The sequence below is a fragment of the Centrocercus urophasianus genome, unplaced genomic scaffold (genome assembly GCF_019232065.1).
Source record: "Centrocercus urophasianus isolate 14NV4802_14NV808 unplaced genomic scaffold, USGS_Curo_1.0 seq_10, whole genome shotgun sequence".
NCBI lineage: Eukaryota > Metazoa > Chordata > Aves > Galliformes > Phasianidae > Centrocercus > Centrocercus urophasianus.
In genome coordinates this window covers 96,261,618-96,333,706 of record NW_024884142.1, presented here as the reverse complement: position 1 = coordinate 96,333,706, position 72,089 = coordinate 96,261,618, and positions in this window count along the sequence as shown.

Here is a 72,089-nt window from a genome sequence, read left to right as displayed (position 1 = left end):
GCGAGCGCTGCAGCTGACTTCAAACACAATGGGCAAAGGACACAAAAAGAGGATGCAGCGAAGTCAAAGGAAGAATTGAATTTATTTGTGGGCTTGTATTGTCTAGATAAATGGGGACAAGAAAGGAGCCTCCTCTGCAAAACATTTTGACTAGCCAGAAATACCTGAATTCACAAAAAAGTCTTCTTTTTTAAAATTTTACTTCCCCCTCCTGCTGCCCAAACCAGTCCTTTTAAAGATGTTCCTCTGGCCTCTTTTCTGCCTTCCACTTGACTGTGCATTATGTGTTTTTCTGGGACAAGCTGCAATCTGTCTGAAGAGAGAAGAGGAAAACCTCTCTTCCCTGATGACTCCTGCTCTACTCCCCTCTGTCAGTTCTCTCTGCCCATTCACAGAACACTGCAGGCACATTCCCTTCCCCATACTGCATCTCTGGAGCAGGGCAAGCTGCTGCAGACAGCACAGAAGCACAGTCTCAAGCCTAGTCCATGCTGAAAGTGAGTGTTAGAATCAGGATGTTCTCCCAGACGTGCAGAGACGGTGTTTGCATTTGATCTGACTTTCTCCATCAGTCGTGTAGGGCTGCTCTGAAGTGCGAAGCGAACTTGGAGACCTGTACCCTGGCTGTACTGCCTGCTCCCAGTGCTTAGCATGAGCCTCAAGATATTGGATACTTTCATGAGCGTTTCAGATCCAACCTCACCTCAACCCTCATCCCCAGTGAAAACAGAAGCTAGAGAGTCAGAAACAGGCTGGCACACTAACCCAGTGTTTTTATCAGGCCATTGCAGCATGATCTGGTTACTGGTTTCAGGCTCTGGCCCACTATCATACCTTGTGTACACTTCACCCTGGAATTGCATCAGCAGCAGTAAGTTGCTGCCTGACTTGGTGCAGAGGAGACTCGTGGCTGTCAAGTACAGAAAATATAAATTTAATCTGGTGCTCCACTGGTGAAACTGAGAAAGTGAGGGAGCCCTGAATTAAAAGCGGATAAAATGCCTGAAGCTCTCTTAACTTTTCTCCACTGTTTTCATCCTCAGATGTGCAACAAAAAGAAAACAGTGGAAGTGAAGTGCCCCCTTAGCCATGTAGTTCTCCTCCTAGAAAAAATACTAGAAAGTATTTTCATTTTCAAAATGCTTCTGGCCAATTTTTCGTATTTTCTTAAACTGAGATATCTCAGCTATCGGTCTCAACTACTGTTTCTTACATTAAACAAACAAACAAAACAAACAAAAAAACAAACAAACAAACAAACAAAAAAAAAAAACCAAAAAAACTTGAAACTGGAAATTTCAGGGCTCCAGATGCTATTTATTCAGTGGTGTGGTTGGAGAGAAAATGCAGCTTCTTCTGTTCTTCACTTCTCCCAAACCAGTGGGTTACTTGATTTCATCAAACCCAAACCTAGTCCATAACCAGTCTCCATGACCATCATATTTGGATGCTTCCTTCACATCAGACTGCTTTTGGCCAATGGATAGCATACCAGAAAGCTGACACATTAGCCTGCCAAAGTAACTATCTACCCTAAAAATACAGAATTGTATACAGCTTCCTTTAGGAGGGTTTCCAAAGCCAGAGTTGGGTTCATCCGCTTTTAAACATCTCTCTGCCTCCCTGGTTCCCCAGCTGACTGAAATGCCCATCTTAGACTCCTACCCAGAAAGCAAAGCAGACTCTTGTGGGGCACTGCTATCAGTGTCTCGAGATGGTCTCCCAAACTAGAAGTCACCCAGTGATGGAGCTCTCCTGGAGCTCAGTATTCCCTTCTATTATCATGTTTGTTTTGCCCCATGGTGAAATATTCGTGCACAGCTGCTGTCTTACGTGCAGGACAGTCCTGTAGACCATGTGGAAAAGAATTCATTTTTCTCTTTATGGATTGCTATCTTTGATCCATTTTTCACACGTTTCCCTGTGCAGGCGCACAAAGACAAATATTCATTGTAATATTTATGAACACAGCCCGATAGTTACTATGGTTTCAAAGAAAACAGGAAAAATGGATAGGAGAGTGGATGCGCTGCCCATTGGGCAGTCATAGGTACAGCACGTGCTGTAAATTCAGCTCAAACTGACTCACTTCTTTCGATGAGGTAAGTGTTGACATTAGACAATTTGGTGGGGAGCATTTATTTCTGCATTTATTAAAATGTCAGTAACAGCAGGAGTAACACCTCCTAAAAGGCTTGCAGGTGCTTGTCTTCAAAAACAGTCCAATGTTTGAAGAGGATAAAATGCACAAATTACATTTACAGTGATTCACCATTGGCTGAAAGAGAATAGATATGTTTGGGGCTTAATTAATACATGTAATACATAATTAACAGCACTCAAATCCAAGGGACTGGCCAAACTGCTGAATTGCACCATGTTGAGAACTCCCTGCAGAATCCAAGCAGGAAAGCAGCATTTGTGCCCATTTGGACACGCTGATGAAACAACGTGCTTAATTTATTCAAGGGCAGTGCTTTATACATTCCCAAATGCAGGTGAACGCTACCTCTGAAATGCAAAGTGCTCAAGTAAAAGGGAAGGGAATGAAAAATATATTGGGGAAAAAGCATTCAATATATAAAAATAGCTCTGCAGAGGTCAGGGCGTGAAGCAATGCACGATGCCTACAGCCAAAGCACTGAGCTGGTAGGACAGCAACAAGTTCTCTCATTCTCTGTCCCAAAAGGTTTCAGAAGGTAGCTCGTGTCTCCCTCTCCTTGGCTCACTAGAGCTATCAGTAAGGCCAGAATGAGACGTCGGCTTGTTCACATCACAGGGAAATACAAACCGAGGTCAAGGAAACCACAACATCTGGAACGTGAGAAAAGGATTTACTGTTAAGGGCTTAATGAACTCTTAAAATAAAGTTCTCAACATTGCTAATTTGTTCGGGCTTCAAAGGGGAATAAAATGAGATGCTGGAAGAAGGTTTTATTGCTCTCCCGAAGAAATAAAAAGTGCATCTGAGCTAAAATTAGCAAAGCATGATGACAGTAGAGATAGCATCACTTATTTAGCTGATACTAGGAGAAAATGCTAACTTGTGACTTCTAGGGATTTATGAGCAAATTACTATGAGAAAAGAGCAATGCCAGGTTCTGGGGTTTGCAGCATCCCTGAGCTGGTGGGGATGGCACTAGGCAGGACGTGCCAATGCCTGCAGGCAGCGAAGACTTGCCCAGTTCCCTGTGACCAGATGGGCGGAAGGATACCTCTATCTCCTTGTTTTAATTCAAATGGGAAATGCCTACAGCTGCAGTTCTTCAGTTCACACTGGGAACTATTTCTGCAGTGTCCAAAGGGAGACCGCTTAGATGCAAGGAAAGCTGAAAGACACATGCTTATGCACTCCAGGAACTGTCAGACACTCAGATCATGGATCCAGAGGAAAGGTAACCCCAAGGAGACCCCTCCATGGTGCACAAAGAGACTGGGAAAGCTCCCCAGCACTGACTTCTTTGCTCTTGTATGCTAAAGCAAACTGCAGCACAGCTCAGCCACTTGGGCAGGTCACTGTTAATGCTCCCTCAGGCTATTTCTGAGCAGCCTCCTACAGTCACTGACCTTCTCTTTCACTGCTCTCTCACAGCAGCTTCATCTGCCATCAGGCTGGGAGTAATAAATGGGGTACAGGTACAGGTTACTCCTTGGGCAGCTTCACTCCAGCCACGTGCCCAACAAATGAACAGTACAAACGCCTCCTGGGAACTCACACCTCCATCACGCAGGATGCTGAGCACGATGGTCTTGTTCCCATAGAGAAGGAGAGCAAATGCTTCTCTGCAAAGGCACCACTGGCTCAATCCCTGGTTTTCTCACAGTGCAAATCAGAGACAATTCCACTTAAATCATGGGAGTTTCTGCTGTGCAGGGACTGGAAATGAGAGACTTGGGTCCCTGGGATCAGGATCTAATTAGGATCGCCATTCACTTCCCTGCTTTCAGCAAGGGGCCATCTATCGCCTGATAATTGAAGCTGCAATAATTTCCGATGCCCAGGCCAGGAGGTTAGTGGAACAGGAGCACGTGGAGCAGCATCCAGGCAATTTCCCTAACACAATACTCTGTCAGGATTTCAGCAGCACTGATGACTTTCTTTTACCTTCAGCCATCAATACAGCTGCCTACAGCTTCCATGATCACACAGAACCATGCATCAGCTCTGCTGGATGTGAAAAGGGGCACTGGTATTCACACAACACCTTGTTCCAAGCAGCAGGTTGGGGACTGGCCTCATGAGATCGTGATAGCTGCACATCCCTCAGCTGCAGCACTTCAGGACAGCCACTCACAAAGCCTCAGCAAAGTCCTTGTCTACATTAGAAAAGCCAGTATTTTCCCTACATTCATTGTGTTTTGGGCTTCCTGGCAGTGTGGAAAATACATGAAATTAACACATTAAACGACAGCATTGCAGTGTACATAGGAAATGTTGGTTTGAGATATGGATGCCCACCCTGCCACTGTACCACCACAGGTGGCAGTAAATATCCTCCATCTCCATGCTTGTGCCTAAGAGGTGAATACCTCACTGCTACTGATTTACTCTTTCCCTAAACCTCCCATTACAGCATCCTCTGGGAAAGAATCTCTAAGGATATCACCACCGCCGAACTAAGGCTCAGCAGCAACAAGAAGCATCAAAGCCAAATTTCACCAAGCACATTGGGAGCTGTCTATATAGCATCAGGCATGCAGGCCATCCTCCTTCCATTTCACCATTATTAATTGTAAAATAATGATTTCCCCAAGAATGAAATTTAATTCTTCAAGTGTACTCACATCTGCTTGTAGTAAATATTTCAAAGTGACTTCGGGGAGGAAGAAAGGAAAGAGAAAAAAAGCTTACATGAGTTTAACTATTTTCAAGAATAAGCTCATAAAATATTATTTGTGGAAGATTAATTGAAGTGCTGATTAACACACGGTGTTTGTTCACAATGCCAAGAATGTTACTGATGCTTCAGTTGGGTCCCTTTTGTCCCTGCTCTGAGGATGGCTGTGGCTATGGGCTCGTGGCCGAACAGGAGCAGGATCCCCAGCCTCCCTGCTCCTCCCCATGCAGAAAAATGACAAAAATGGACCATTAGCTGGGGATTAGCTCATACATTAAATAACGCTGTAAAATATTTTTATGGCGCTACTTCCAGTGGCTTTAAAGATGACTATTCAGGACATCTAAAGCTCAGGGTAAAACAGATATATGCTTTTTTTTTTTTTTACGGTAACTTTATCTTTAAACAACGAAGATTACAACTGATTGCAGAGCGGCAAAGCACCGGCATGTGCAGTGAAATCATTCTCTACCAAATACAAAATATTCTAAGTATGATCACGTAATAATAATTACCTAATCTCTATTATTTTGCTTTTAGAATATTTACTTAGGCTTGGGTTACTGAAATTTCAAATAATACGGGCCCTGCTGTCATGGCTCTTTATCCATCTGAATCGTGGTCTCTTGTAAACAGTTCTGTGATCTGATTTCCATCGGGACAAGAGTTGTAAAAGGCTGGGGATTTGCGATGGATTTACACGTATACTGTTTCAGTTAAGTTACCAAGGTCGACTTAACAGCCCTTTTCCTCCGAGTCTTAAATACATTTGCCACCCAACCTCCTTCTGCAACGTTCAAGGAAATGGGCGCTGTGATTGCAGAGGATGTTTGATCTCCACTCCAAGCTCCCATTTACACTCCTTCAACCAAAGGTGAGATTTCATTTTGTTGTTTTTCTTTGAAAAAAAAAGCCCAAGCTTTGTTGAGTTGCTAGAAAGCTACTCTTGCTCATATGCACATGCGCAAAACGCAGGTTTCTTTATGTTTTCCAAAGGTCACTCTGCTTCCCAGTGTTCAGAAAGCAGCAGCATGCCACGCTGGCTGCTAGGCTGTGCCACAGATATTAGCACGGCCTTCTGAAGCCCACGGTTTGCTCTCAGGAGGAATGTATCGGGTTACTGACCCGGTAATAGGCAGTTCTTGCTAAGGGCAGGGCTCCTCCAGACTAAACACAAAACAAACAAACATCGACGCCCTTCCATTACCTGGGACGTTCTTGGTAATGTTCCACCAGTTGGGCTTGCAGTGATTGTGCAGAAATGTACTGATAATAAAGGTAAATGAAACCCACAGCTAGTTCTCAGCTCTCAATGACTGGGTTGATTGTCTCGTTCGCTTGGCAAACAATTTCTTTTCTAAATGTTATTTCAGCCACAGATATAATTTCTCTAACACTGCAGAAAGAATCAGATTAAAATATGATACAGAAGCAGCACTTACCTTGGGCTGATTAATATGCTTAAGCTGTTACCATGCCACCATGCTTAAAAGCATAAAGATACGCTTTTCTACACCAGTCTATATATATTGATACCTCCTGCGTGCCAGGAAAACCTCTTTGATTAGTCACACTAAACCACCGCTTAAGTGGTATGAATTTCTCAGGCCTGCACTTTCCATAATCAAGCAATAAATTCTGGGACTAATCATACGCAGCGCTGTCTCTTCCCTGCGACGCGCAAAGAAATTCATCAGGAGTTTCTCTAACCGCAGGAAAGCTGCAACACCTAAGGAACCGAAGATGCAGACGATAGCTCAGAGCAAAACTCACTGTAATGCAAACTGAAGGCTGTGCACCATCGTGTATGTTTTGGGAGGGATTTTGGTTTGGGCGCCAACTTTTCTCTGGTCCTATTTTCATCAGCCTGCAATGCTTTTTCATGGGAGAAAAAAAAAAACTTTGGTAAAAATCGAAGTGCTTTTAAAATAAAGGCAGTGGGGATTTTCTTCTCCTCTCAGCTCGTCTGCCCACAAGGCACAGACACCTGGTCGCATACAACCCAAATTTCCTTTCTCTGTGGACGGTCTTTCAGAGCTCCCAGTGGCAGCTTTGGACTAGTGTGATGTCCAAGCTGGGAGCTTGGGAGATTGTAGTGAATATCTGAAACCAGAGGGTCTGCAGAGTGCACCTCAGCCCTCAATGACAACATTCTTTAAAACTGCGCGTGAAATTTAATCTAATTCTTTTGTACTCATGTTACCATACGCTTGGCTTAAACGTTGCATTTTTAAGCCAAAATGCAAAGTTAATCTATCTTAATGCCCCTCCAGGTGAGATTTATTATAGACCACTTTCTAAAACCAGTGTGCTCAATGTGCATGTGTATACCATATTCATCTTATTATTATCCAGTTGAAAAATTCCCAGTGTGTGCAACGCCTCAGATATAATAGCAGGCATGCCAACAGAATATGACACTTATGCTAATCTGCACCCCGCTGTGGAAAAACATACACAAGGATTCCATTACCACATTCATTAGGCTGCAGTGCACTTCATCTTGAATAGGGATTATGAACTATAATAGAGTGAAAACAGTTGATTGAATCCACTTAGCCAAATCTCTATGACATCAGCCAAATATTTCAGCGTGAGGAAGAGGAGGAGCCGAGCCTTTGCCTGGCTCCATCTCTCTCTGATGCTTTTTGGTTCGGGGAGAAGGCTTGGGGACCGTCAAGGTCCCGATGACACTTGGCACTAAGAGACATTGAGGGCTGCCCAGGAGTTAGGTGAGAACAATGTGATACGGCCACTGGGACTTAGCATACATGTGCACTGGGGCTGGTTTTGCATGGATTCTACCAAATTCTGCATGCACCTGTCATAAGCTTTCTTGGCACCAATGGAAAGGATTTCCAAGCCAACCATACATGCAGCAAAAAATGCCAGTGACATCATTACACTGCTTAGATGGTAATCATAGTCAGATGAAAAAAGATGTTGTCCAGTTTCACGTTCAGGTTTCCCAAGTATGCTTTGAGTGGATATTCAATTTTTGCTCATACACAATGAGTGCTGCCTGACAGCCTGCCTTTCTTGGCAGAAAACTAGACTCAAACTATTTAAGATATTGTCAGAAATAATAAAGAATGGAATACAAGTTAGAGAAAAGATTTGGAACTTAGTTGTGCTCAGAAGAAAAAAAAAGAAAAAAGAAAAGGAATGAAGCCATCCCCATGCACAAGATTCTGAATACGATAATAAAAACCTTCTGTGCACAGCGTTTAGTCATTTCTGGGACTCTCTTGTTTATATATTTCCTTTTCATGTAGCAACTAAACAGGAAGTTCCTGTTAGCAGCAGCGTAACGTAACCAAAGGGAGAATCGCTGAGACTTGTGACAGACCCTGTTTGCTCCACTCCTTTTATTTTTTTCTTTCAGTTTAAAAAGAAAAAGAACAGAAAAACACAGAAAGAATCATCAAGCTACTAAATATATCCAGTATATCTAAACTTTGTTTTGCCTGCATGCACCTGACCTGTATTGCACAGTACTTACTGGAGGCCCTTGCTGAGCTCACATCCCCTAAGCATCCCCTGTACTTCTTTTTCTACCCAAATTTTTGCAATGCTGGAGGTTGCTCTGGTGGAACAGATGAACCCAGCAGCAGCCAGCAGTATTCTGGGGAGGAGACCAGCCCTGTGGGGTGGAGCAGGTGGAGATGGCAGGGAAACAACTGAGTTCCTCCTTCCCAAAAATGTATGGCAGGGAACTGAGGGACAAAGGGCACTTGGAGATAACATTCTGAGCCATAAAAGCAGGAGATGGGTGGAGCAGATGGGAGGGCTGGGTACAAGTAAGGTTTGGTGGCAGCAGTCACGTGAAGGGCAAGGGGACAGAGATGAGATGGGGCTCAGGAGTGAGGCAGCTGCGAAGAACTGGCCAGTGGTGGTGTGGGATGAAGGACAAACCTCGTTTTGGAGTTTGGGAAGGAAAAATGAACTCCCAGACAAAAAGAAGTTTACATAAAGGCAAGGCACCAAGAGCCAAACCCAGCTCATGTTGCTGCATGGCGGCTAATCATCCCTGGGCAGCAGGAAGGGCTGCATGGCTCAAGGGACATGCAGCAGGGCTTAGTGCTGCTGCTATCATGCTGCTATCATGTGTGGAATCGCTGAGCCTGTAGAGTTAGCAATGCTGTCAGTGCAGATGGCTTTGGGTCCAGCCCACCGCCTCATGAACTCCTGCTGGACCCAGGGTTTGCTATTAACCCATGCAGGCTAAATCTATTGCATGGCATTACGCAGCCCCCACAGCCATATGCTCCAAGATAAAGCATTGGGTTTCTGCACGCATACAGGTACATACTGGGGAAAAGATGCTGAGCGCTATGTGAAAGTGCAGTTTCATTGAAGATCGGTGTTTTATGGTGCCAAAACTTCCACCTGCAGGTCTGGTCTTCCTGGAGGAAGGTTTCCCAGTGGCTTCAGAGAGAAGAGCTCTGTGGGTAGCAGCAAGCAACCCCCAGAAAAAAGAGCACTGTGTAAGCTCCCAAAGAAAACACAGCTCCCAGGGACAGCACAAGGGAAGAAAAAAGAAGCATCACTAAATATCTAAAACACTTAACTTAGCAGAGAGAGGGAAGAAACTCTGGGTAGGGTCTTTTCTTTTCCTTTAGTTGAGGTCCAGCTTCTATTTTTCAACTTTGAAAGATAAGTGGAAGCATCAAACAGGTTGAACGAGGCACTGTTTTCTTGCTACAGGAACATGGCCCTTTGCACCGAGATTGTAATACAATCCATCCTCTCTGGGACTGCAAATGCTACAGTGCAAAACTGTGTTTGAAAACCTCTTTTATCATTCATCGTCTCCAGACTGAAATCATTTTTGACAACCTCTGCAGAAAACAAGCAGCTTTCTGGCTACTGGCGAGCCGATTAAAGGGAGGAAACACATGTTCACTGTCAGACAGAGCCCCTGGAGAAAGCATTGACAACCTTTTAACCTCCTTTCCCAGTGAAAGTGCCCAAATGTTTCTCTGGAACAAAACCCCAGCATTGTTTTAAGCATCTTTTCATTTAATGCACTGTATTTTTCAAGGTATGTTAGAAGTCAGAGGAATTCCATTTTAATGGGGAGATTTCAAAATCTCTTCAATTCCCACGCAAATGGTAATGCAAGCAGTTATTAATGGGAAATATCTTTCTATAGACCAATTTTTTTATCCTCTTACTTCTTCCTTTTTTTCATGTCTTTTTTCTATTTTTTTTTTTCCCCTTACTGTCTGACCACAGGTTAAATGCCAACACATTGAAAAGTTCACTAACCTCTGCAGTGATTTCTCAAAACAAGCCAAAAAACCACAGGAGTGAAATTTTCTGAACAGTAGGAAGGCTGACTAGCAGACATTATTAGCACTTTGAGCATTCAAATCTGGCCGTGGAAACTTCTGTGAGTTACAAGATGCTGGGGCAGGAAGCACCACACATTACCAATGTATTTGTTATCAAGGGAGCTGGGTTCCACTGTATTTAATCATCAGCAAGAGGGGAAAATAAATTTGCTTTTCAGAAGTAGAACAAGGATTTTTTTATTATTATTTTCTTCTTCTTTTTTCCTAAAAGGGGAAAAAAAAAAAGGCCTTCGGAGCAATTGGTCTGGCTCTTTGTAGTTACAAACATCCACTCAGAGGTTGTTTAACATTTAACCTTGCTATTTTTACCTTAATATCAGCAGCTGGAATAGTTCTGTCTGTTTTGATAAAAACGAGACTTTTTTCCATGTTGCATATTTGCTTTTACAGCTGAAAGGAACTGTTCCAGCTGAAGTAGGTAACTATAAAACTGCAGCGGTCTGAGCCGCCTGGGAGAGGAGGAGATTATTTGATTAAACGTTCCTGTAAGTAACTGCACACGGCACTGCCCAATATTTGCTAATGAAAGATAAAAGGCTGTGAGCTCTGCAGGTACGACGTCCCACGGGGGTTTGCTTCTCCCTTCCAAAAGCCCCTGCTTTAAACCACGTTCCACAACACTGCTGAGATTTCACTCCTGGGCTTGGCCAATGATGGGGGCAGTTTGCAATTTCTGCATCACCCCAAAAGGACTTGTTCTCTTCTGGCTTCTTGTTTCATTTTGATTTCTTCTAAAATAGCTTCACACCAACAACCAGGCTTAAAGCTGTCCAAATTGCATCTCCCTCTGCTCTCGGCACCAGTCCCGTTGGTGCATTGCTCTCCATCACAGGCTGTACCAGGAGGTGGCTCACAGGGTTGTGTGCCACAGATGTCCCTTGTTGTGCCCTCTACTGGGGCAAACCTGCTTGAAGTGATCCAAGGAAGAGGAGGAGGAGGGGAGCCCAGCCTTGCAGTGTGTTCTGCACAAGACCAAGTCATTTAAACACCATCAGAAAGGGCCACCCATGGAGGCAAGGCACGCTGCAACTGAGCACCTTGCACTGGGCAGAAGGGAAACAATCCTGTCTTTCTTCTGCCCCACTCATGTCTTGCCCCAGCAAACATTTCTATCTAACGCATCTCCGACAGTCACAGGAAGTAATCTCACTCCTATTTTAAGTAACGCAACAGCTTTAAAGGAGGAAATTTCCCTGAGAACACAGTTGCCAAAGAAAAAGAAACCAAAGTTTCTCCTTTCTACTAGATGCTTGCTGCACAGCTTGGTCTATCCTCCTATAACCCAGAAAGTCACAGCAAGACCTGACCATTACATAAACTGTGGTATTCACCTCCCTTCTGAACTGGAGTAGAAGCAATTGGTGGCAGGGCAGGGAAGGCGAACCAGATCTCATCCCTCAACCCCATGCCTCCCACAGCACAGAAGAGATCTCCTGCAGGTCAGGTCTGGAGGAAGCACTGCCTCACCCAGTCTGGGTGTTTGTTGTAGGCCATGAAATGCCATGGTTGGAGTTATGCTTGTAGGAAACTGCTAATTCTATTCAGTTACTTCTTCGTCTACAGGTAAATGCAGAAATCCAGAGTTTTCTCTCTTCTGGTTTAGGCATACATGGCTGACCCTTCTCTCTGTGAATAACTACAAGCAGGTATGTGTAATCTCTATCCTATTTAGCTACTGTCCAAAGCTTATTTTCTGAAAAATGGCCTTCCATTTGCTTCCATGCTTTGAAGAAGCCAAAACCCCTACTTCTTATACTGACAGTTTGTCTGAGCAGTTATTTATTCCAGGCACGCTTATACTTGTCTCATTTCATCTTCCTGATACTGACTTTGCCTTGCATGATTTATCCACCATATTCAACCCGTGTGCATGGAGCCTCCTTCCCTTGGTTCGTTCCTACAAGCCACTTTTCAGCCTTCCTTTCCACAAAGCTGAGCAGGAGGTCCCTACCCCTGCAGGGCCTTCCTACACTGCTTGCTGTACTCTCACACAGGTCTTATAACCACCCACTGCTTTTTGGGGTCCAAGAACTCCACAAGACAGCTCCATTCTGTTGGCATGAAAATACATTTGCAAATATCTTTTAATTGGTATAGGCTAGCAAGAGGCTGAGCTCGACTCTTCCTCATCATTATTTACTGGTGTAAATACAGAAGTAATTCATTGTTATTACCTCATCATTATTTGCTAACATAAGTGTATAAATAATTCAGTGATATTCACATTACTATTATGTATAATACCATGAATTATAGGAATAAAAAAAATTCATAGTGGTTACCATTAAAAAGTCAACATTAATCAATGTTTGCCTCAAAGTTCTGTATGAGATAGCACAGTCTGCTCAGCCCTCAGAATAGGAAATAAATGTGGTGCCTCAGATACCACAGTATGGGAACAGTTGGCAGATGCTGCTTCTAAAATGGTAACCACTGTAACTAGAAATTTAATTGGAAAGTGCATTGTATCGTGATTGCTAAGTAACTGTGGCTTTCCACTTTTCTAAATGCTCACCTAAATTATCGAGCCGCAACATCTTCAGGGAAACTTGTCCACAGAAATTCCTCAAAGATCAACCACTTCCCACTGCTTGCCTGGGATTCAGCAGGAACCATCTGCCCCCATGCAGTGTGACAGAAAGGGGGACTCTACCAACCCCATCCTGGGCTGCTCAGTCAGGACCTGCCCTCTTGCTGCATTCAGTTGGTTCCCTATTGACTCCTCTTACTACAAAGCCCCACTTGAGGCTAACAAATACCTGATGCAGCTTATGGTCACTCCTCAGCAAAATTGTAAGACTGTAGCTGTGTCTTAGACCTTACTATAGATCTGACTGTCATCACACCAGAAATTAACGCTTACACACATTTATATGCAGGTGTATATAAGCTCTTTACACAATATTTGAGTAGAAGAGGAGAAACACAAAATGCCCGGATGTCACAGAGACACTCTGATGGTTAACGGAGGAGCAAATAGTTAGCAAAGTCCTGATCTTTTTCTCCTGCTCAGCTGTATTTTGATTCAAAATCCAGACTATATCAGCAAGAACATCACCCTGAAAATGACTTTGTGACATGAGGAAAGGCGAACAATGATGAGTGATGGTTCCCTAAATATTTTGAGGCTCACTAAGTTTCTCTGGCCCATTTCTCTGTTATTTCATAGAAAGGAAAAAAAAAAAAAATGAAAGAAGATTTTAAACCTGCAGTGCCACAAGAAGGTCTGGGTTAAAAAAAGGGAAAAGTTGTTAAAATTTTCAGCAGTGAGTTAGCTAGGGATGCTCAAACTCTAGATTGAAATTTCCATTAAGGGAGAAAACAATTTACAATTCCTCATTAGAAAAACCAACAACACCCATCAGACACCATCAATGGATAAAGGAGATGATTCCAAGAAGAGTGGAGACAATTAGTAAATTCAGAAATGACTGAAAAGATTGGTTTCACAAGATGTAGAAATGCCTAAGACTTTTCTTCTACCAAATGGTTGAGTAGGAAGGAACAATTGGAAAAAAACTTATGTTAAACTCATGGAATGATCTTAAGACAAAAAAAAAAAAAAAAAAAGAAAAGAAAAAGAAAAAGAAAGTATTATTCCTCTGCTCAGCTACTCCTTTTCCACAGCCCATCACTGCTTTTCTCATCATAGAGCATATGCATACAAACTCCTCTTCAGCTCTCAAAGTTGCCACGAAATTACTAGTTCTACGACCATGGTAAAGTCTACGGGGATCAAGATCCAGAGTGAAAGAGTGATGATAGAACCCTTCCATTTCTTGAAGGCTTCCTGAATACATGAGACATTACAAAGCCTTTCTTCGACATCCCATCCACATCTGCTCAAATGATGTTTTATGCTGTGAAAAGAGAGCTGCAGCAAAAGCCATTCACTGCTTCAGAGTCCCTTCAGAATTTCCGTATGGTTGTGCAACGCGTATTGAAAACAACAGTCCTCACTTTCTTTGGTGCACTTCATCCAGGAAGACGCAACAGCTACACGTGGTATATTATTTATCAGATAAATCAAGTATGTTTCCATATGCAAATAAAACATATTTAGAGAGATTTCAGGTATAAGCAGCACAGCTCAGTGAAGGTATGAACCAAAGTGCTGAAAAACATAAGTAATTGCATTTATTTCACTGGGTTGGGATTAAGACCTTTATATACAAACACACGCGTGTGTTATTTCCACTTCATGCTACCCAGCTCTCACACTCATTTTTTGAAGCACCCAAAATTGGCAAAGAAAAACACATCCTGCTGGGACAGCTATTTGCAGAGTTCCATGGTCCTTGTGGAGACATTGAGCCACCTTGCAGTTTTTCCTTGATAGGAATTAATATAAGGGAGTTGTCCAGTACCAAAAAATGTGAACTCAGTGACTTTAGGGCTGTTTCTCACAGCTAATGCATACAGCCTTCTTGTTCTTCTCTAACCTGAAACTTGCAAAACAAGATGCAGAGCTCGGATTCTTCCTCAGGCTCTTACTGAGCTTTGATACCAGCCACCTCTCCCACACCCCAGTAAAACATGTTTTTTAAAGTTTCGTACAAATATGCATCTTAAAAGAAACCGAACACTGACTGAAGTTTGCCTGATGAAACTGTCTGTCACAAGTCTTGATAACATTGACAATTGCAAGGAATTAATTTATTGCACTTTGGCTAATTAAACTGACCTACTTGGGAAAGCACAAAAGAAAAAAGCAAATTAAGCAAAAAACATCTTAGAGCTAAGGAAATCTTTTAGTGGCTTGGAAAAAAATCAGCCAGTGCCTTTTCATATTTACACAGCTCCAACACTTCCTGGCTTTCACTGTCTTCTCTCCCTCAAGTTTCCACACACCACATACCCCACTGGTATCTAATTCACACACAGGCCAGAAGCATCAAAAACCCCACAGGGAAGCCTGTCTAAGGGATTTTCAGATTTATCCAGCAGTCGGTAGAGATTCAGATATTTGGGAGAAGCCCCAGAAATTAATTACCCCATTTTTGGAGGTTCACCTTCCAGTAAACAAGACCGAACTGGGAGATCAGTATGAGAGGTGATACACAGATCCCTGCATGGACAGGCTCCCATTGGGATTGAGGTCAACTGGATCCCATTAGATGAACTATCACACCTCGGTGCAGGGGATGAGTGAAATACAGGCTGCTGGCCCTGGGCTGTAATTCACCTGGCTATAGCATGAGCCTTACCTGGAAGTGCTTTATGCCCTAATAATATATTTGTTGCCGCTATGCTGCGCAACGCTTAATTAAAGTGATATTTTCTTTCACTTGAATAATCTCCGACTGTTTTATTGTCATTTGACATTAAATTGCAATTTGCCATGCCACGTACATTTCTGCACACGTTGTCAATATGATCATAAAGACACCATTATTGACCAAGAACATAATACTTACTGAGTGCCTTGAGAAAACACCGTGATTTTTAAAGTTCTGCTTTCTCTTTTCTGTTGTTAAACCTCAATCGCTTTGGTTTCTTTAAAGCTCTTTGCTGCCCAATAACTCCGAGTGCGAACAGAATTTAATATTCAGTTGTCATGCACAGCTCAGCTCTCACCCTGGCGCTCCATGAACTGCGTGCAAGCCCGGGTCAGCCTTTCCCTGGTGTGCACCTTGTCACCATGTGTGCGTGGGATACTGGTGTCACCTCCATGCCACCTCTGCCCCTTCTGCAAGAGCCGGCAGAGGGAGAGCCAGCGCCAGGGCACTATCACTGGGCCCCCGCTCCCCTCTTGTTCTCACAGATTGAGTTCAGGCTCCCTCCTTCAGGCTACATGAATCACTTCTGCTGTGAACTTGTGACCCTGCGATGTAGCACGCTGCTCTAGCAGGACCATACGGCAGCTAATGTGCAGAGGCTTTGCCCCATACAAGCCCCGACGGCCAGCAAGCTGCACCAAATTACTGCGAGGCAGCGCGTATCGCAGCAAGCTCAGCATGCACTGGGAATAAAACGCTTGGGTAGTGTTTCCTAAAGTCGGAGGAAAGAGCTAAATCCATGCGCTCTCCTATTTCACTCTGATTGAAGAGGTAAATAAAATAAAATGGGCTTACATGAAAATGTTGTCTGTATTAGTGCCATGTTATTTCTGCTTTACCAGCAAGCTGAAAAAAGTTGTTGTATATTTTCTTTGTATTTCCTGCCTTGGTCTTGAATATCTGGAACTGAGCTGGTGTGTTTTCTTTGAAAAAAAAAGTTTGAGTACTACATTCAGTTTGGTTTAAGTTCCTTTTCAGCTGGATTTTTCCAAGATTACCAGTCTTAAATACAGCACTGCACAAGAAGAGTTCCTGACAAATAAATAAAATCTTAACTAATTCGGAATTAGTGGGTTACCATTGCCCAGTGGCAAAACCAGCTGCCATGGCAAATAAGCATCCCTATGATGCGGGTCAAAACTTCAGCAGCTTCATGGCCTGGTGTATCAGTTACAATAGGGTCACCATGAGTCATTCTTCTAATGGTTCATCTCATTAAATACTAAGATATTGCCTTGCCATTAGGTATCATAAGCGGAAAAAATACTTAAGCTCAATTAGGGATGCATCTTTCACCACAAAAACTTTAACGAAGTTGCAGCATTACCACAAGTAACTCATCATGAGTATATATATATATATATATATATATATATATATATTTTAATGACAAAATTGGGATTCTCATAGAAGTGGCTGGCATGTGTAATTCAATGAGCTCGCCTAAATAGTTCATCTGTGGATCAAAAAAGCAAATTATACTCACTCGAACAGTTCGACTGTGGATCAAAAAAGTAAATTATATAAGTGGATACTGCAAGGCAGAAACATGTGGACACAGCTGTAGTGTCATGTGTCACAGCTCTGCTCCGTGCCAGCTGGCATCGGCACAAAGGCAGGCCAAGCCAAACAATTCCTGTTATTCATAACAGCAAACGCGCATTCAGAACGCACAGTGCAGGCTCTATAAAATAACTTGGTATTCAAATGGATCCACACTGTGGGACTGTTTTTTAATCGCACGCTGCTGCACTATGCCTGTGCAATGAAGTGTCCTCGTGGCTCACAGGTTCCTGTCTGTCCCCAGAGCCCTGTGGATTGGGTCTGCCCATCCATGGGCTGCTTGTGCTTGGATCTGGCAGCTCCTCCTGCATTTGGTACATAGATGAACACCACTGGTGCATTCATGTGGCTTTCAATTAACAGGGGTGCCCAACATACACATCTATCAGAATCAGAACTTCTCCAGCACAGAAAATCACGTCGTAAAGAAGTGTAGTTATTGAGAAAGCAAGCAGCCAGGGCAGTTCCACAGACACACTCCTCCTAGGCTGCATTTATATTTAGAACTTCAGTACGAAATGCCAGAGGTATTCATGCACTCCTCTACAGGGGGACTTCTTCCAAGTATGCAAATGTGCTCCATGTATATAACCTCAATGGGAACTTCATGAAATATGCCCCTACTGATGGAGAGGAGAAAAAAGAATATGGAAGAGAGAGTTTCATTCAGCTCTTTTCATTGCTGTTGAGACAAGGCTTACACGGAAATCTGCTTACCCACCCCCACAACTTATTTCTCCATCCCATATCAAGCCAGAAAAGGAATGATGAGCTTTCCCAGCAAATAGAACTATGTGAAGGCTCAGCCCCACAGCATGCAGCTCCTGGGGCAGGTGATGGGCGCAGAAATTCATGGGTGGCTGAGTCCAAGTAGGTAGCCTACAGGGTTGCCCTGCTTGCACCTGGCCCCTTCACATAAATCATAGAATGGGTTGGGTTGGAAGGGACCTTAAAGCCCATCCAGTTCCATCTCCTCTGCCATGGGCCGCTACCCCCCCACCAACTCAGGCTGCCCAAGGCCCATCCAAGCTGGGTGGATTGGGCACCTCCAGGGATGGAGCACCCACAGCTCTTTGGGCAGCAATGCCAGGGCCTCACCATCCTCATCATGAACAATTTCCTCCTAAAAACCAGGCTTTTATCTGCACTAAGAGCTAGACTTCTTTTTCCTAGGAAACATAAATAAAAGACTGTGGATGGAGGCGACGGGAGGGGTGACACAGCTTCTATCACCTTGTTTACAGTAGCCACTCTTTAATGTCTGGTGCCTCGGGTTTGCCAAGCAGCATTCCATTTTTTTTTCCCTCTGGAAATGTAGACAAGGAAAATTACACTAACACTACTTTTTTTTTTTTTTTTTTTTTTTTTTTTTTAAAAATGTGTGTGTGCACATCGTTTATAGCCTGTGCTCTCAAAAAGCAGCCTCTTTCCCATCTTCAGGATAATTGGCACACGGGTAATAGGTACCAGACATCCCCTATCAGGCACTGTGGTTTCAATGGGCACATCATTAAGGTGGCTTACTCAGGCCATGTCTCCTGTTGAATTAGTGGTCTACGGGCCAGTGCCAGGGAAGGGTTTGGGGCCTGTAGGCTGGCTATTGAAACATCTAAACCTTGGCCCCAACCTCAAAAGGAAGTGTGAAATGCCTTGGAAGGCATCCAGTGTTCAGGCTTTCCCTGAGGTTGAAAGCAAAGCTCCTGCAGGCTCCACAGAGCTGTTCCACCCTGAGCTGGAGCAGCATTCAACGAGAGCTTTCAAGAGGACACCAGCATTTCAGTTTAACCCTTCTCATAACATCTTTTTTAAACTTGTATTACGCTCAGTAATAAAATTGAGTTCCATGTAAACCAGCAGATGTTTCAGCAAGAAGGGTTCAGGTTTTTTTCAGGCCAGACACAATTGCTCACAGATGTTACCTGCCACATCCGAGTGATTCTGTCAGGCTTGCTGTTTCGTACTAAACTTGGTGATGAGCACACTGAAAAGCAGACCACAAGGCAGGATCGTGTAGCTGCCCACAGCTGACCCAACAGATCCACCAATCTGGACCCTCATCCCACAAGGAAACCAGAAGCAGACTTTTCAGACATACATTGCACATAAAGCCCTGGCTGAAACTCCTGCTGAGCCTGTTTATGACAGCATAATCCTCACCAAAAACAGGTAATAGGAAATGCTGTTCTTTATTTGACCATGATATAGCTATCCAACAGCAAAATTGGGTTGACTGCACCGATAACAGTACCTGCTTAATGGGGTCGAGGGGGTCACACATTAAAAAAGGCAATGAAATCTTGAAAACTCCCCGTGACTCCTTTTTTCTCCATGTTCAACCGCAATAGATTTACTGAGCTGTGAAAAAAAGCATCTCTGGAATAGAGACATATTACAGCCTCTGACCTGGCAAACAAATGCTTATGCAGTGTGCCTAACGTGATGTAAAGAGCTGGCAAGGCTGGAGCCACAGCCCCGGGCTGGCCATGTGACGGGACACGACTCGCAAGGCATCACAGACCATGGACCTGGCTGTGCTGAGCAGCCCCAAGCCCCCACAAGTTGTGGGGTGTGGAACACTGGGGAGGAAAGAGGAGAGAAGAAGAAACCCTGGTTTCATCCTTCCCATTGGGGGCTTTTGCTTTCCTCCCTTGCCACATGAACAAGATGACTTTAGTGAAGGACGCATCATGACATCTCCTTTGTGTCTCCTCTAAGAAAACAAGCTACTTTATGCCCTATTACTTTTTTATTATTATTTTGCTTAATTATTTCTGCTTATTTGTTTTCTGATTATATTAATAATAGCCCATTAATTTTCTGATTCTTTTTGAATTCACTCAGCCTGACACAGAGAAAATTTCTCCTGGAATAGGAAATGTGGCTTATTACCAAATGTACAACTTACACAGGTAAGACAAAGCAGGAAGCCAAGTGAGCTACACATTGTTGGCCTCAAACGGTTGCAAAGATGCAAAGGACCTGAACTTGGCTGACCCAGTGTCCCAGAGGAGAATGTTGTATGCAGTTTGGATTCAGACTCGGCAGCTCTGCATATTCAGGGAGCTAAGCTGGGAAAGGACTTGAGGAAATCGTTTTCTAATCGCATCATAGAATCATAGAACCCTTAGAATTGGAAGGGACCTTTTAAGGTCATCTCGGCCAACTTCCCTGCAATGAACATGGACAAGCACAGCTAAATCAGGTTGCCCAGAGACTGATACAGCCTTGCCTTGAAGGTCTCCAGTGACGGGGCTTCAGCCGCGTCACTGGGCAACCTGTTCCAGTGCCCCACCACCCTCAGTTTACAAGACTTTTTCCTTATGTCCAATATAAATCTACCCTCTTTGAGCTTGAAACCATTTCCCCTTGTTCTATCACCACAGATCCTGATAGACAGTCCTTTCCCTTCCTTCCCGTAACTCCCCTTTAGACACTGACAGGCTGCTCTCAGGTCTCCCTGGAGCCTTCCACTTCTCCAGGCTGCACAGCCCCAGCTCTAAGCCTATTCCCGTAGGAGAGGTGTTCCATTCCTTGGATCATTTCTGTGGCCCTCCTCTGGATGCACTCCAACAGGTCTATGTTCCTCCTGTACTGAGGACTTCCCATCTGGATGCAGTCATCCAGGCGAGGTTTCACAGTGCAAAAAAGAGTGGCAGGATTACCTCCCTTGCCCTTCTGACCAAGCTGCTTTTGATGCAGTCCAGGATACATTTGGCTTTCTGGGCCGTGAGGGCACATTGCTGGCTTATGTCCAGCTTCCACCTACAAGTACCCCCAGGTCTTTTTCAACAGGGCTACACTCAATCCTTTCATCCCCCAGCCTGTATTGGTAGTGAGTGCTGCCTCAACCCAGGTGCAAGATCTTGCATTTGGATTTGTTATACCACATGAGGTTCACCTGGGCCCACTGCTCAAGCCTGTCTAGGTCCCTCTGGATGGCATCCCATGCCTCTACTGTGTCAAATGCACTCCTCAGATTGGTGTCATCAGGAAACTTGCTGAGGATACACTGGACCCCATTGACAGTCACTGATGAAGATATTAAAGAGTATCAGTCCCAGCACCAACCCCTGTGGGACACCACTCATCACTGATCTTAATCCAGACATTTAGCTATTCATCACCACTCTCTGGACTCAATCTTGCAAGCCAGTTCTTTGTCCATGGGACAGTCCACCCATCAAATCTGTATTTTTCCAATTTGGAGGGAAGGATGTCTTATTCTAAAGGTTTCTGAAATTACAAGTACCTTGTCGGCTCACATCCCTCATCACTTATCCCAATATCACCTGTCTCCCTCTTTAGCTCCCATCAGATGAAGTGTTTAAAGAGCGTCACATGAGGAAAACCAACAAACAAAACAAAACAAAAAGAATAAGAAACAACAACAACGAAAAGTGAGAAATCCCAACAATTAGTATGAAAATCAATTCCTATCACAAAAGAACAAAAAATTCAATGTAATGCTTGCATCCATAGTCTTTGCATCTTCAACACCCTTCTCATTTGTCAGCCTTAGATGGAGCTTAGAGATGGTCGATGAGGCTGCACACAGGTTCAGATCACAATAGCTGATCTGTTGTTTTCTCCTAAGCAGTAATACAAGATAAATCGAGGCTATATTCATATAAAGCTATCTCTTGTTGCAGTTCATTCTGTCTTCCTTAGTTACAAAACATTCCCTTTTCTGCTCAGAATACTTCTTGGAGGAGGCTGAGCTCTTTTTCATAACTCAAAAATGTGTTTTAGTAAGACTGAAAAACAAAACAAAAAACTCAGTTAGCATTTTCTGAAGCTGCTAATAATCTGGGGCATCCAAGACAACACGTGTGTTGATTTCAATGAGGATTGATGCCCTGACATTTTAGAAACAAGTTCACCTGATGCTAGGTACCTAAAAACTCTAGACAACAGTGAGCAGGATTTTGTTTTGGAGATGGAGTCATGAAAGCCCTTACTCAGGCTGAGATAGCAGTGGAAGCATCATCAATGAGAACCTCTCAGTAAGCAATGGAAAAAAACTGCAGGAAAATGAAGTTTGGAAGCAGAACACACTGGAACGCCTCAAGCCCCATTAGCAGGTACACAGCATCAACCTAGCAGCTGCCTGCTTCTACAGACATTATGGACAGACAGCCCAATGAGTCCTCTGGGTCATCCAAGTTTGTTCTTTCCTGTTCTCTACTGAAGTGGTGCTGAATGGGCTTCCCATCCCCATCCCCATCCCCACCCCCATCCCCATCCCCATCCCCATCCCCATCCCCATCCCCATCCCCATCCCCATCCCATCCCATTCCATCTTCATCCCCATCCCCATCTCCATTCCATCCCATCTCACACGCTGTTTCCCTGGGAGAAACTGAGGGTCCAACAGGCAGTGAGGTCACCCCCAGTCTTGCCAAGGCCTGTGTGCCATTACAATGAAGTAATAATGTATTTATAACACACCTAACCGCTGATGGCTTCTATTCCAGTTGGGGCTTTTTTTTTTTTTCCTCCCCCTGCATTTGCACAGATGTTTTTTGAGAACTGGCCTCCAGAAAGAGCCTTGCAGAAAACAAGCTATGTCTGTTGATTCTGGCTGGCTTTTATAACGATAGTTGTTAGCACGCAGGATTTATGTTTCAAATATCATTTTAATTTCTCGGGCTGCATTTTTAACCACAAAATGTTAATTCAATGGTGTACTATAAATGCTGCAGCTCCTTTATAAAAATGTAGGACAAGCTGTTTCTAAGGAAATATTCTGAGAGTCTGATTCATAGAAATACGACTCACATACATTTTCCATGGAATTTGCTCTGAAATATGTGTGGAATACATTCTACAATAAATTATGTACTTTTGTGATTCATTAAATCCTCTCTCCCTGCTCACAAGTAGCAAGCTCTTCATTATACACAAAAAAGTGCAATCAGCCAAAACCAGGGCTGTACTCTTTCTTACACTCAGTGGATGCTCTTGTTTCTGATCTTTAAAAAAAAAAAATTAAAAGGAAAAAAATCTATAAAAGCATTTAGGGAAAGACAGCACATAACTTAAGTTGGCATCCAGCTCTAATTTACACGAAGGCAAATTAAAGATATCTACACACGTAATTACTTCCGTGTTCAATTTAAGGCGTTAGGGCTCAGAATGACTCTCATAAAAATCACAGTGATTATTAGGAACGGATGACTACAGAAAAAGACATTTCCAGGAAGATTCACTCAAGCGTTATTTTTCCTTCTATCACTTTGTTCCAGCAACACTAATGCCCCTTTTGTGCTGCCTACAAGCCATGCTTACCTGTGATATGGTGCTAACAGCACGAATCTTCATGAAAAGAAAGTTTTAAGGTGCTGTTTGTGATGTTCACATTCCACTTCAGGTCGCAGGTGCTCACATTAGCAGCGCTCAGCAATTAGGCAGCAGAAAATATAGCATGTGGCTTACTGGGTTGATGACATTTCAATAACTGGAGCCAACTGGCTGGTCTAGCAGCAACTCACACACCAACCCGACAGTCCCTTCAACAGTGTAACCTATCCTCTTTGCCCTTTGTAGCACTAAAGTTGTGATGAAAGCACAGATACTGCTGTACTCATACAGACTTCAGCTTTCAGCTGCCCCGCGCCACCTGCCCAATAAAAGGATTTCTCAAGAATCACCAGCATTTGGTTTGATCAATGTTTCCTCTTGCTGGAGGTAACACCTCCCAAATGCATCCTGCCTGCTGTCCACCTCCCCATGGGCAGCATGGGCAGCAGCCTTACAGTGAGTGGGGCGGGCTTGGGACCCAGCACCGGTGTGTCCTGTGTATGTTTGCAGCTGTAAAATTAAGGGGACAGAGGCAGAGGAGGGTCAGCCCAGCTTCTACTTTGAAGCCAGACCCCAACTAGAGGTACCCCACGAGCACACATTTTGCAGTGAGAACCATGACGTGTTCCTTCCACACAAAGAAAAATAATAAATATACTTCCACCATTCTCTTTAAATGTCCTGTCCCAGCATATCAAACTCATCACATCTTCAGACCATCCCACCATGCTCCACTAGCTACCAGAAGATGAGAGCCAGCGTTAGCACAACAAACTCCTGATAAAACCATAACATTTCGATTCTTCACACATTTTCTTCCCGCGCACACAATGCATTCCCTAGCTCCGTACAAGTCCCACTGCCACGGGCTACCAGGCTGAAACAAAGCTCGGTTTCAAAGTCCGAGCACAATGACAAGGCAGGAGGGGACACATGAAAGACCTGGCCGTGGCCATGCTGTGCCTCCAGATCTCCAAGCTGTGCATGTGGGCTCAGCCCCGCTGCTGGGCAAGCAGCATTGAAGTGCCACCTCTTGAAGAGCAGCATGGTGAAGCGAGGCAGGCTGCCAGCCCAAAAAATGTCACCGTATAAAAATCCCAAGGCCCCTGCATCCAACTTTGCTTTTGTCCCATGTTTGCTTCTATTAAGGCAAGTTGGAAACGGGCCAGCAAGGGGCCAGCTTTCAGGGCAGGGAGCGTATCTGGGGGTGGTTGGGATCCTGGGTCATGGCTGCCATGGTACGAGGCTTTGGGGCAACATTAACAGGAATAATACTGTTAGAGAACAGCCCGAAACATGACATTTCTGGCAGGGGAAGAGGAAAGGGGCTAGCAGCGTCCTCGCCAAATAATCCCTCGTGGTCCGTGTGAAGCCTAGATGGGCAGGACGGGGGAGGTGGTGGCTGGACAGAGAAGTAGTTCAGAAGTCAGACTGTAAAAGTATCCACAGAGAGCTTTCCGGCAGAAAGATAAGTGCAGAAGGAGAAAGAGGGTAGCAGGAGGAACATTTTTCCCCTCTTGAGAGAATGTCGGTCCAAGTCGTGTTTCAGCCAGCACCACTTTCCCTGGTGAGTCTGGATCTGACTTCTCACTCCCTGCACCTTGCCTAGTCATTTGCAATTGTACAGAGCCGAGCCAGAAATAAATACAATCTTCTTCAAATTTGGCAGCATTTTGCACCTCTTCAGTTAATGCAAAACAGAGCTACGAGGTTGGCCAATTCTTTTCCTCTGGTGAGAAAAAACACGTATGGCACCAGTGTAACCATCTGTTGAGTATTCCACTTGGAAAAAAAAACAAGGATGGCTACTGGGGAGTGGTGCTATCCCAAAATGCCATTTAAAGGGGAACGTTGGTCCTAGAGCACAGGGGTGAAGACAAGAGGATGCTGTAGAGAGGCTGCAGGGCTGCTCTGCTTCTCCTGCTGCTCTCAGGATTCTGCATAATGAAACAAATTACACAACCGAAACACAACAAAGCCAAAACTTTTTTACAATGCTAAACTGAACAGACTGGTTTGAGTTCTTACATCTCCCAAGCACTTACAGGCACCTGCAGAGGAGCATAAGGACTGGCAGAACATGGAAGAAACTATCCTAAAGTAAATGCATCACAATAGAACAGATTTCAGTGGAGCAGCTTTCAAAAGCAATAACACAAAATCCCTACAAGGAGACGTAACCAACCAGAAGTCTAAAAGGCAAAGAAGGTTTGGGGGCAAGGCTTTCAGCAACAGACTCCTGGAACACAAAAACCTGAGAGGGAAGGAAGGGAAAAACTTTCTCCTATCAGCCTGACCCAGATTTAAGTACTTATTTCTTGCAAAACCAAAACAAACCCAAATTTGTTTGGTTTGTGAAGGAAATGTTCCATTAGACCTGAAACAAAACATTTTGTTACAGACACTTGTAAGCAAAGGACCTGGAGGCTTTTTCACACCACTGCTGCTGCTTTATTCTCTAGTTCCATGTGCAGTGATGCTGCTTAACCTTTCTTGGATATGAGGCTCATGTAACCTTTCACGTATAACCAGGTAAAAGGAAAACCAAGATTTCTCACTCTTAGTTTTTTGGTTTTATTTTTGCCCATTTGTAGTTTCATTGTAGATTTAGATGTCCTTCTGTCATTATAGCCAACAATAGTGAAAATACAGAGCTTTCAGAAAGGCCTGGAGGCAAGGTGCTTTATCACCTGAGTGAGTTACGAGCCCTGGAGGGAAGGGAAAGCAATGCGCTTTGCCCCTTCCTTCCTTCCTTCCTTCCTGCCTGCCTGCCTGCCTGCCTTTCTTCTTTTTTTTCTTCCTAATGAAATGGACATCCTCATAGAAGAGATCAACGTTGACTTCTCTCTCTCCAAAGGAAACTGCCTGAGAGCTGAAGTAACCATACATTCCAATCCCACTAGGACTCTGCTAAAACATGATCTTGATCCTAAAGTCTCCTGTATCTTTGCAAGTTATCTTAACCCACCAAATCTGAAGCAGGGTTACCATCCATTTCGTCTGGTGAGTTTGTCTCTTTGCCACATGTAACTAAACATTCATGAAGAGGCAGAGGGTAGAGATATGACTATGAGTGGGGTCATTCGTCTGTTCCTCAAAGGGAACTGAAGGAGTGCTGAGAAGGAAAAAAAAAAAAAAAAGGTAGAATAGGTAACTTTTGGATAGATACAAAGAGAGACGAAAACATGGAGAGCCCTATAGAAAGCCAATTGGGTGGGAAGGTTGGGCAGAGCAGGGCAAGAGTCAGTGTGGGCAGTGTGGGTGTATGGAGAGGGCAGGGAGCCAGCAGTGGAAATAAACAAGGTTTGATTGAGAGGAGAAGGCAGCATCCCACAGCATCCTTGGGGGCCAGGATCCATCAGCTCTGCCATTAACCCTCTGTGGGATGAAGTGACACGGGCTGAGTACAACATAAAAACTCCATTTGCTAGATGTGCCACTACATGTATTTCATCACAGCCATGGGATGCTTAGGCAGAGCTACTGTATTCTCTCCTGATATGAAGTTCTACCTAAAGCTGAAGAATTCCCTTCAAAATGTCAAAGAAAAAAAATGGGTGGGAAAGTTGTGAAAGATGACAAGCTACATTTTAGGAAAGTTGACTGGGAAAATGGTAAGCACAGATCGATACTACAGCCTATCAAGGCACAAAGATCTTCATGTGGGTACAAACTTCACAAAACTCTCCATCTGAATAGTGGGGTTGAAAATGCATTTCAAGAAAAAATAGAGATGAAAAGGATAGATACCTCTGCCGGGTGACTGCAGGCACTGGCCAGGAATGCTCAAGGTACTTGGGTTTCAGCTGACAGACAGGGGCAGGATGGAAACCTCATGAAGGCACTCAAATGACAGATTACCACGAAACATTAACATGACCTGAAACCTAGACCTTGCTAGCTTAATTTTAAAAAGGAAGGAGGACTGTTGCACGTAAGGAGAAAAGGAAAAGGAAAAGCTATTCTGTGAGATGCAATGAGAAATTGTTCTGACTTCAGCAAGCATTTTAATTTCCTAATGCAAACAGGGAACTGAGCAGTACTGTGCTGATCTTGCAGATGTACAATATGTCCAACATCCCTGCAAGGAGAATTTTCTCGCGTGATGTTGAGCTGGGCTTTGGTGAACATGAATTTAGTGGGAAAAAGATGTCGTACTGTCAAAGGACTTTGCAGTTAGACCTTCCTGGGTAATTAACTGAGCAGCGCAGGCTCATAGGCTTTCACTGGAACATAATCCTTCCCAGTTCTGTGGCTCTTCCTTGCTTCAGCTGATTTCTTCTCCCTGTACTGAAGACTTAAGAGCAACCAAATAAACACAAAGGAATAAAAAGGTACTTTCCACAGAATCACTACATTAAGACTGCACATCATCTCTTGCATTAAACAGAGGGGGAAAGAATGATGCATGGTTTGTGATAAGGGAACACTATGTTTCATGAAACAGCAAAGATTGCATGGTTACAAGCTGCAGAATGCAAAGATGGGATCCTTCAGGTTGTATGGCTCTACTGTTCCTTTTCTAAGTGTATAGTCAATAATTATCACTGCAAAATTCCCCATGTTTTTCTTCATCAAGTTCTTCACTCAAACCACAGACTGTATATGCTTTGAATTGTATGGAATTAAATTTTAATTTTTTTGTTTAATTAATTTATGCAACTGTTCCAATGATTGCACTTTGCACAAATGACTGCAATCAGTTAAGAGATCATAGATCATAGATCATAGATGTATGGTATGAGCCCAAGAAACAAAATATTTTTCCACAGGGCAGCACTCTTAAATAAAATCCAAATGCTGAAAAAACAAAAGCCTACTTTCATCAGAAATCAGTTATTACGGTAAAAAATAATTACTAATAACAAATGGGTCAACATCTTCTCGAAAGTTGAGCTCAAATTATTGTTCAATAATTCAGAATAAAGTTTAGCAAACTTTTCTTCAGTCTTCCTGCTGGTTTGCTTCACAGTTTCTGTGAAAGACTTTGACTACGCACAGGAGATGGCTGCTCCTGTCGCATTTCTTACTTTGTCAAGCTCACAAATAACTGAACCTCACCAAAATCTTTTGTTTTTTAAATCCAACCTGGTTTCTGGGGCTGGGATCTGCTGCCCACGAGGCAATGGGTATAAGAAGGCCCTTTTTTTTTTTTTCAGTAACCCAATGCCCACAGACAAACTGCAGGCATTAGGTTGCATGGGGTGAAACGGGGTGAAAATACACCACACTCCTCAGAGAGCCTGAATGTCATTGAGGTCGCACACAACTGCCTGGTGCTCTGTGGGACTGCAGCTGCAAATCCCAGCTTGAACCATGGCAGGTGCCTTGGAGATCCCTCCACTCAACATACCAAACCATCACGGGTTTGATTAGCAGACACTCAGTGGAAGCACAGCGTGCCCAAGCTAGGGAATTGTAGAGCCCTGCCTGCAAGTATATATTTTTAAGATTCCTTCTTTCCCAAAGGATATTTTTCATGACAGCATTCACTCAATGAATCTATCCTGATGTAGACATCATACTCATGGTATTATAATAGCGGCAGCAATAATCTAGAAAGTGATTTTGCAGCATCCTTTCGTACCACACGGCTGCAGAGTAAACAGCAAACACTGAAGTGCTGATTCTTCACCTGGAAGAAATCCCTGCGATGTCATAAAGCTGCAACAATTGCTTCCTATCGGGCCCCTAGATTTCAAAGCAAGAATTTTATGAAGACTAAATACTATCCTAGAAAAATGTTATTGTAAAGAAGATAGCCTTTGTGCCAGTTTTTGGGCTCTGCATTTACTGCATGATATTCTGTTAGTACTTTGCAGCTGAAAGCAGCCCAGCAGCATTGACACGTGCTGTGCCATTGCCCTTATTGGGGGTGAGAGAGACTACACAGCCTGCAGTTCAGTGCTTGCTGAATGCGTTTCCTATGTCTATAGATTTTGCTTAACTACCATTACTTTATCTCAAGTAGTTATAAGTAACATTTATTAATTAATGGGATGTTTGCCGAAGTTCATTTCCTTTCTTCTTTTCTTTTACTGAAAAAAGGCACAAGGGGACAAGCGGAGAAGAGCTGAAGACACGCGTATTCCATTTGAAATCCATGATTAAAAAGCTTAAAAATTCAAATCAACGTAAAAAACTGTTTTATTTTAATACCGTGGAAGGTTTCAGTGAACTCCATTATTTTCACTCACTATTTGCTTGAATAATTTAGGCAAGAAAGCTAAATTATACATAAAGTGTACAGTTAGAAGAAAAAGTTCATGCACAGCCTCGGGCTATAGCCATCCCCTAATGATGTCTGTAGTCAGTGGAAAAGAACTCGTTAGACTGAGAGTAATTTCTCAGGGTTTAAATTTTTTTTCTTAAAGCAATAATGTTCTTATAAAAATCTGACAAATAATACGCTGAACCCGAAGCCACAGAATAAAGGCTGCTCTGAAAACAGCAGCCTCAACTTTTCATTTCATTTATGTGCAAAGCTGGCTACTCGCACTCTGTACGTCCCGCATCTTTAGTGATCCGATTGAGCTGATTACATGGAGGGAATGCACGCCTCGGTGCCTCACAGCTCTCACTTTGTTTAATCAGAGACTGAAAGTTTGCAAGGAGTTAAAATAGATGCCATGCAGCTCTCAAAGCGAAACTGGAGCCTGCTGCGAAAAAAGTTACTTTCACACTCAGCACACAGTCATTTTGCTAGTGGTTGAGGCTTGCTCCGCAATTGTGTTTAAGGAGAAACTCATACCATTAAATATTTACGGTCTGATTCGCATGCCTTTTCAACTTGACTAGAGAAAGCATGCATGCCAAAATGGAGCAGGTTGCCAAAACTCGATGATTCACCTCTGATGTCGTATCTGTCCCCTTATTCTGGGCTCAGACACGGCAGAGGGGAGCTGCTGGGTGTGAGCAGTGCTGGGAGCAGACAGTCATTGTGTGGAAATCAGCTGATACTAAGTTTGTTCATCACACTTATCATCTTTTGATCAAAGTAGCTCAACCAGATCAGAGAAAGAGATGAGGAGTTTTATTTAAAGTATTCCTTGGAATCCTTTGCATGAAATGAGTAACTTTCTATAGTATTAATGATTTTACATCGCTTTATACTTGTATTATTCTGTCACATTAGTTTAACATTACTACCATGTACAGAGGTTTAGCATTAATGTGATCAGAAGAGAAATTACATGTGCACTTTCATATTGTTATATTGAAATCAAGGTCTTCTATGACACTAATACGCAGCACACCTCAATAAAATGTATAATTTCTAACATAAAGACACTTTTACATTGCATAGGAGCAAGCGCATGTATTACTTCTGAATGGCGCTGGCAACATGGCATCACAGCGTGCTGGGGAACAGCCTGAGCAGCACCATGGGGTGCAGGGTCACTGCTCCACACTGACACTCACTCACCATGGCCCTGTTCCATAGGGGTTGTGAGATGTGCTACGAGCGGGACATTGCTTCTTGGAGCAATCCTTGGAGTTTATTGCATTCACCTCCCTATAGGCTGAGGATGCTACAGATGGACAGATCACAAGAGCAAGTGTGCTAATAAAACAAGATAACCAACATGAGTGATTTCCAAGTCCCAAGTCTTTTCCATCAGGCTCACCAGGATGCCCTTGTCAGCCCTGTTCCCGAAGCACACAGAGCTGGAGGGTTCTCTCTGATGACACTTGACCTCATGCCATAAAAACAGGTAAAACCCAATGACTGCCAGAGAGCATCTACTGGAGGGTATGGTCAGTGCTGGCTTTCCAGCCCCGCCACGCAGCGCAGCAACTTTCTCCTTTCCCAGACATTAACTTCCTTACTATGGAGGTGTTGGCCTGAACTACACTGCACAGATGAGGCAAGAACCTCAATCCCACAGTGTTATCCCAAAACAATACTGTTGTTTTTGTGTTTCATCCTCTTAGGTAAAAAAGGAAAAACCCTCTTTCCAGTTACAGCTGTATTTTATATTTCCCCTAGCCCTAATAAAGATGACACCAGCCTACAGCCAAAGCAGCTTCTCTGTTTGGGCAGATGTGATGCTCCTCTTTTTGTCTGCAGCTGCTTCAATTCTCCTAAGTGATTTGGGGTCAAGCTCTTTGTCAGCACTGTTGTTACAGAGCCTAAGCAAACTTGAGTCCCTGACCATGCCCATCACCATTGCTGCCTGTCATTCAGGAACGTTTCCAACCCTTTTCCTCCTAACTGCTCCTCGTGCAACAACAGCATAAACTCTTGTTCCTCAAAGCCAGCCTTCTCTCTCATTAGTGCAAAAATTAAACTAAAGAAATGGATTATTTTGTTTTCCCTAGGATTGGTGTTTATTCCACGTACCTCTTTGAGTACGTGTACAGGAAGGGAATTTTATTCAAAATGAAATATGAATTTATTAAGTTTTTAAACCTGCAGGGCTCTATTCTGGTATTCGAAAGTGCGACCAGATTTCCAGAGAGAGGGAAACTCTTGCTCCTGAGGATTCTTTGGAAATCCAGTTGCTGCCACATAGAAACCCTTTCAGTTTTCTTCCAAACTATGGCTGCTGAACACTCCAAAAGAAAACCAAACCAAATTCCATCTCTCCAGCTGAGGACTGCTCACAACAGACCATGGCCCATTCCCTTGCCAGCCCTTGGGACCCTGCTACACTTTGGGTGGGAACAGATCCTGCTCCACCAAGCATTGCTCAGCTACCATTTGGGGACAGAGCTGTCTGCAGTGAGGTGCGAGGACAATGCCTCAATTCAGCTCTCTCATCTTTTTCTCTCTTTTTTTTTCCTCCTCTGTTTGATTTTCTTTTTTTAAATTCCACTCACTCCTGTGGGAAGGCTGCTCCAGTCTCACCCTTCAGATGGTCGGGCATCTTTTTCTCATCCCCAGAGTAATGTATTCATGGCCAATGTCTAGCCATTTGTCCCCATTTCCAGCCATTTGTCCCCATCCTGACGCAGCACTGCGGGCAGCATTTGCCAGCCCCGAGGGATACCAAGGATGGGAATTCTCACAGTCGACTCCAGGGCTCTGCAATAAGGCACTGCAGCATGGGGCTGAAGGAAGGGAAGGGATAATCTTCATGTAGAATGCAGAAATATGAGAATAATCATATTCAAGAAGCTACTTTAGCCTGATTTGTTTATACATTATCTGAGCATTTTATTTTATTATGCATTTTAATAATGCAAGGGCTTAAGAGCTGGAAATGAGCATGTTCCACGAGTTCAATATATTTCAGTTTGTACACCATCAATTGTTTTTCCTTGCGATTATGCAGTTTTATTTTATCATCCCTTTGATAACAATTTCTGCATAAAAACTGACTTTATATTTCATTTTTTCCCCGTCTGTTATCTTAGCAAAATATATCCAAAACATCCTTTGTACTGCTGCACTAATATAACAGATCAGGAGAAGCTGTGGCATAAGAAATCAAAACCATAATAATGTCTTTGGGTTTTGCATTTTAAATACTGCATTCATTGTTGCACTGAGGTTTGAGATCCCTTTTCAGACATTACCGAGATTACCTTTGGTAATGCCTATTTCATTGTACTTTGATATAAAATAATGTATGTCATAAATCATCTAAGTGACTGTCATCAGAGTGAAAAGCGCCTACTTAGGATACGTAACAATTTGCTTTTCTAATTTGAAGAGGATTGAGGTGTTTTAATTATATAAGGTCTAAAGCCCTTGTGGATGAAATTAGAATTCAATGTGAAATCACTTCCTTCGCAGAGCTGTAAGCTGGGAAATGATAGTGGTTGTGCTCATCAATTCATGGTTTTGGGGTGGACCCAATGCAGGATCAAGCAGAAGCATTTCTAATGGCTGAAGTTTCATTCCAGCAGCAAAAATAACAGTGAAAATTCTTTTTGTTTTCAACTTGAGTGGTTCTTAAAGAAATCTCTGACATAGGAGATGAATTTAGGTTAGATATTAGGAGGAAGTTTTTCAGTCAGAGGGTGGTGATGCACTGGAACAGGCTGCCCAAGGAGGCTGTGGATGCTCCATCTCTGAAGGCATTCAAGGCCAGGCTGGATGTGGCTCTGGGCAGCCTGGTCTGCTGGTTGGTGACCCTGCACATAGCAGGGGCGTTGAAACGAGATGATCATTGTGGTTCTTTTCAACCCAGGCCATTCTATGTTTCTGTGATTCTACGATATGAGAAAAAAAATAAAATAAAAAGAATAAAAAATCACCTTTCCAAGTGAGCAGAAGTTATTGTAATGTAAAGGAACACTGAAATTTTGAGTTGTAGGAAAGTCATGGGAGTAAAGAAAGGGTCAAGCAGAGAGCTACTTAAAGTTATTGGTGTGCTTCACATTGTCAAGACCGCTCCCATTTAGGAGTGAAATGGGGGTTTGGAGCCTTCCCTGCGCAGAGCCACTTAAAATTATTGGAGCGCTTCTCTTCAAAGGTGATGGGGGCTCTGAACGTGTACATTGTAAAGAGATTTGAAATTATGAGAGCTCTTCAAATTGCTTAAAACATTGATTTTTTATAAAATTGATTTTTCCCCCCATTTTATTTCTTCAGTGGCTGAGTAATTACAGCAGAGCAGGAGCTGAGGTGCTCCTCTCCCTCCCTCTCTCCTCTCCCACTCTTTCTTAATAACTTTTCTGGTTTCCCTCACCGCTGGGACAGACACATCCCGCTTTGTTCTTGCTCGTAAATCTCTCTCTGCCCAAGGAACCAGGAAGCTGGTAGGGGTGAGGAGAAGGTCAGGTTGAAAACTCATTTGGATCAGCCCTGCTGTGGCCAAGGAGCGCCATGTCCATCTCGGCGAATGAAACCACAGCTTGCCAGCCACATGAATCTGGCCTTTAATCAGCACTGTGTCTGGAGGAACTCTCTGGTGCATCTCCTAGCACAAGGTGCGGGGGCTCAGAGGGATTAAGGAGCAACCATTAGTTGGGATTTAGCTGCATGCGTTTATGGGCACACGCACGTTGCTTTTTCCAAAAGCCTTTTTTCTCTTGCTGAACACGAACAACAATACAGAAAGCCCCACAGGTTCATTAGGCAGATTTAGGTGTGTGGTGTTTAAAGAACATCGTTTTTCTCCAAAGATTTGAACTCAGGCATGGAGAGGATGAATACAATGTTTTCATCCTTTCTGATATTTATGGATTGATTTCTTTGTTTTTTTGTTTTTTTTTTTTTGTTTTTTTAATAGAAATACAAATACTAAGCCTCCAGATTAAAGAGGGCTTCTGCTACAGAGTGCGTATAGGATGACACAGATGTGATGGGGCAGAACAGGCTTATATCAGCTATATCTTAGCTCACGTAAATCAGCAAAGCTCCACAGGGACCAGTGCAGCCAGCAAGTTCTGCTCTGACAAAGATTGCTTTGCACAGGTCAGTTTAAGTCCGTCTGCTTGACTTGCAATAATAAGTAATCACTCACACTGGTAATCCTAAGGCGTCCATGTAACTCTGGAGTTTGCAATTTGTCATAGTTCTACTGTTCTTGGAGACAGCAAACAACAACAACAAAAAAACCCCACTTCGTTGATGCTCCAGGAATTGCAACATTGTGTATCAAAAGAGAAGGGCTGAAGCATTAATTTAGGGGAATAATAAATAGACTGCCTCCTAGGGAACTATTTCACAGCTACATTTTTATCTAAATACAGAGACAAGTGCACATCTAAGATGACTGGTAATTTCTCCTAGTCCAGAGGATCTTCCATTTCCCCGTGTTTAAAATAAAACTGTTTTGCCAAGAGTTAAAGTAGAGCTTTACGTATTTTGTAAAAGGCCATATCAAAGCAAAATGAACATATTACTGAATTTTTGTCAGCTTGAAATAACACCTGCCACACACAAGGTCTTTAGCCTTTCATGCACATCATAACTTCAGTCTAAATTTAAAGGAACAGGGAAAGCAATAGAGCAAAGCTACCCAGATGTTGTACGGTCTGTGCGATTGTAAATTTAAAAGTACCAGCTTTCCATCCAGATTTTAATGCACCAGAAACAATATGAAAATTCCAAGCCACACCAGATTATTGAAATGTCTGGCTATTTTGAAATGAATTTTGGAACAGATGTACAGAGGTAGGCAATAAAGCTGTGATAATAAGGAACATTTCTACATCATCTCACAAAAGCACTAATCTATACTGAGGACTAAAACTATTCATGGGAGAGGGTGTTTTTCATTATTTTTTCTCAGCTCTAGTTTGAGTATTCCAGTTCCTTCACTCAGTCATTGGGTTTTGTTATTGTTGTAAAGCATTTGGTAGCTATCTGACATTATCACTTCTAACCCACAACACAGGCAAGCGACTACATAACTTCATTTCTTCCTCTTCTTTATTGAAAGGAAATGGCACAGAAGGAAAGCAGCCTAGCTAATTTAAAGTGCTTTGTCTTATTGTAATTAAATTACCAAATCTGTACCTTTCAAGAGTGGCTACCTACTTTAGATGTCTCTTTCTGGGGTTCTCAATTCCAGACATCACAAGAGGCTTTAATTTAAAGACAATATTGCATACACGTACCGTAGAACAAACGGGCAGCCAAGCTGTGCATCCCAAACCTCCAAACCCCAGATGTCTGGGGATTTTGGGTGCTAACATAGAAAAATATCCCATAGGAAATAAACAACCATAGTTATGTTTGGATAAGACAGCCATGCAGGTGGAAAGGTTGGAAAAAGTAGACAAGTCTTAAGCTTCAAACAGCTTCTGCAGGTCAGCTCAGAGCAGAGGTGCTGCCTGCATTTTGTTTGGCTCCCAGGTGACCTGCAAAAGAGCTAATGTGCCTGAATGCTTGTCTAATGTTCCTAATAGAGCCCGATAAATTACTTTGTCTAGTAAAAGATATCATCACTTCCAACAGCCCTCATCACAGTGACACAAAGCAGATTAGTCAGGCAAGTCGGGTGCTGCGCTGGATTAGGCTGCATACCAAAGGCTTGAGTTTACACATATTACTCACTGCATTTTTCAGGCTATCTGTTCAGTTCATCCAGTTATGAAGAAAAAAAAAAAAAAAAAAAAAAAGGCACAGACTCATTAAATCAGGTCACTTCTAATTTCAAGGTTGCTAGGTTTAAGTCCTTTTTTCTTGTCAGGGACATGAAATTTCAGTCTGGATCTCAATGTCCCTGAGCTGCACAGTGGTTCAGAGTCATCTCCCTTTCCCACAGCCTCCAAGTCTGCCAAACCCTGACAGCTTGAGTGCAATTCTCAGGCTGTTTAGGCAAAGCAGACAGCTTCCAAATTACTGCTTCCCACCCAAAGAAGTTGCTTTCGCTTGGAAAATTCTATCCTGGTGCTGACTGGGCCCAAACCTACAAATACTTATGAAACAGGGCAGGAACACAACCCAAGGTAATTTTACTTCAGTATGCACCTGCTGATTTACTCCAACCCCACCCAACAACAGGAGTTTTAGATGTTTTCTCGGCTTTGTTTTTGCTTCAGGTGTGTGTATAACACTCCCTGTGTGGATCACAGAGGGTGGGAGAATGTCACAGAACGAGTTTGCTGGTTTTCTAACCCAAAGAAAGGCTTCACTTTGAATGCTTTTTCACACCCATGTACATCTCCAAGTACATTTCTACTTGGACAAGTGTTTTAGTCATACTGAGAGGATGAAAAGGTTAAAATATCATGTCAAATAAAGATTGCCAAGCAGAAATCTTCATCTGATTTGTGCATGTAAATGAGCAGAGAAAGAGGAGAGGATATGCCAAAGAAGTCTGCTATGCCAGTCACCCTGCCTGGAACTCCAGTGTCCCATCACAGCACTGTAGCCAGAAGTACAAATGATTAAGTATAACACAACAGTTTGGAAGAGTAGCAGCTATTCCTACTTGAACTTGTAACTAACTGGAAAGCCAGACAACACATCACGAGGTTCATCCATGTTTTGCCACTCTTTGCATTTTTTATTTTTTTTTAATTTATGGACAGGCTCTATTCTCTATGATTCAGCTCCCTCTCTGTAAAATAAATGCTCCTCTTCTTCATTTTGCTTCTTGAATTACAGGCATTTACTGGATCAAAATCCACAGAGTTCAATCTTATGCAAAACTTTGAAAAATTATGTAAAAAAACCAGTATCATTATTTAGACACACAGAGACACATGAGCAAGCACAATGAACTGCTCAATGACTGCTCCAAACTCACCCACTATTTCCAAAACACAGAAGAATACTCTCATCTACAGGGTCTTCCCAACTAGTATAATGTTTTCCCATCCATCAGACACAAAAATCAAGACAATTTTTGAGTAGGTAAATGGAGTATTTCCAAGGATGGTGAAAGTTTGGGCTATTTACTTGTTTTTAATATGTTTTAATGTGTTAAATGAAGGAAAATAAATTACAATTTATAGCAGCTGTGAACCATATGCTTTCCCCAGTCTTTTCTTTCCAAACACTGCATTGCATTTCCTGGGTGTGTACCAATGGAGAGATCTGACTGGAACAGTGGTTGGTGTCAGAGGGGAACAATTTAACTGTGGAGCACTCTGCTCAGCCTAGACAGCCTTTGGGTTGTATGTGAAGACAGCAGCAGCAGAAGGGAAGCAATGAGGGAACAAGAGGCTCTGAAATAGGGCTATAACTGTGCTTGATACAGCAGTCACTGTATCTTCGACCATTACCTTTTTTCCATGCAGTAAAATACATAATAATAACACTGCCAGCATCGTACAAACAACGACCCCTCAATCTCCTGGAACATCAAGCTGAATGCATAGCATGCAAATTCACATTTCCAGCTCCTTGGCCATATCATCTAAAACTGTATATCTTCCTAGAGAGTACCAATCCCACCCAGCACAAGGAGCATACATTTATACATAGGGATGTTATTTCAGTCGGACCATCATGAAGTACGAGAAAACTTTGCTCAATGTATACTAAAATAAAGCTTTTTGATTGAAACAGTTTACCAATTCAGCACAGATTTGAAACAAAGTAAAAAAAGGTTCTGACAAGAGAAAATACTGCCAAGTTCTAGTCCAAAGTCCTCTTTTTCAGCTTAATAATATAATTGGCAACAAAGCTTCATAGAAAACAGTGCTGCGTCTGGAAATCAGGTTTTGTCAAAAGAGCTAGTTATACAAGAATACTATTATTGTTTGTCCCATAATTTACAACAGGAACCAGAGTCCACTCAGCTTGTGGTTTTTACTAGCTTCTAAATAAAATGAGCGTAGCAGCTACCAGCAGAGCTGATGGATGTGTCCCTAGATGTACTCCCACCCTTCTGCAATGGCTGAAGGATCTGGCTGTACACCAGCAATGCCATTCACACTTACCTGGAGGGATGAGAGATTCAGATTCAGATGCCAAAACAGAGGCTCAGGTCTCCTGCAATGGCCTGTGTCACATCTGCAAATCTTGTCTGGTTTTCTCATGTGCCAATGGGATTCAAAATGGGACTCGGCATTTGTGTGTGCACACCCAAAGTGCCCCAATCCTTGCTAATCAACAGGAGCCTAGAAATATTAGAAATGAAGCAATTCAAAGCAGTGACTGCAGCAGTAGCATAAGCATCAACTTGGGCAACTGCTGCCTCTGGGTATTACTCCAAGCACTGCATTGATTGCTCTCAAATGATGGGACTGAAAAACTTCCCGCAACCAGCCTGCAAGATGGTAGTGACTACGTTCATTTTATCATAACAAATATTCCTTGAACCTGTTTTTACTGATGGCCAATAACAGAAATCTCACAGCTTCACCAGGGAATCTATTCTAGTTCATTGCTACCAGGACAGCTGGAGACCTTTTCCAAGCATCTAACCTGCAAATTCCCTGCTGTGATTGTGGCCTCTGATGCAAACTTGTAACACAAGTCATTAATTCTCTCAAAAGTTTCCAGTATACTGGAAGGTATCTAGGTATGACAGCAGAAAGCATCTCCTCAAAGCGAAGTTTATTTTGTCAGATGCCACCCCATGAGCCACGCTTTGCAGACTTGATTATTCTCAGTGTTATCCTCCAAACTTTTTCCAGCTGACCCATGTTCTTTGAAGACCAAGAGTAAAACTAACAGAGAATTTATCGCTGCTGAGTAGCATATATGGTGTCTCAAGAAGCAGATCCATAATAAATTCCTAGTTCAAGGGCTGCCTGTCTTTACAATACTATCACCTTTTAGTTGTTCCATTTGCATTCAGCTTGTGATCAGCTGTAATTCACCAAAACTTATCTTAAGTGCTATTACCTGCCCATTAGTTATACATCCCATGCTCATGAAGTTGGTTACTTCTGAGGTGAGCCCCCTGTCTTTTTCCCAGTTTTGTTTGGTTGGGGCTTTTGTGTCTGGGCTGTGTTTTTGATGTATTTCTTTTTTTACCCATTCCTCCTTTTGCATATGCCCTTCTAAATTCCTGATCCTGTCCTCCAGTATATTTGCAGTCCCTTCCAGCTTTGCGTTGTCTGCAAATTTAATAAGCAAGCTCTCTACTGCACTGTGCAAGTCATTAATGAGAGCACTGAACAAAGTTGGAAGCAGGACAGATAGCAGTGGAATATTACACATCACATCCTTCCAATTGGATAGGGGAATGCTGATAACAACACTCTGGATACAATTAACCATCTAGTTTTGCACTCATAGGAGTCTCATCTGGTTTAATCTCTTTTCCTTTCCCCACTTAAAATACACACATTCCACTTACCCTTTTCTACCCCACTCTCAGTGGATTCTCAAAAAAGTTAATGGCTCAGGAATGCCTTCAAGAACTACAATTCAGACTCTGCAAGGGAATGCCTATTCTATCTAGGACTTTTTCTTACCCTACTGCAGGTTGAGATCTAACATATTCACAAACACTGCATCCAATTTATTCACTAAATTTTATTTTGAATATGTGCAAATTTTCAGAAACATCAGAGAATTTAGTTGTGCATCCAGCACTTAAGCCCTGCAGTTTAAGACAAAACTTGAGACCCCACTTATACCTCGTGGCCTGACTTGAAACTAGAACCCCTATTGCTAAAACCAAAGATCAGATGTACCCCAAATTCAAGCCCTGCCTCCAAGAACAACTTCAAGAATGCCGTTTCATGGACAGAACGGGCAACAATCCAGGTTAGGTATACTCACAAGTTCTTTGTCCTCAGTCCTGATGCCTAAGCTCAAAATATGGGGTGTTACAGAAGTACTGTATTTTTTTTTTTCACATGCAATGGCTTCCCAGAAATCACTATTGTGAGTTACCATGAGAGCTAAGCACTTCTGTCTCTCTGGAGGCAGCCAAGAAAGGTAATCCAAATTAATTTTAAAGCAGGATTAGTTAAGTCAGCTAATTAGCTAATCACATCTCCATGAGGAAACATTTACCAAGAGCTAGGGTGGATTGAATCAAAGCCCAGCAAAATTCAGACAACTTTCATTCTGCACAAGGGTGTCTACACAGCTTGTACTCTGTAAATTTGCACCTAATTCAGATGAACTTCCTGAGTGTCCCTCTGGGGGAAAACTAACACAGAAAGGAGTGAGCATCACAGATTTTATTTTGTTTTTTAAAAAATGAATAGCTCAGTGATTCAGACTTGGACTGAAATCTATTTCCTATGTATTACTTAATCAGATAGTTTCATTTGGGCAAGCAAGGAGCCAAAAATAGAGCTGTGCAAAGTGCTGGGGCTGCAGATAGAGTGGAGCTCCAGCTCTCCTTCCAGGCCTGGGAGGACTACAGAATTCTATGAGGTTTCAGGGCAACATGATGATGCTGGCAAACCCTGCCTGAAACACGGCTTTGCACTCAAATCTGGCATCAAATAAGGCAAGAAAGAAAGAGACAAGCAACTTCTATGGCACTTGCACAGCACAGCAAAAAGAGAGTGGTTGGGTTTGAATGTTTGCTATGAGAAATGCAAAGGACAACTCACTACTAATTCTTCCCCCATCCCTGCAGTATTTTGTGTAAGTGGCAAAGAGGAACTGACCTTTTGGAAGTAGTTAGAGGAAGTTATTTTTGAACTTATTCCTAAAAGCAGATTCAGTTTAAACAGGCAAAGATGGAGCTGCCTTACCCACCAAGCTAGACAGATAGCTTTTTTGCAACCAAAAAAGGAATTTTTGATGTTTTTATGGCCCTCAGTGCAATGCAGAAGTTTGTACCAAATTCTCTGGCATCTAGTTGCATGTCAAGGATCGTTTACAAATGACACTGGAAAACTGCCATTTCATACAGGATATGTAGGGAGTGGAAAGCCTGCATTTCCCCATAGATTCTTCACGCCCTTTTCTCAAACAAAACCCAATTTTATGGGCAACTTTGCACAGAAACAGAAGACTTTCTGCTAACCTCTCTGGATGACCACAAATCCTAGCACCTTCTATAGGCGACATTCTGTGTTGCCATGGCAATTTCCCAGGCAGGCTCAGACAAGCTCTGCTTTAGAGAAACTCTAAGAGCTGCACATCCCAAGGTGAGATGGTCCAAGGCCCATTGACAGGTTGCACTGGCATCTCCTCATCTTCCCACAGTGGGAGATGCTCTGGCAATCTCCTCAGATGGATATACCCACTGCTCCTTGGGACTGGGTGATACTCATTGCAGCCAACCCGTTCCTCCTGACTGACCCAGGAAGGCAAGCAATAGCTTGACAAAACCAGAAGTCATGTCCTGACCTTGTAGAGATTAAAGTCATTCTAACAACATCTCTGGGCAAGTGAAAAACATTTCATAAGGTTGCAAATGTCTTCATCACTCACTGACATCACTGAAATTTGAAGATGTGCAGATCACTTCCAGCATTTTGTAGAATTGCCTACTGCATGAACTTAAAAGAGCATCCCAACCTAACACCAGATAGGAAAGCTGCTATGCAGAAAGGCCACTGGAAAGAAGATCTCAAGGAAGCATTTTTGGGGTCTTGAAGTTCCTGGACTCGTGGAATGGGGACCTGGGGGATCTGACTTCATTTTTCTGTATTAACCCCAAAAGTGAAAATGATCTGCCAAGCACACAAAACATTTTTTTTTATTTTTGCAATTCCTTAAATGAACGCATGTCTTTTGTAAGAGCTATTTTTCCCAGGCATTTAGAAATATTATTTTTTAAATTTATTTCTTCTTCTTGAGAAGACAGTAAAGCAATGCATGAAATGTTACACACGGATGTACAAGGAGATGGTTCTGGAGGAATCATCTGATGGGAATGCTGACTCTTTGCTCAGCTCATATGGGTGTTTATCATTTGATAAAACCATGGGGACGTCAGTAACTGCTCCTTCCTGATGGAGACACTTCTGCGTAGCAGAGAGGTGTGATTATCTTGTGACACAGCTCTGTTCAACAGCCCTCCCACTCAATCAGCTTTCTTAGCGCTACTGAAACACTTGGATGGTTTTGCTTTTTGCTTTCTCGAGTCTCGGTACAGCAGAACAGCTCTGTGAATAACTTGAGAATGAGAAGTACTATTTATCCAAATGAGTCCTCCGGTGCCTTCTTGCACCTTGTCTGTATTATTTCACTTCATTTAATTCATAAAAATACAGAATTTATTCCTTGGCCAACAATTCAAAGAACCAGTTGCAAATAAAATATGCCTTCATTTGAGAGATTCTTTCATGCAGAAACTTTTTAGAAGTGCACATACATGCAGAACTCCTGGGGAAACCCCTTCTCTTTCCACTGAGAAGCCTTCCTGCAGCCAACACTTCGGCAATCCCAGCCAAAACAAGAAGGCACACAGAGGTGGGGTGCTTGCTTTGTCAGGGGGTAAATCTCAAAATGCTCTCAAACGTGGCTCCAGGAACACTACTTCTGTGCTTTCCTGGGGCATGAGACCACACCTACACACCAAGCCTGCAAGCAGCATGTTACCATGCTCACTGGTCTGCCTCATGTCTCACACTGCTGCTGCCTGATGTTGAGGCGACAGAGACATAAGCACCCAGCACTACGTCCAGAAGTACTCCAGAAGGCAGTAAGAATGGGGAGGAGGTACCTGGAATGATGGTGGCGTGGTGCTCAGTGGGGACTTGCCAACCTCACTGATAGTGGATGCAACTCCTTCTGACTCCAAGCCTGTGCTCCTCATAACAGACATCAATCATCACAGGGATTTCTAACGTGTTCTCAGGAGTAATAGCATAGCTGCACCAACTTCACAAGTTGAAGCAAAAATTGTAAAAAGTGCAGAAGGCTTCACCAAACTCAAAAGCTTCTCACCAGCATAGAATCATAGATCTGAGATTTCCAAACCAATTGGTTTGCGTTGGAAGGGACCAAGATGATGTTGTTCCAACCCCCCTGTTATGGGCAGGGACACCTCCCTCTAGACCAGTTTGCTCACAGCCCCATCCAGCCTCTCTTTAAATGCTTCTAGGGAGGGGTCATCCACAGCCTTGCTGGGCAACCTGTTCCAGTGTCTCACCACCCTCACAGTAAAGAATTTATTCTTAATATCTAGGGTGACCCTATTCAAGCATGAGTCTGGACATGCTGTTTTGCAAGGAAGCCCACTCACCAGATACTACGTGGAATAGCAAGAAGACGCCTGAATGTGGAGAAAACCAGCTGAAAATTAACAAACAATCTGAGCTGAGGAACAAGTGGCTCCAGGGAGCTGACGTGGGCATGGTCTCCAACCACTGAGTACACGTGTCAGAGCGCCGGCTGTTATTCTGTCCTCAGTAGCGCTCATTTATCCAGGAACGAATATGAGATTTCTAAGCTGGATTTGTGAATTCCTGCGGAGGCTTTGATTCAGCCCCCGACATGCTGCGGGGAGGCACAACTGGAGTCAAGGGCTGCATGCCACGCTCAGAGCTTAATCTGCTCTGAAAAACGCCACGAAAATGAGAGACCTTTCACACACAAAAAGCATGCAAAGGGGTGAGAGCAGCAGAAGACACTAAAGTGTACCTTTTTGGGTGTGTGGGAGACTTCTCTGTGTCAGAGGCAGCGCTGGTGGGAGCCCTCGTTTATGCACACAGCTAATTACCCAAGGTCCTCTTATCAAGCAAATGGACTGGGATGATACGCCAATAATGGGAGGAAGGATCTAATTGAGGCATACCAGGGGGTAACACCGATCTTCTTGTTAAACTAAATTTGTTAATCTAGTGTATATGAGAAAAGGGCAAATGGGAGGGAGAATTCCTCCTTGTTAAACATTTACCAAATGTTGGGTTATTTGAGCCCTGGGGAGAAGTAAATGTATTCACTACTTAAAGGCTGGAGCATTTGGTCTTCTCAGTTGGAATTTATCCCCGATTTGAAAAGAACATTTTTTCCCACTTGGAAAGGTTAGCAGCCTTTGTCTGTGCAAGTGATTTAATATAATGGACCATGATTATTGTTGGATTATTATAATGGCACATTGGCACAGTCATAGTTAAAGTTTTGGCAGAGTTTGTCTCATAAACTGCTATTTTACAACTCGGCTGTAAAAGTTTACTTCAGTCTGAAACTTGAGATACAAGATCTCAGTCCAGAAGGAGTCTTTTTTACTTTTTCAAGCCAAATTAAAAGAAAAAAAAATTCTTAAAAATTCTCCTGGCTAATACTGAAGTTATGCAAGTATTAAATACAAATTGAAATCTACTGGCTGAAGACATTTGACAGCATTTGCTTGCTCCTGAATGTCTTTGAGTTAGATCAAAATATTTCGGCCTCTTATGGAGAAACATGGCTTTCTCACTTTTGGTACTTTCAAGAAAAATGTGGAATAGTAAAACAGCTGGGGTATTAAACGTTGAAAAATGAAGAGAGGGAATGCCACAAGCACTTTCTTCAATAGGATTACTAGTGTGTATTTGTTATTAAGCTTATAATTGTGTTGTGGTTTTTTTTAATTATTATTTTGCATATGTAAATAAATTTGTTTTAAATCAGTATCACAAAGATTTTTCTAATATACTGGTATATTGAGCAAAAATTCATCTTGTTTTAAAAGCCCCTCTGGCCATTATAGAGAAAGATTATAGGATGAATCAAGTCCAACACATTATCATCTGCACAAAGCCACCGAGTTCTGTCCAGATTCCTTGACTCTTAAAGACACAGTAGCCAAGTGATCACATCATTTCTCATTTCTGCTTCCCTGAAGAACACTAAAGGAACTCAAAAAGCAGACTACCAAACAACCACTTATTGGTACTGTAATCCATCCGCTTGGTGCCAAAGCCATTGCAGATGGCAAATGCAGCACAAATCCTAGAAAAAAAAGGGCTGCAGGAAATACAGGGCAGGAAGAAATTTCAGGACCAAACCTGTAGAAGCTATAGTAAAGAAGAGAATTATTTAGGATGAAGGTAAGCAAAATAAACTGAGGAAGAGTCATCTTAAGTTTTGAAGAGAAATGTCATGGCTCCCAAATCTGTTGGAGTACTCTGAAGGAGTTTGTGTAGGTAAAGGTGATACAAGGAACACAGAGCACCTGAATTCCCCAGAACTCCAAACAATCATAGCATCATCTGAGTTGGAAGGGACCCTTAAAGGCCATTTGGTCTGACTATCCTGCACTGAACAGGGACACCTACAGCTTCACCACTGCTCAGAGCCCCATCCACCCTGACCTTGAATGTCTGCAAGGACAGGGCACCCATCACCCCTCTGAGCAACCTGTGTCAGTGCCTCACTTCTTCCTTATATCCAGCCTAAGTCTTCCCCCCTTCTACTTTGAAACTTCTCAAAGTCCCTCAGCAAAAGTTCTTATAGAAGCAAGGCTGGTGTACAAGAAGTTTTAATGTAGTTACATAGGTAGAAACAAAGCAGCGATAAATGGTTGTTTCTCACAAGGGAAGGAAGTTTTGAAAGCCATCTCCAATAATCACTGCTGTTTAACATATTAATTAGTGGCCCAGAAAAGGGGATAGTTTCATCACTTCAATAATTTCATATCAGCAGCCAATCAGAAGGTAACAGCAAATAGCTGTGGAAGGACTCTCTGCAATGAGCTACTTGATGAAACGACAAATGAAATTCAGTGTCAATAAACACAAAGTAACGCACTGGGGAAAAATAACAGGAGCCATAAGTAGCCAGGGATAGGCTTTAAGTTTGGTATAACTATGCAGGAAAGAGGGCCAGGGGTCTAAGTGGACAGTTTTAGAGAGGAGAACTCAGTGGGTGTTAGAAGGGAAAATGAGAGTTAGGCATTTTTAGGGAAAGAACTAGGGCTGAAGGGAAGACCTGGTCATTTCCCATATCCTAGTGTAGGATGTAATTCTCTACTTCAAAAAAGCACACACACACACTAGAAGGAAAGAGAGTGATGAAGGATACGTGCCATTTGAGACAAACCGTATGGGTAAGGACACTTGGTTTTAGGGTAGCGATCCAAGGAGCACTACTGGCAGAGCTCTGAAAAGCCAGAAGAAGCACAGAGGAAGGGTATAATAGAGATTAACTCTTCATCAGTGCAAGAACTGAGGCAGGTGAAAATCTGGAGGAAGCCCCCGTGTCATCCTTCAAAGTGAAGTAGTACCACAGGAGCCAGATGCACAAGTGGTTTCTAAAGGGAATAGTGAAATACACAAAGTCTGTTGCTGGGTCAGCAACTCAGCTGTTGCCCTCAAACCTGCTCAGACTGCTGTTTAAGAGGTAGGACAGGTCTTCTCCCACTTCACTTCTGCCTCCCCGGAATGTCTGTCTGTTCACCCCCTCCCTCCTGCCCATTGCTTGCTCCCTCCTCACTTCTTTACCCCAGGCAGACAACGCTGCCTGTTGGAGCATCCCTGCCTGCATTACTTCTTCCATCAGCCCCTGTCCCCAGCAGAAATACCAGCTCTGAGCATGGATCTACTAAAACACTTTCATAGAGCATCCACCACCACAGAATGTTACTGTTCTGGCGCAGGTTCAAGTTTCCAGACTCGTAACATGTAGGCTGTTTCTGCCTGATGCTTTGAGGTTAACCTCCCTGTTTTTCTCAAAGCCACTCTTGCAATATTGAGACATTTATACAGCGTGGAGCTGATGCAAACAGATGTGGCTCAGAAGATCCGGAATCAGGGATCTGTGGGCACCTTCTGAGAGTTCTTGGAGCTGGGGAATTATTTCCCCTGTTTCTGTGTGGTGAGGAAAACGCTGGCTGCTCACTGGTGAGAACTTACCCATCCAGCGAGGTAGGTAGCAATGTGTTCCCTTAAGAAAGAGCCTTTACAGAGAAGTCTGAACCCTGCAGCCCACACTCCTGTTGCACAGAAGAGTGGGTGAAAGTCTCCTCACTCTTCTTAACCCCCTCTTTCCTGCAATACCTTTGATAAGAGCACGTGTAAGAGGAGCAGCGCATTGCTGGTGTCATCCAGAAGCAACCAACAAGGCAATGAATCATAGAATCATAGAATCATAGAATCATAGAATCACCAAGGTTGGAAAAGACCTAAAAGATCACCCAGTCCAACCGTTCACCTATTCCCAATAGCTCCCACTAAACCATGTCCCTCAACACAACATCCAGTCTTTCCTTGAACACCCCCAGGGTCGGTGACTCCACCACCTCCCTGGGCATCCATTCCAGTGCCTGACCACCCTTTCTGAAAAGTAATACTTCCTCATGTCCAGCCTGAATCTCCCCTGCCGTAGCTTGAAACCATTCCCTCTGCTCCTATCACTGATGACACGAGAGAAGAGGCCGACCCCCAGCTCACTACAACCTCCCTTCAGGAAGTTATAGAGAGCAATGAGGTCTCCCCTGAGCCTCCTCTTCTCCAGGCTGAACATTCCCAGCTCCTTCAGCCTCTCCTCATATGGCCTGTGTTCCAGACCCCTCACCAGCTCTGTTGCCCTCCTTTGAACATGTTCCAGGGCCTCAATATCTTTCTTGCAGTGAGGGGCCCAAAACTGGACACAGTACTCAAGGTGCGGCCTCACTAGTGCTGAATATAGGGGAAAATGGCCAAGAGTGTGCTGGCCATAGGGACACAGTCCTCTGTGCACACAGTGCAACAAGGCACCGAACGTTGGGACAAGCTCCAAATGGAAGCAAATCTGCTATCTACCATGAGACAGTTAGCATTTTTCATAGGATAAAAGGCATTAACGGCAGCCTATAACTTCTAATATTAAGTCAAATTAATTTTTCATTTTTTAATCCTGCTCGCAGCACAGTTTGTAACATTCCAAGTCATATTTATCTTTTGTGTATTAAAATACTATGCCCTTCTATAAATAGCTACAGGTTTCTTGGCAATGGTGCTGCGACAGTGGATTAATTAAACTGGAAAGCAGAGAGTATGAGGACTAGATTTATATAATGAAAACAATATATCTGCTAACATGGGAGAAATGCTGACACTGTAATAATGCTGATATTAATATTTAGTGCAGAAATCTCAGAGCGCATTACTAAGAAAATGTGGTGGGCTGAGGAATTATCAGAAAGCAGAGGTCGCCAGGACAAAAGAGAACTGTTGCATCACTGCTAAAGCCATGAGTGTTACTCCCACTCAGAAAGATTCATGGGTATCTTGCACGTAGGTTGATCTGAAAGAAATGCCTCCTATTTCTTTCCAAGGAAACTGCAATCGATATAAGAAGCACAATAATGCTGTTTGATAGAGGAACTTCTCAGTTACAAAACACTGTTTTCCAACACAGTCACCATCACGACCTGTGCATTTTCAACAGTGACGAACAAGAGTCTGCATGCTGCACTCATAAAAACTCAGAGGAGGTGACCCACTGTCACCACTGCTGAAACATACCACCCACTGCCTCACCGTGCTCACATCCACTGTTTGGTGTCCATAAACATCCAGCAAGCAATGATGAATGTCAATGGGTGCCATTGTTTCCACACAGAATAGTTCAGTTCCACACCTTTGCTTCACATAAGCTTCTGTGTCAGACCCCACTGTGTCAGATTGCCCCTCTGCTGCCATCTGTCACACAGCATCAAGTGTAATAGAAATATCGGTGGGAAGGTTCAGCCTTTACTGTCACACCACCCTCATCTACCTCTGACATTGTTGGCCAACATAGTGAATTAGGAGGTATTATCTTCAGAGCAGCCCTCGTATTTTAAGACCCAGCACCTGCAAAGAACTGTCCACTGATCTCCATGTAAACCCTGCAGCTGCTGCAGGAATATTTGGATGTTTGCTGGACTGCATCCCTAGACAAAATCACACCATGCTGGGGACAAATCTAGGCTAGATAAACTAATGAGAAAAAAAAAAATCAAAAGAAATGATCCTCTGTTTCGTTAGACCAGGTAACGTGTTATATGGTCGCACAGTAGCATAATCCTACTGACTGCAAAATTATGGTTATAATTCGGAGAACAAACAACCAAACACTGCGCCACGCAACTTGCTTTGACCTTATGGATCTCTTTCAGGATTTTGTAAAAAGTCTCGGGTAGAAAATTGTCTTCAAAGTTCATACTAAAACCAACCAACCAAGGAAGAACCAGAGAAAACAGCAAAACAGAAAACTCTTCACAGCACCAAGAAATGCCAGGACATCTAAAGACAAGAACATTGCAACTCATTCAAACTTTACTATACTTGAAAAATGAAAGGCACTGAATAACTTCTACTTCACTCCTTCTGCATTTTAAGTCTGCCTCATCCCATGGTATTGCACATGATGGGAACAAACAGAAAAAAAAAACAACACCAAACAAGTTATTTATTAAAATTATAGAATAAAGAGTAAGAGCAAAGATATATATGCATGTCAGTGGTCCAAATAAATTAGGGTCATTTACCTTAGTAGATGTTGACAATTGTTACATTTATTATAATATTTTCCATATAACTATTCCATCCTGTGACATTTGTGCTCATATATTAAATATATGTGACAGTATGCAATATATTGCTAAATATTTGACCATTGCTAAATGCTGCAGTGGTTTGAATACATTTACAAACTGTCAAATATTTTAGACTTTCAAGTGATGTATTTTAGAACTGAATCAAATGAAGATAACTTACAGAGGAAGAGAACGATTCTCTTCTAGGCTACTAATAAGCAAGCCCAGTCTCCCTGCAGGTCTGGGAATAGCAGAGCACATCTTTAGTCCCTTTGGAGTTAGGACTAACAGAGGTGTTAGACACGTATAGGATCTGCTCTATCTGTTAAAATCAGTGCAGAGCTTTTGAGAGTGTTATAACAGTTCTCAGCCCAGCCAAATATCTTAAATCCCAGCTCACGTAGCATATGTGTTGACATGGGAAGAAGGACATGATATAAGGCAGTGACATTCAAGCTTTTAAGGCAATCTTTTTTCTGGCACTTGGCGTTATTATTTGTTTTTCTTTTAAATAAACAGGCTTAACCTGGAATTAGCACAGATTAAATTTATAGCAAGAACAGCAGAAGAAAGTACTCAAAAGACAGACCCTCTCCAGTTCCATCTACTTCAACCCAAGTCTTGTCCATCTTCTCCTCCCCAACCCTCACCCTTTCAGACCAGTATCCCTTAAGCCATAATCACTATAATCACCAGGCTCCTGCCTCATCTCACAACCTCAAGCCTTCAGTCCCAGGCTTTCTGCCCAGAGCCCAGGCTCCTCACCAAGCCCTCTCCAGGGCTCACTGCCTCTCTGATCCTTCTCCCCCACCTTCCCTTGAGCTCAGGAAACTTGGGATTGGAGGGAAAGCACCCAGCTGTTCTCCACCACCCAAATCTCATGTTGGGGCATTTTATTTTTGCACCCAGCAACTTTGAGGGCTACAGAGAAGTACAGGCTTCCTGGTGTGAGATCACACCTCTACAAGCCCAGAGGAAAGGGCAGCATGAAGCCCAGTTTCCCCCCCTTCCACCCCACAGCTCCTTCTCCAGGGAAGAGACAGAGGCTCTTTAGGCAGACAGCCTCTCCCGCTGCTAAAACCCAACTCCTTCCTGCTGAATATGCATGAACTAAGTTTGTTAAAAGCCTGACAGCTTTGCAAATGTGGGTGGATTCTGACAGAAACTGCAAAAGGCATAGCCTTGAAACAAAAGGCCAATTCTCTGCCAGCTTTCATGCCTCTGCTGCAAAGCATGGGAGTGCCATGCAGTTACAAAGAAAAGATCACCAGAATGTTGGGGTTTTTTTTGTTTGTTTTCCATTTATTTCATTATTATTTTTATTTTACTATTGCAAAACACTGTTCCAGCCTCCCCCTCAGCCTGATTTTTTGGGATTGCTTTGGCTGAGATCTCACAGCCTGGAGAAGCTAGCCTGGTGCAAAAAGCACATCACCAAAACAGTTAAACTTCAGTGAAGAAGCATGCACCTGTAAACAGGGTCTCCTGAAGGTTCCCTGTTTACAAAATGCACATCCAGCCCTACTTTCTCAGAGCTCAGATCACACAGCATACGCTGTTATTCATCCCAGTTTAGGATATTGCTGTCTACAGGGTTAATCCCAGCAATGGAATGGAGACACTTAGGGGAGGTACAGGCTCGTGCCAGCGTGGCAAGGTGCTATGCTGTTCTGTGGGGAAAGGTTTATGATTAAAAACCAGTTCCAGAGAAAGGGATGAACTGAAACACAAAACCGTTGCATCTAGTGTTAGTTAATGGCTTATTCTAAAAATTTGTCAGGTGCTTTGAGTCCAGGCTAGGTTCCAGGAACACTGAATAAACATAAACAAATATTGTCCCCTCTCTGCCTTGAATGGGCTATAAGCAAAGCCCTGCAAGCTGCCTGCAGACTTTAAGGAAGGAAACAGATGTAGGAAATTTTACAGGCATTCCCTCAGATTCGCTGCAAACACCGGACAAGCATTCAAAAAGCAAAGTGAGCTGTCAGGTGTGCAAAACTTCTGTTCAGAGCCAAGATCTGGCCCAGCCTCCACACTGCTGGAGATGCCATCCTGGTCCTTACATCCTCCCGGAGCAGACAGCACCTGTTTGAGGGCACTGTGTGTCTCAGAGGGCAGCACAGCCAGCACAGCTCATCCATCTGTCATGAGCATCAGGAGCTCCAGCTCCTGTCAAACCCCGCAGTGGCTGCAGCTGACAGGCCCTTGTGCTGCTCCATGCCATCCTTTCCTCTACTACCACATGTGCAGAAGTTGGACACAGAAGCCCGGCTGGCTCTCATTGCAGCATTGAACATACCCACAGGGCATGTGAGCACCCCTCAGTTCAGCTTTCTGTTGGTGAGCTGGAATTCTCAGCTTATTCCAGGCAGCCAGTGTTGCTTCTCAGCCAACGCCAGGCTTTGTTGGGTGGTTCCAGATGAGAGAAACATGGTTTGGGCATTACAAAGTAGCTCAAATGACGCAAACAATTCTTGTTACAGTATATCACAGAGCTCTGCATATGGAAACAGACAGGCTGCAAGGTCCCTGTCCATTGCCACCAAAGGCTGTCACTGCCACACTCTACTCCAGTTTCAGAGGTTCTGGGCTCTGTGCTAAGCTCCCTAGAAAGTGGTCATCTCCACTCTGCTGAAGGAAGACATCCATGTTCCTAAAGAGCCTGGAGGAACACTTCGGTCTCCAGACTCCAAACTGAGGCTTGGGGCCATTGGGACACACCAGTTCCAGCACCCCACACAGGTTCTTCCTTGGAAAGCACATGCAGCCCCAGGCTGGGCACTTAATCTGTCACTTATTTCCCTCTGACAAAACCCTTGCAGGGTATGCACATTAATTAAATTCCTTCTTTCAGGGAATGGCTTTACATTAGGACACCCCGAATCAAGGCTTTTGCTCCAGGCTCAGCCCAGTCGGATGTTAACTACCTCTTTCTCGCCCAGAGAACAGCCCCAGCTGACAGCCCCCAAAGCCAAAATCCCATTGCTACCTATGCAAGATGATATCATCCACAAACCATTGCAGGTCAGACTAGTCTCACTACCAGGAAAGCTGCACCAGAGGGGCATTTCCTGTCAGTAAGAAACGATCCTGTTATTCAAGAATCAACAGATAAGCATCCTTCTCTTTTTTTAATACTGACTCACTATTACAGAAAGGAAGGCTTCCTTTACACCCGTCTGGTTCAATTCTCCTTCCAACAAACATATGCATGCACACACCCCATCCTAGGAAGAGGAATGGTAATTATTTCCCCAGAGAACAATAATTTTGCAATAAATTTCAGAAGCAGCATGATTTGGCAAATTAAGCTGAGAGCCAAGGATACTAAATACAGTTGATTTCTTTGAAGCCTGTGGTATCAAAATTATTTCCTAAATCCCTTAAACACTTTCACTTTGGAAGGATAAACGCAGAGATCTTCATATAGCTCATAGCTTGTGCTTTCCAAAGAGCAAGAACATAAAGCTGACTCGAGAGCAGCGTCCTCCCAGCTGCTAAGTCACACGTGCACAGCTCTGCTTGCCATGTGCTGGAGTTCCATTTCATCCCGATGAGCCATTGCTCATCAATAGGCTGATAATAGAAGCACTATTGATAGCAGGCTCTGGCTCAAAGCAGAGGTATTTCTACTGTCGTTATTCACATTTGGCCTCTTCCACAAGAGAAGCAGCCTTTTTCAGATCTTCCTATTACTTAGCTGAAAGCAGAGACGCCATACTCCTACCAAAAAAAAAAAAAAAAAAAAAAAAACCAAACCCAAAAAAACCCCCCCAAAAAACAGCAACAGCTTAAAGCACAGTTTTCCTTACAAAAACAGTGGTGTCCTGCCAACACACAGCCTGTGGGGAAGTTACAACTGTTGGAGCATTTCTGTGTGGCTGGGGGGTTCTGCTCAAATGCTTTTATTCATTTATTTTCCCTATGACAGGGGGAGGAACGTATTAAACTCCTAAAAAGATCCATCCCTCCGTCAGTTGTTCCTTCTCTCTTCGCTAGGATAAATGCCATCTCAAAGACATCGATACCCATAAACGTGGCGGATTTATAGTGCACTTCCAACAATAATATTAAACATATCCTTTAAACTTCTTTTTGGAAGGCTTTAGATTTCTCCTTCCCCCCTTTCAGAATCATTTAAGAGATGTTAAGTCACCTTCAAAGAATTTGCAACTCCTTTGAAGTACAGTACAAAAAAAAAAAAAAAAAAGAGACTTCAACATCTTCCGAACAGTTGCAGGTAACGTGTGATAATTTCTGAAAGCAGACACGGAAAGAGCTGTTTAATGCCAAGTTCCTACCTCCTACCCTGAAAACGTACTCTTGCTGAAGTCAATTTTACAAGCATGCTTTTGTTAACCTCCTTCCTTGCACTCCAAAGGCATTGAACATGAACGACAAGGATTTTCCCCCCCTCCTCTTTGGATAACTTATACTTCATTTTTAAGAGAGAAGATGCTTCTACAATCAGCCAATCGCTTTGCAGCAGCACTTTGGTTTGCAGCACTGCCTTGCTTTCCCTGCACAGAGCCAACACATATCTCCACTGCCTCATTTCTTACTTACAGATCCAATTTGGTGTTGTTAAGAGGGAAGGCATCTTCATACTTGTCAAAGATTTTCCATTTTGTGACGGTGTTGCCAGGGATTGTCAGTAGTAAGTCTCTAGGAACAAAATGTTCCTGAGCAGAATATATCACTCACTCTTGGTCAATTAATGAAGTCTTTAAAAATGTCTCTTAAAAGATTTCAAATTTTAGCTCGCTCCCAACTCCCTTAAATGCATGCAGCAGATTGATGCTATTGCCCAACCACCTGAAAAAAATTATTTCTAGCAAATGAGAAAATATCTCTGTTCTTTAAAGTTCAGAGTGCAGAAGTTTTGCATAATTAAAATGTTTTCTGATTCTTACTAGCAGTCCAAAGGTTAAATACTTCTCCTTGCTAGTATACACCACATAATTGGGAGGAAGCAAGCGAGTTTATTCTCTGAAAGGCCATGAAAAAGAGAAAAAAAACAGAAGTTTATTTGTGCTTGCAAATCCTTTCAGGTCTAAAGAACCAGCGAGATAATAAATTGTTTTTGTTGAAAACAGGAAGTTTGGCAAAGATGCAAAAGGACAGCTAAACTTTGGCTAGACAACCCAAAACACTGTGTTCTACTTTGAAAGCATTTCCAACAACAAAAGAGAGTGAAGTGCCTTGAATCCATAGAAAGCTAAAGGAACAGCAAAGGCATCTGGCAGCAGGAATTTGTTGCCAAACTTGTGGCTGCGTTGTGCTGGCTTACGGGCTGGTTTGCCAGTTTTCAGTAACTTGCATCAAGCGCAGCTGAAACCCACATTTCTGAAGCCTCAGATGGTGTCAGAGCTAGAGAAGCCTCAAGGAGTCTCCCTTCCTCTTCTCATCTGGTCAGTACCAAAGGGATAAATAAATAAACATCACCACAGCAGTCTGACTCTGAAAGGGAGACGAGCAACCCTTGACAATGTGGCCATAAAGCCTGATGCTGCGCAGCCTCACATGATGCCTTACAGTGCCATCGGGGTTGTGCAGCATCCTTCCTGCCCCACCATCAGGCCACCAGCACCCTTTCCTGGGAGAAGGCAACATGATTTACAGGACACCTATCTTATATGAAAAATCATTTGACTTTGAAAAGAAAGCATGCTCTTAATACAAGTGCTCCTGACACCACTGGAAACATTCAGATGATTCAGCCTTTCCAAAGGATTTCAGATGGGTTATGGGATTAATGTGGCTGCTACAGTCTGGGAAGAAGCCTGTGATTATGCATACAGAAGGCTCTAGCCCTTCTCACTCTGCAGCACAATTTTGGCCTGGGTAAATGAGCTGGGTCCCAGCAGTCACAAAAGGCTCAGGTGCTGCCACAACCTAGGGCCCACCCCAGGAAGCTGCTCACACATTGCTGCCTTGTTTCAAGGGGAAAGATTTCAAACCACATGGATACAAGCTGCACAACAGTGCTTGTCCGAAGGAACGGAGAACAAATCCCCAAGCACTTCACTAATACAACCCAAGGAAATGAAGCAAAAGGTCCCTTCCTGTACTACATCACGTGCATTAACATAAGGAAAAATTAGACATACATTAGAAAATTAGATATAAAGTAGATGAACTCTACTTTACTGGACAGAACTGCCCACAATTAATCCAAGAGCCTCCTCTCCCAAACCAATTCTTTTTTTTAATCTCCCTCCCCACCTTTATTGTGAAAATGTATAGTTTCAAACCACTTATTGCAGAAGTCCATTGGACTCTTTGGGCTAAACAAAGCATGAACGTGCCTTTGCTTTTACAGTGCCTGGGACTGCTGAAAAACATCAACCTTATAGAAACCTGGAAGCATGATGTTCCCAGCCCCCTGAAAACCAAAGTGTGGTATTTTATATTTAGCACCCAGATCCTCAACGTTTGCTCCTGGAGAGCAACAGTGATGACAACAACAGCATCCACACCTTGAATATAACAATTATCTCTTGAAAACAAAGCACTTCACAAAGGAGGCGAAACATCAACATTCCTGTTTTAGGAACTGTGCAACCAGAGGATAAGAAATGAAATCACCTACTGAGGTGAAGCAGCAGAGCCAGAGTCCCTGTGCAGATCCCCAATACAAGCCTTTATGCGCTGGGCCACACCTCGAGCTTCAGTAAAGCAGGTAATATCACGCTTGGCTCTCTCACAGAGCTGGTTTGAGTTGTAGTTAGGATCAGAAAGCACTTCAAAAGCTGTGGAGTAAAAAAGAAAAAAAAAAAAAAAAGCACCATATAAATGCAAAGTGTAATTATTATTCAACAGATATTGGAAAAATTACTGCAGTTTGTATTTGTTTTTCTGTATTTGTGGGATTTATGTTGTTTCAACACTCAACCAGATTTTGATAATGACACCATCTGTTAATTCTCACCCCTCACTAAATAAGAACAAGCGGTAGAATTGTTAGATTGTAGCTTTGCAGATCCCAGCTTAACAAATGAGAGCCCAGGGTCAGCATGAGGGACTACCAGCGGTGGGACGCAGCACCCAGCCAGGCACCGCTTCCACCCACAGCTCAGGGAAGAGCAGAGGAACAGTGGGAGCAACACGACTCTCACAGAACCCTCTGAAAAAGATCTCTGGTAAATGATGTCCTCTGTACTGTCCCCACCATGTGAAGTTCACTACCTTAGGAGCTGCTCAAACCAGTAGCCAGCAGCAGGTGAGTATTTCAGATTTGATTTATCTACATGATGGGATGGACACCTGGGTGCAAGTTAAAGGCTTGCTGGTTATAACCAGCATCAGGTGTGTCTGCATGAGGCAACTGTCCCCCTAACTAGATGACTCCTTAAATCAACAGTGCAGATTAGGGTTGAAAATAGTGTAAATTATGAGAATTTCATACCCAGAACACAGGAATTGCTTGCAAAAAAATGCCTGTTGAGCAAGAGAACCACAAGCGTGTACTAGTAATAAAAAATAAAGTGTTTTTATACACTTACTTGTCTAGAAATACCCTTGGTGAAACTGACTATATTAAACTTGTTTGGTATTCATCATCACTGTAACACCTGATTACCTTATGTCCAGGAATGAAATAGGTTTCCTACCTGCCATTGACACAATTTCCCATTGCCTTATAAGGGCTTACAAGAAAGTGGATGTAATGCAGCAAAACGGGCTCCTTTCCTCTTTACAGACAGGAATCTAAAGGTATATCTCAGTATATGTTTACATCAAGAAGACAACTTGTCACATGGGACAACTTGTCTGTCCTAAAGTCATACAGAACATCAGTGCTTTAAGCAAATGTCTTTAGATTTTCCAAACTCTATTTCAGTGTCTGGAAGTCAGCCCTTCCAACTAGAATTTCCTCCAGTAGCAAAAGTGTGAGCTCTCACAGTATCACAGAACTTTAAGTCTTGCAAAAGACCTCTGGAGACCATCTAGTCCAACTTCTGTGCTGAAGCACTACCGTAGGTTAAAGAATCATGAAATTATTTGAGTTGGAAGGGATTCTTAAAGGTCATCTGGCACAACCTCCCTGCATAGAACAAGGGCATCTACAGCACAAACAGGTGCTTATAGCTTGTCCAACCTGTCTCTCAATTTTTCTAGGGACAGGGCATCCACCTTCTCTCTGGGCAACCTATGCCAGTGCCTCATCACTCTTACCGTAAAAACTTTATTTATATCCAATCTAAACCTCCCTTGGACCTACTGCTCAGCCTGCCTGTGTGAATGGCATTCTGCCCCTTGGGTGTATCGACCACACCACGCAGCTTGGTGTCATCCAGAAACTTGCTGAGGATGCAATTCATCTCACTGCCAATGTCACTGATGAAGATGTTCAAGAGCACTTGTCCCACTGCTGACCCCTAGGGACACCACTCACCACTGATCTCCATCCAGACATTGAATTGACACACTGACCACCACTTTCTGGGTATGATTTCACTGTCAGTTCCTTGTCCATCAAACAGTGCACCTATCAAATCCACATCTTTCCAATTTGGAGAGAAGGATGTTACAGGGGACCGTGTCAAAGATCATTCTGAAGTCCAGATAGATGACTTCAGTGGTTCCTCCCTTGTCCACTGACACGCTTACGCCATCACATAATGCCACTCAGTTGGTCAGGCATGACCTAATCTTGGTGAAGCTCTGCTGGTTGTTTCATATCACCTCCCTGCCTTCCATGTGCCTTAGCATAGCATCCAGGAGGATCTGCTCCATGATCTTTCCTGGCACCGAGGTGAGGCTGACAGGTTGGTTGTTCCCTGGAACATCCTTTCTATCCTTTAAAATGGGTGTGACATTGCCTTTTTATCCAGTCATCAGAGACTTCATCTGACTGCCATGACTTTTCAAACATCATTGAGAGTGGGATTGGGACTCCTAGATGCATCTTATTGGGACCAATAGACTGATGGATTTTCAAAAATCCTGTATTTGCTTACAGTGGGAGGAGTATTGTTCCCCCAGTTCTCTCCTTCTGAACCATCTGCTCTGGGGTGTGTGGAGAGCAGTTGCCAGTGAAGACTGAGGCAAAAAAAAGTTGAGTATCTCATCTTTCTCCTTGTCCACTGTCATCAACACGCCTATATCGCTCACACTGACTATGACTATTTGAAGCATACTGCAGTTAGCTCAGAGTGCCCCCTAAGTGACATCAAGCCACTTGCTGCTGTTATTGAGGGGCAATTATTCCTAAAAAGGAAGAAGAACGAGGCATTTACTAGGCATTACGGGCACATGGTTGACATCACTGGAAGCCAATCAGGGTCCCTGAATTCAGGCCAGCTTTCTAAAGACTTTTATGTCACTGCTGTACAAAAGGTATTTGATACCATTGCTGCGTTCTCAGATATGATGTCATCCTTGACCCTGTTTGGCACTCTTAGGAATAGCTCCCACAGGTTTACTTTTATCAGGTCATAAAGGACATCATATTCCCTTGCCTACGAGATGTGCTAAAACTTCCACTTGAAACTGGAAATCCTGTAAAGCTGCCTGACATTTTTAGTTGACAAAAATCTGAAGTCAAAGTTGGAATGGACAAGGAGGAAGCTTCCAGGATTACAGAAGGGTGTGTTTGGTAGAGGAAACTGAAATCTGGAGCACTATTCCCTAAATACTGTAAGAGCCAAGATTTTGTGTAGTAACAGCAGGGCTGTGTCCCTTCTTGGAGTAATAAACACACGGTCCCTCACTGCCCTGTCTCAATAAAATTACAAATACATGTTATGTATGATATTAAATATTTTCAGTCTTTCCCAGCTCTACCCTAAGTGAATGTATTTTACAACAATTGCTGCAATTTTCAACCGAGCTTTCTGTGAGGAACCGGAGCAGTGCACAGACACCTCACAGTGACCCGGGGGCTTGTGGAGTTACCCTTTATTTTGCAGAGATGCAAACTAAGTATGTGGAATTAAATGGTTTGCCTGGCATCACAGAGCGGTCAGTTTTTGGGGGCAGAATATAAGCAATGCACTTACCAGCAGTGTGAATCTCAACAAGATGACAGGTTGGAGGGTGGCACCAAGGGGCCAGGAAGGCTCGAGTCACAGCTGGCGCAGGCCAGTGTACAAGATGAGGGGCAGAGAATAAGCTGAGGCTAAATTTACTCCAAGTCCTTGTAGACTCTGTGCTGGCGGTGGGCCAGGCTGCTGCAGCAATAGCCAGGGTAGGTTTGAAGCACTCTCCCCTGCCAGCTAGTCAGCTCTGCTTTAAACTAACCCAGCTGATTTTATACTGAAACAGATGATGGGTCCCCATAAAACCAATTACACAAGCAGACATGAGCGGGGAAGGCTCTAGATGAAGTGTGGTGCTTCACAAATATCTCGAACCTTCACCATCTTCCCAGCAGTGGCTGTTGACAGTGACCTAAATTCTTAAATCCATCAGAAAGACAAAGTTTCTGGTTAACCTAATTTACATCACTTTCAGGGGGCTTTGTCTAAGAGCACTATACAGATGATGAAAAGAGGCTTTCTGAGACCATTCCTCCATTTGATGTCAACGTGTAACAATGAATTCACTCAAGAAGTTCCTGTGGATTGCTTTTCTGTTAGAGTCATCCATTTCTCTGGGCTCCTTTTATTACAGTCTCTGATCTTTCCAACTAAAAGAAACCACAATACTGCTTTACTGGAGACTTGTATAAAATGGTGTTCACATATACTGTTAACAATTCCACTACAATCCAACCACTTAGTATTAAATCAGTTTAGATAAAATAAAACCCCAGTGTCTGTAAAAGTATGTGTATTTGCATGGATATAAATATACTTCAACTGCTAAATTTACATGCTGAGCCTACATTTTCTGCAATAAAATATTTAAGTGGTTTCAACTCTACAGTGAGATTTAGAAAAAAAAATACACATAAAAGCTCATAAGATAGAACGAGACATCAGCATAGGACAGTATTGACTGGACACAATCCATCACCTGTATGAGTACAAAATAAATATCTTCACCGTGGACTGGCAAGAGCTAGTACAGTTTTTAAGTGACAAATGGCTTCAATAATACCACCTAATGCAAGAGTAAACTAGGACTAAACTTTCATTTTAATGCCTAGCACTTAAATATCTGGAAAGTCTGATAAAGAATTGCCCGAGGCTGAGCAAAAACAGAGTGAAATGTGGGGCTGTGGTCCAGCCCCATCACACAGCTGAAGCTGATGCAGGCCTAGGAGAGTGGTTAGCTGCTATCATGGAGTCCAGTAATAGCTAAATACTTGGTTTCCCTTCCCAGTTCATTTTTCCCTATGCTTTGGAAACTGGCCTTTCCTGAAAAGCCACCTTCGTGGTTGCTCAGTCATTACTGAGGCTGGACTGGTGGCAGGACTTGCTTGAGCTGAGTCCTGGTAGTTCAAGTGGAAGCTCTCCCACTTGTCATCACAGAATATATGACCTTATTACTCCTCCCTCGGTTCTGGCACTGACTGCTAACACTCTTTGCAGCCAGTGAAGTTTCCTCAGCACTCTCTGCTGTCGTCTCTCCCAGCTCCTTCTGCTTTTGTTTTCCAATTGCAGCAAAAATATGTGAATCGCATTTTCTGCCAATGCCAAGATGAACAAACTCCAGAAAACAACATGAAAGATAGCAAAGCAGGAAGAAACGTGATCGGGTAATGCTTCTGGCAAAGGACACATTCAAAGCTGCAGGAATGTATCTGTGTACGGACGAGATGATGCCACTTGCTGCTGCTGTGTGTGGACAGATTAATGAACCGTGGCCCTCAGCAGCTCGGATTTATCTTGGATTTTGCTGGCTGGGAGCACAGAGTTAGAGGAGCACAGGACAAGCTCATGATCACGGAGAAAGTCAGCAGCCGACTGAGACCTGCTGGCTCACTGCCCTGGGCTCTGAGCTTCCTGCAAGCTTCCTGCAAGCTTCTTGCTAGCAAGGGGCATTTCAGAGAGCTGGGGACCCAGGTGGTCTGGGGCAAGGCAGCTCCTTTTCCACTGGTTGTGAGAAGGTGACAAGCTTGGATGGGGAGATGGCAACCCAGCAGATCCTCAGTGGCTCACATCAGTCCCTCTGTCTGAGCGAGCTCCCCTTGCACAGCCCTATCCAACAGGCATTGTCTGGAAGCAATTAGAAAGATTTTTATTTTTTTTCCATCGTTGCCTGACAACTTCAGCAGACGCACATGTAGTCATCCCCCTCCGCTTCTAAAGAACTTTGCTTACTATTAACTATTTAAATGTTGAACGTATTAAAGCTAATTGAACTCATTGCTCAGAGAACTGAGTCTGAGGTCAACTGCCGTCTACGGTAACGCTGTTTGGGTAAAAGGACTTGGGGGTAATTTAGAAATCTTGAGAAAAGCGCTCATGGCTGCCCATATACTTGTGAGTCCTACTTCTTGTTACTGGTGGGATTTTTGGTCAGGCAAACAGATGGTGCTGCTTTCAGAACTCCTCCATGAACAGTTGAAAAAACCAGCTACAGAGTCAGCTCTGAAAGTAGTGACATGAGATGCTCCTAGGCTAAATGTAAGCATCTTGCTTCGGGTGCTTCACTTGGGACAGTCCTTCTCTATGGTCCCCGGTGGGGCAAGGGAAGGGGGAAGATAACTCCTTCCATAGGGCAATTCTGATTCATATTTAGATGCCTTCTGCAGGGACTTTTGTGACTCTTTTTCTTTGTCAGCTGTATGGGAAATCTAGAGAAATCATCCTCCAGCTGTAGATACTGAGAATATCCCCTCAGAGGGTCATACTGAGAAAGGTTCCCAGACGGCAAATGAGAAAAGCTGTCTTGACTTCAAAGGTGTTATTGTTGACTTACATCCTGCTGAGGATTCAGCCCAGTGTTTTTAAAATGCTAATGCTCCCCAGCCTGTGGTGAACAAATTTATTCTGATTGCCATACATTCTGGGAGAAAAAAAGGAAAGGAGGGAGAAGAACTTGGTGGGTGTTAATGGAGCAGCAGAGGATTCACCCCTAAAGGTGGCAGATCACTGCTTGCTGTAAAACCAGAGTGACACCAGGACCAGATCTTAGAGCAAAGCTGTTCCCCCAGTGCTGTGAAAGCATTTCACAGAATCATGGAAGCACAGAATGGCTTAGGTTGGAGTGGACCTTAAAGATCACTGACTTCCAGCCCCAGCACCTCACCACCCTTCAAGTAAAAAAAATTTCCTCATAACATCTAACCTAAATCTCAACTCTTACCATTTCAAGCCATTCATCCTTGTCCTATTACTATCAGACCACGTAGAAAGTCAGTTTCTCTTCTGTTTGTAAGCTCCCTACAAGTACTGGAATGCTGCAGTGTGGTCTCCCCATAGCCTTCTCTTCTGCAGGCTGAACAAGCCCAGGTCCATCAACCTATTTTCATAGGATAGGTCTCCAGCCTTCTGAGCATCTTCATGGCCCTCCTCTGGACTCATTCAAACAGTTCCATATCCCTCCTATGCGAGGTGCCCCACGTCTGGAAGCAGCACTCTAGAAGGGGCATCACAAGGGCAGAGATCATCAAAACTGGAAACTTTGAGGGTATGAGGTCTTCTGCTGTTGTCTGGAAAAGGCAGCCTGCTAGAAACAAATAGCAGGTATAGTTGGTTTTTTAGAAGCATGAGTTGTCTTTTAGGTATGCTGAGCAATGTGAATATCCCACACATCCAGAAACTTCTCACAGTGAAAGACTGAAAAAAAAAGAAAATGAGAAAAGAGACCCCAACAAGGAAGGTTCATGCTTTCCCAACTCTCACAACTGGCCAGGTCTGAGGTGAGTAGCCTGGAATGCCTTTTCTGTAGGAGGATGTGAAGCCTGCTGGAAGCATGATCCTGGAAGGTTACAAGAAGATGTCCTGCTGTTTAAAGGACAAGTTTAAAAGACGACTGGAGTTATGGTAAGTCCATGCTGTCTTCTCATCAATCATATAGTCGATCTCCTGGGAGATGACGAGAAACCTTCCATATCCCCTCACATCTCTAAATGTGGCCTTTCACATACTTTGGAAAGAACAACATCTGAGCTTCTACCAGGCCTTAAACTAGGGTGAGATCCCCAGCAGCGCAGGGATTGGTCACAAATGACTTGCTCTTTACTTAGTCTGTCATCAACCAACCTTTGTAATGTGCAGAGAAATAATGAATTGCTACCTGCTGGATATGAACTGTCCACAGCAACTGCAAGGCTCTTCTCAATGAAAGCAAAGGCCTTGCATTTGTCCTCCATATATCAGAATGGGAATAACCTGATGACCTAAGAAGTGGAGTCATTTTTAATACCTGTTCCTTTCTCCCAGTACCTGGAGGGGTAGTCTTGCATGCCTCATCTCACTGGTTATCATTATTATGTCATCCAGATCAATCATTTCAATCTCATTGGGTTGTAAATGCAGCTTTGATCATTCGTTACACTTTGTTAGTATTTATCAGAGCCAGGACTCGACTAATTTGAAACAGCAGCACTCAAAAAGCAAGGAAACCTGGGCTCCACGAGAGCTTGCTTGGAGGAGTGGTGTTTTGTTTGCTTTCTAAATTATCCATTTCCAAAATTTTGCAGACTGCTGCAGGACACAGCTGTGAAAGCCGGGAGGAAATCTTCCCTTCATCAAGACGGAGCCTGTGAGAGTAAAGATCTGAGCACATGATGGTTCATCACTGCTTGAGAGGGTCAGAAATAGGCACAGGAGAGAGAGTCTTCCCCTGGCAAAGCCCCTCTTTGCTCAAAGTGTGTGTAAGGCTGATCTAATGTGTACTGAAGTCACTGAAATCAATAGGTCTACTCCTGAAGTGCTCAGGAGCAGGTCTTTTGCCTGTTTTAATCCCTTGTATGCATCGCCTACAGTTTACATTTCATTTAGGACAAAACAAAAGAGTTGGATTTTAATCCCGAGCCCAAGAAGAGAAAGGACTGCACTCCACATGCTCTGCTTAGCTACGACAAGCAAAAATTCTTTAGCACCATCTAGCTAACGTCGAAGGTAACCCACATTGACACTTCCTACAAATCTCTGCCACCGACAGCACTCCCCGGCTTTAGCATGCAGACTTCAAAAGCCGAGAGATAGTCGCTGCATGCTGATGAGCACCCAGAAGCAGGGTGTGCATTTCGCACAGAGCCAGATGGGGCACCTATTATTGGCCATGTGAAGTACAAGTGCAAGTTCCTTACAATGGTTTGCATCATATCTTGTTCAGCAGCTGCGAAAACACAACAGCAGGGACATGGGAAAGGATGAGAATACCTTTGTTCCCCAAAATGTCACCGAGAATGACAAACGATGTGGAAGCAAAACTTAAGGCAGGAAGGTTTGGTAAAGCTGAATAAAGAGGTATGCAGTTAACGGAGACGGATGGAAAAACTTTGGAGGAAATCAGATCAAAATGCTTCACAAATTCAAGAAATATTTGCTGAAATCTTCTTGTAGGAATAAAAAAAAAAACCAACAATAAAGGGGACAGTTCAAAGTAGTCAAATATTTTCAAATGAAAGAGCTAGAATTTTCCTTTATTTCTTCGGATTTTATAATATGTTATTGTATGAAACGTAAAAACAAAACCCCAGAAAGTCAAGTTAGCAATCTACAATTATTATTTTTTTTTCTAAAACAAACATTTCAAAGTCCCCTTTTCAGACCCATTTTGAGGGAAAAAAAAAAGAAAAAATTGAAACTGATGGATATCGTGTTTCAGAATAAAGCCAAACATTAACAACCCAGAGTGCTTCATGATAAAAGACTTCTTTTCCTCTAGAAGTTTTATGAAAAAAATGCCTTCTTTTTTAAATTCTGATAATGAATCAGTGACACTACTGCTGGCACTGCCTGATGGATAAAGCACAGGCCTTCAAAGCATGAGATTTGGGAGCTCCTATTTCTGACAAATTACCCATGAGCAGTGAAGTATGAGTTCATCAAACTTCTTGTTTCACATAAGGCTGAGTCTTCATCTGAGAAGAGGACATCTTCACCTCACATGGCTTTATCAAGGAAAAAGCCTTACAACACAGAAGAATTGGAAGCATTCTAATGAAGCACTGGCCCCATTACCTGTTTGCATGTGGGCCTTCAGAAAAACCATCAGCTGAATTTTAATTTCTCCCCCAACACTGCATTCCATTTTGCTACCGATCTTTCGACCTGGGTTATTTAAAAATTTGCCAGACATTCTTGTGCCCCCTTCACCCATTATTTTCTTTAATGTAACAACCCCAAACAGTAACACGCCACTTTTACACAGGCAAGGACTTGGGCTTGTACAAAATTTCCTGTCAAAATGCAAGTGTTGGGATTGCCTCTAAGATTTCGTATGTATGCTACTCCCACACCTTCTCACTCCCTGTGTCAGGCTTTCTATTCTACTATTTCTATTCTATAATTCAGACTGAGGAATCAGCCCTTGCTTCCTTAAAATCACGCACAGCCCTACATTTAGCATTTTGCTGCTGCTTTTTCTCTTTACCTGCTAAGAACTCTTTCCCCTCCCCAAACTGCTTTCGTAAACTGGCTGAATTCGGACCTCATGATTGCTTCATTAAGTCATGCTCTGTATTTCCTACTGGAATTAGCTCACAGAATCACTCTGCATGGATCACTGCAGCAAATCCAGAACTGCATTCACATTTGCAAGATGGAATGGATTGCTCATCCTCTTATTCAATATTTCCAAGTTTCAGACGAACGTTTTGACACCCAATGCCAGCTTATAGGGCTTTATGCCTGCAGAAGACAGATGAATATTTCCAGTGCTCCCAAGTAAGCAAGACCCTTGTATCTCCGCATGCAGAATTCATGTAAGCAATTAGGAGTCTCAACCTCACTGAAAGCTAATGAAAATAAACTAAAATTGAGATTTTTTACCTAAGTCACACAGACCATTTGCAGTATTTCACAGTCTTTATCTGAAATAAAGGTGCCACATTAGACACCTCAGGCTGGATTTATGACCACTTCGAAAAACCCGTAAGAAGAAAGGAGTCATTCAATGGCAGTTGCTCAGGAGAAGCCACTTTTAGTAACTTGGAACAATCAGAAATGTAATGTTCATGCAGGAATACAATCCAAGCACCTCTGCAGGCAGCACGCTTCCTATTTAATGCGAGAGGCATTTGATCAGGCTTATATTGACTGATGGGAGGATGGAAACTGACTCGTTTGGCTTCAAAAAAGTGAATGTCTTTTTTTCTGAATAATTATTATTATCATTCTAACAAAATGTATATTTTCTCAGCTTTTTATTTACAATATAAAGTGCTTTCCCCAGTAAATCAACAAATATGAGTATTCATGTCACCAAGTGCTGATGATTAAAAATAATTACTTTAATGGTGGCTGGCCTGATGCCAAACATGATTAGCTTTTGCATTTCAAGCATGATAGTGGATAATTTACATCTCCTTTCACACCAATACCAAACTACTCCTAATGGATTCTATTTTAGTTTTTATGAATTAATAGAAATTTAGTGTTCAATTCGCTATATTATAGCCCCCATTTGCTTTCAAAACCAAAGAATTGTTTCAAAAAAGGGCACTGACTATCTGAATCACGCGGACTCTGTAGCACCCATATCAAAAAACCCAGCTTCTGCACTGACAGTGTCTTCAGCTATGCTCTTAGAGTTGCAGGAGGCAGAAGAAAACTTTCTCAAATAGGGCAGGGAATCTTGTTCAGAAGAGGAAAAGCCCCTGGAAGTTATGCAAGGACATGTGCAGGTTGGGGTCCCACTTTTGTGAAGTGAAAGGCAATCCTCCCACTCAATTCAGAGGACAGGGTTTTATTCTGGATATAGTGAAGGAAACTGGAAATTTGCCTTTTAAAAACATGAGAAGCTGTTCAAGGACCCGGTGGGTAAAAACAAAAAGTATGTTTACATTCTTCCCAAGTAGCTTTAAAACCATTTCCCTTTTACCTCCCCATTCGGTCTGAGCCCACAGCTCTGCGCTTATCCCAAGGGAACAAACATTGATCTGCACACATGGGATCATATGTGCACTGCAGGGCAAAAAGCATCCAAATGCTCTTTGAGGGAGGAAAAGGAAGAGCCAACAATTTCCCTTCCACTTGGCTTTGAAGACTCTGCTCAGAGACCATGTGGAAATCAAAAACACAAGAAAGTAGTTTCATGGACAAATGGGAAAGTCAGAAGAAAAACCTTAGCTTGAAAATATGGGGATGGATGCAGGTTGGACCCCTGCTTTTTAGCTGGACATTAATCAAGGGAACAACTCCTTGAGGATGTGAGGTGATAAGGGAAAGCCAGGTAATGCTGCACAGCCAGCAGGCAGAGAAAGGACAAGCGAGGCTGAAGCTCCTGCAAGTGCAAACCTCTGCAACTGGGTTTCCTCTTCACCCCGGATCTGTGCCTGACAGATCCAGTGAGTATGCAACCTGTGCCTGACTGCCATCAGGCCCTGATCCAAAACGTTGATCTGCGCTGGGTTGCCACAGGAAGCTGGCAATGCTTCCAAAGAAAAAGTCTAGAAAAAGTATCCAAAAAAAGCATCACTAAAAGGAATCACCAAGAATCACCTCCAGTTCATCCAGCTTTCCTCATGCTATATGACATAATTTCTGCTGTCTGTGATGCCCTAGGACTGTCCTTAGGGGCTGTAATAATGAGCCCCAAACAAGCAAATATGTTTCATGGGACCTGTAAACATTTTGTTTCAGTGTTCATTTTCTTTTGCTGGTCATCAATGAAAAGAAAATATATTCATCACGTGTAAGTCTTCACCTTTCAACCTACTGCTGACGTAGAATATAAACATTCTTATGAAACCCTTCCAATTTACATTTCAGTTGACCACAACTCTCATATATACTGACAGACTAAAATTTCCAGTTCTGGCAACCTTAGAAGAAGCACAGAGCACATGGATGTGGTGCTGGCTTACCCGTGCTTCTTCCCAAGCTTTATTTTTGACCTTCTATAGGTTCTTATAGCCCTGTAGGGGCTGATGGGAACCCATATCATCCCACCAGGTCAGCGTTTGGTTGTGCAAATCCACCCAGCAGCAATTAATGCTGCTGTAATGCTGCTGTGATGCTGGGTTTTAATGGGCGGACAGCTGGTGCAATTTTCAACAAAGGTCGCTTGCATCACTTCCCAGAGGGTGTACAGCAAATATTTGGAGGAGGGAAGGTGGAGGGAAGAGCAGAAAGAAGTGGTGGTCCCCACCAGTTGGAGCAAGTCTGGAATTGCTTACTTAGAGATAAAACCCAGTATCACAACAGGAAATCCCGCGGCCCAGCCCAGTCCCCCAGATTAAATGCTGTTGGTCTGGCAGCACAGCCCTGTCACTGAGCCATCTCCTCTTGCTAGAAGGCTCCCAGCAGCCCCCCCGCCCCCCCCCCCCCGGCCTCTCACTTTGGCAGAAATCCAAGCGTGTCCTCCACACCCCGATTTAAAGCAAACCGCCATGTCATCGCTCCAGCACAAAAACACACAAATACCCTCCCACCTTCGCAAAGAAGCAAAACATTAAGCTTTATGGGTACAACAACTATTATAAAAAAGCCCGACTATTTAATGCAATGTTGTGGTTGAGAATTTAACCACACAAAAGGCTGAAAATTCAAACGTACAATTCCCACAGAAACCATAACTTGGCCACGTTTCTCATGCACGTCAAAGCAGAAACTTTAACAGTGCATTTCCCCATCGGAACTATTGCATCTACAGAAGAGGTACTGCTCTTCTCCTCCCACCTTTGCTTTTTCTGCCTCATTTTTATTCCTATCCATGTCCCTACTGGTGATGTTTACAAACATCTAGGAGAGAGGACACCAGGAGGAAGGGCGAAGGGAAGAGCATAGTGGATACACATATGGAGGTGGTCTCCATGCAGAGGTCAGCCTACAAATTGCTTCCAGCTTAAGCTGTTCATATCCAGGCTCCCAAGACAAAACCTCCTTTGGGGTAAATGCCAAAATCTGCGTTCTATCTCATGGCCTGACAATACGGCACCTAGCAACAATTAACCCTGGATGGTACTGCCTAAGGGACAATCCTAAGAACCTCATCTCTCTCCTTGCTCCTTCGGTGTGGGCTGGAAACCTACCAAGATTCTACCTGAACCTACTCAACCCCAGGTGTGCCAGTTTCATGGAGCAGCTGCACAAGGAGATAAGATGGTTTGCAGCTTGCCCACTTCATCCCATAGTGTGAATGAACATTTCTCATTACAAGTCAGAATGAGTGAGGTAAGCCTTTTGTGTAAGTCTGAAGCAAAGATGAAAGTCACTTCATCACTACAAGCTAGACAAGGCCAGTTCTATGGAAAAACACAAACTTCAAGATTATCTGCCCTGCTTTCAGAACAGTATGCGCATGGTGGTGTACACACAGGCAGTCAAACTTTCCTTCATTTCCCAGCCTCACTGCTTAGCCCTTTCTGCCAGCTCCAGGGAATGAGGTCTAACAGGTAACCAGCTTCTTTCTTCCTGATTTTCCAGCCTCAAGATTGGAGCTAACTTCCCTGGGCTGTCTTTACTCACACAAGAAAACGGGCATTTGTGCATGGGGGGAAGCTATGGATCCAGCTATTAATCTGGACCTCATGCTCACTTGGCCCAGAGCAGTAACAGCAATCCGAATTGAATATGTTATATTTAATGTGCCACACCACATCTGTGATGGCTCTGAAGAGCTTGTCCTGAGTGGTCTGAGCAGTCTGAAATCTGAATGTTTTGGCACTAGCAAATTTCAGCTTTTAGAGAGGAAAAAGATAAAGTAATTTCTCTGTTCCTTGCACAAAAATTAAGAACATAAAAATAGAAAAGCCATTCTGAGCCACCAAAGGCCCATCTAAGCCAGCATACCATTTCCCCAGTAGTCAATGGTGGGTGATTCAGAAGCAAATATAAGAAGCATAGCAATTACAGCGATCCCTCTTCTGGTATAACCTCTCAGATTCCAGCAATCAGCAGTTTTGGGACTTTCCGAGCCAGAGGTTGCATCTGGACCCTCGTGTTTAATAGTTCCCAGTAGACTTCTCCTCCGTGAATTTGTGTAATCCCTTCTTGAACCCATTTATACCGTTGGCTTTCTCAACATCCTGCGACAAGGAGTTTCACACTATAATCCTGCACTGCGGGTGTTGGGGAAGCAGGCGGGAAGAAAATCTCTTTTTCTCTGATTTGAACTTGCTGCCTGATTACTTCAGGGAGCGCCCTCCAGTTTTAGCAGTATGAAGAGCAGAGAAAAGCTGTTTCCTAGGAACTCCAAACCATTCAGACCTTCATCAGGCTCATTTTTCTCACCACTTTATCTTCACTCTTGCAGGCTAATCACTCTCTCACTGCCTATTTACTGTCTCTTGTAACAAAGTCATTCCATGTATTGGATACCTTTCTCTGTGCTTTTCTGTTTTACCCTTCTGATAAAGGCAGTTTTCCTTTGGCAAAGGACAGTTCTAAAAACTAATCAGAGTATATTATTCGGAAAAGCTTAGAAATAAAATCATCTACCTTAAAAATCCAGACATACTTATAGAAAAAGAAAAGGAAAAGTTGATTTTGCACTTTGATGGCTTCACTGATTTCAACTGTGCAACTGAGCTTTAAGCAAATTTATGTTGGATCTTCACCCAGCTCCTATATATACCCTCATACAATAATACAACGATATACTGTTATAGTATAATATGTTATTAATTACCCAATAATCACTATGATTGAATTTTGTGATCATATATAATTATATAATAAAATGCTATGGCAATATAATACATAACATACAAATACATATAACATATGCTCATTGTACATATGTATGCGTGCATATTAAATTTAAACGTAACAAATATACAATACAACCTATCTATATCTATCTATGCATAACCTCCTTCAGCTAACTACCCCATTTCACCCCAAACAACGATCACTCACTCATTAGGAAAGCTGATGTGGCACTGTAAAGTGAATTAGGGATACTGATCATCAGAGACAGCAAACAAAAGGCCCACAGCTTCAGCTTGGCCTGGGCACAGAGAACAAGTTCAAAAAGACCTAGCAGAGTTGTGAGATGTGTCAGACATAAATTTAGTCAAATTCAAGCACAACAAAACAT